At 43.6% G+C, this 72089-nt stretch overlaps 1 protein-coding gene and 1 long non-coding RNA gene across 3 annotated transcripts; one reads left to right on the top strand and one right to left on the bottom strand.

The window, feature by feature from the left end:
* The first annotated feature begins 890 nt into the window (after positions 1–890).
* Positions 891–48751, top strand: ADAMTS16 (ADAM metallopeptidase with thrombospondin type 1 motif 16). Its single transcript, XM_079787967.1, has 13 exons — positions 891–955; positions 2464–2612; positions 3866–4038; positions 5821–5951; positions 7869–7992; positions 8422–8666; positions 10350–10488; positions 13513–13639; positions 38205–38406; positions 38580–38774; positions 41429–41653; positions 47103–47250; positions 47990–48751. Exons 1-13 carry the CDS (start codon positions 917–919, stop codon positions 48103–48105), a joined length of 2013 nt encoding a protein of 670 aa, XP_079644093.1. The 5' UTR covers positions 891–916; the 3' UTR covers positions 48106–48751.
* Positions 28179–34903, bottom strand: LOC307109263. Of its 2 annotated transcripts, none has more exons than XR_013814397.1 (3): positions 34463–34903; positions 30904–30988; positions 28179–28838 (listed from the first exon to the last, which is right to left on the bottom strand). It is a non-coding gene; the product is annotated as an uncharacterized lncRNA (long non-coding RNA). The 2 variants fall into 2 exon arrangements; XR_013814398.1 differs by having other exon boundaries at positions 28179–30245.
* Positions 48752–72089: the final 23338 nt, after the last annotated feature.

Below are 72089 nucleotides of genomic sequence, written 5' to 3' on the forward strand. Positions count from 1 at the left end.
AGTCAAAGTATGATAAAAGTAGTAATAGAATAGGAGTAATTATTTTTGTTTTTTTGGTTGTGTTTTAATTTTTACTGTATTATCTCACTCTTTGAAGTACTAGAAATTTTATTTGTTTTTCAGAATAGAGTGTCATGTTTTATCTGATGGCAGACAGTTACATCAATAGGGTATCAAAGTATCAAATGATTTTTGATATGTTGAAAAACAGTAACAAGGATTGTATGATATTTCAAGGGTCTTCTAACTCTATGATTTATTTCTGGATATATGGATGGATCAATGGACAATGCAGCAAGATTCATAATCCTCTTTAATTTGAAAATTGGGGATTCAGACTTGGAGAACGTAATGAAAGATGGGATCAAGGATAAATTATAATATGTTAGGTTTTATTGTTTTGTTAATTTTATTTTTTTTTTTGGAGTTGTCTGCAATGTCTGGATTAGGCATATTTTACTTATTAATTTTTTAACCTCAACAAAGGATTGATTTTAGAGAGAGAAGGGAAAGAAAGAGAAAGAGAAAGAGAAACTGATCAGTTGCCTCCTGTATGACCCCAACCAGGGATCAAATACACAACCTTTTGGTATATGGGACTTGAACCAACTGAGCTACCAGGCCAGGGATATATTTAACTTATTAGTTTAGAAAATATAATTTTGTTAAATTTATGATGAAAAACGAAAATTCAGGGATGAACCAAATCTAGAACATGAGTCTTCAGGGTTCTCTATCTATGCATCTACTGCTAAGTAGATATCAGTTTTAATTTATATCAGTTGCTTCCCCTTAAAGTTTTCATTGATAAGTTATCATGGGTCATTTGTAATACTGATGACCTTTCTTCTCCTTTTAGGATATCTGTAAAGCCCTATGGTGTCATCGGATTGGAAGGAAGTGTGAGACTAAATTTATGCCAGCAGCAGAAGGCACCATTTGTGGGCATGACATGGTAGGATGCTGATCTTAGGCACATACATTGTCATATTTAGATGTCAGTCTTTCAGCCCATTCATCTCTCCTCATCTTATCTTGGTATTTTTAAGCCATTCTTTCTCATAAATATGTGCAGACCTATACATGTCAAAAGATTGTGTTTATATTGATATTATGAAGAGGACTTTTTTTTTTCCCACTGTGTTCAATGATATAATTGATGAGCTAGCTGGAATTAAGAGATGTGAATGTTCAGGCAAAGGTGACGGCTGAACCTATTTAGTAAGGGGAAACATTAAACCCTTAACGACCATTTAACCACCTAGAGATCCAGCACTAAGTAGTAATGTTAAAGCCACAGAGCATAGATTTGGAGACCTTTTCCCAGCCATGTGCCCCTCATGGAGCTGAGAGGGGTCAGGGCTGTGGGACTTCATTTTTTCAGCTGGGGTGAGGGAAGGCAGTAATGAAAGAGAGACTTTTTTTTGCTTGTAGCAAAGAATCAAAGAATTCAATGGATGAGGCTTGAGTCCTCAGACTTACTTTTATTTTAAAATTTTAATTTTTCTTTCTTAAATAATAATGAATCAAACTATTTGAAATTGTCACCCCCGTGTGCCAACAATGATCAAATAGCAACAATACATCATTAATAATTGAAATATTTTTACTGGCTTCTTATAAAAACAGCATTTTTTTCTCTCAGAACAAATCAGGTGGCTCTAAATTGCCCTACCCCTTACCCGCAGCCCACAGGACAGGCTCTGCCAGCCACAAGAAACAAGGCAGTTACTTCCCTCCTCTCAACAGAAGGCCTAGGTCTACACCAAGCTGTAGGTAGAAAATCCAACACCACTGAACACAATGTGAGATCTTGTGTAGCCTTTATGTAGGGTGGGAGTGAAGGAACCATGTAGATGTTAGCATGAATCCACATTGATGGGCCCTTCTCTTGAGAAAGGGGAGCTGATAGCATCTCCAGGGACAGACAAGCTCTGTGCAGATTATTTCATTTCAGAAAGCCCTGTGACCTCTGACGTGCATCAGTTATGACCTCCAGGCTCTGAGTCCAGGTGCCTTAGAGCAAAGTCACAGCCCACCCACTAGAAATGACAAGGTGTTGAGTCATGTGGAACCTCCAGCTGGATTTCTCTACCTGAGACTCGGTCTCAGCCGAAAATGAGATGTGAAAAGCACATTGTTTTCAGGAGAGGTCAGCGTCCACTCACTTGAGAGCTGACCATCTATGCAACACTAGTTAATTAAATGTGTCAAGTTCCAGCAGCTCAGCTGGGGTTTTTTCTATTTATGTTCCATTTACATGGATTTATAGAGCAATGATAGGTTTGGAAAGACAAAAGAAGCATCCTTAAGTGTGTTTGTATGATGTGCTACTAATGGTTAGGGACAAGAATGTCTGCTTATGGTACCAGACTCCCCATGACTGAGCATTGAGCATTGCAAGAGTGCTGATCCACCTATCGATCCATGAGGTCTTATCTACTATTTTTTTTTAACTTTTAGTGGTGCCGTGGAGGGCAGTGTGTGAAATACGGTGACGAAGGCCCTAAGCCTACCCACGGTCATTGGTCAGACTGGTCTCCCTGGTCACCGTGCTCCAGGACCTGCGGAGGAGGGGTGTCCCACAGAGACCGCCTCTGCGCTAATCCCAAGTAAGCAAGTCTGAATTTCCCAACTCACAAGTGAGCATCTCTCTGCCACTAGCCTTTCAAACAGTGCCTGTACCTGAGCTCAGTCGTACTCATTCTGTACTTCAAATTTTATTGTAAGAAAATTAAGTAGGAAAGCCTTTTCCCTCAAACAATTTTAAAACAATATTTCTTTGATATGAGATGCTTATAACTATCTAAACATAGCAAAAAGTAATAGATCCAACAGTGATATTCCAAAATTGGATTGTAACCATGTTTACTTGAAATGCCAAGGGCCTGCCTAAAGCAAAGAAAAAAATCATAAGAAAAGTATAGAGAATAAAAATGAATAAGAATCAATAAGAACAATTATTTTATTTGAAAAAAAAATAATTTTTTGGTTTTCATAAAAAATATTTACTTTTCCAGTATATGCTTTAAATGTGGTGGCCTCCTGTTATATGACAAGAATGTTAAATGCAGTATGTGATAAAAACAAATTTTTGATTTTTCATCATATATATTCACCTTTCCAACATGTGCTTTAGTTGTGGCCTCCTGTTATATGACAAGAATGTTAAATGCAGTCACCAGTACAGTGGAGTGAATGGATTTCTAAATCCTCTTTTTGTGCCTAGGTTTGTTTAAGATATGTCATATTGCCATTATCTCAGGCCTGGCTGTAACATGTGAGATCCAATAGGTTCCTGCATGGACAGGATGCTCTCGTCCTGGTGGTCCACATGAATTCTGAGCGGGTAGCAGAGAACCTGGGGCATTTGCTGTCAGTGCCAACCAGTGGAAGGTGACTGTTACTTCTGACCCAATCGGGTGCCCTGGCCTTATCACAGGAAGCTAGTAGTGGAAAGAAGTGGTATAATTCAATTTCACTCTCAGTTCTGCTTTCTATCAACTGTGTAATTCTGGGAGAGCCACTGACCTCCCTTATTGCCCCCTCCTTTATGGAATTCGGAGCAATGCTGACCCTATTCCCGCAGAAGGAGGCTGGGAGGCGGCCATTAACAAATACACACAAACCCGCTTACCACATTCTAACCTTTTCCGCCATCATTGTAAACTATACACTCAATAGAAAAGGAAACACCACCCATGTCGCTAATATATAAGAAACTATCAGTGACTACTTAGTAAATGACTTAGCCCCTGTAAGTAATTTAACAAATCTGCTACATCTCTCCAATAAGCCCAATTTGAAGGAAGGGGCAAGTCCCTATTAAAATGTAAGGTTTCTAACAGCAAAATATGTGTTCCAGACCATCCCATGGCGGGAAGTTTTGTGAGGGCTCCACTCGCACTCTGAAGCTTTGCAACAGTCAGAAATGTCCCCAGGATAGTGTTGACTTCCGCGCCATGCAGTGTGCGGAATACAACAGCAAACGGTTCCGAGGGTGGCACTACAAGTGGAAGCCTTACACGCAAGTAGAAGGTAAATCCCAAACCCTACTCAGTAGTGATAGCCTCCTAGTTGATTATCTTTCCTCCTGAAAGAACTACATGATAGATGGTGTGGTGTTCAGGTAGATCAGATACCCCTATATGAGGTCAGTGTCACAGATGCCCTTTCTGGGGTAATTTGACATATGGCCACTGGCATCTTAATCTAAACTTGACCAGCTGTGTGGTCAGAAATTAACAAGCCAAACAGAGAGCACGTATATAATACCATTCAATTTTAGAAGTGGTAAAAAATGCAAAGTAGATATCTTATTGTCAATGGATCAATGCTTATTTTAATTACAAATCCTTATAGTTGATGGTGATATTTCTATAAGCATGTCACCCAATGAACACATAATTGCCAAATAATGAAAGAACAATTTTAGTATCTTTTGGAAAATCAGACAATTTTAAAGTATACTATATTCAGAAAGTCTTGATCTGTAATATAACTATAAACTGAGATGTTTATTTGTGACATATGTAAGATTTTACTCTCAGTTGGAGAAAAATATGCATTCGTCTTATGATAATTATAACTTGAGCTTGGTAGCTTAAGTGGTATAATTTAAAAATAAGTCCAAAGAACATCTAATCATCTTATTCTTTGAAATTTGGAATATTGTCCAAGCAACACTCAAGAAATACATAAGTTGGAACTTCTCATGTGACATTTACTTACTTCATCACAATATATAATATTTTCATGCTGAGAGGTTTATGAAGTTAGTAGATTATGGAAAGAAAATTGTCAGCAATTTCACACAAAGCATTCCTGGTGGTATTTTCACTCTTAAACTCAGAGAAAATTAAGCCAGTGAGAAATAAGTAGGCAAGAGAAAAAAGTAGAAAGAACTTTGAAATTGGGGTCAAAAAATGTACGTGCTATTCCTGACCTTGCTAGTCTTCAGTAAATAAATTTATTAATCATGGGAGCACTAAATTTGATCTTAAAATTGTTCAAGTGGGTCTCATAAAATAAAGAAAATATTTGTAGATGAGTCTTGAGCCTATGAAAACTCCTAAGGCAGACAAAACGTTCATCATAAACAGTTCCCTTCTTACCAAGGAGAAAACAAAGGGATATAGTGTTTACAAAAGTTTGTATTTAACCATATAAATTATAAACCCTTGAAATGGAGTATTGAGAGAGGAAGTGAACTTTCCCAGTCTTAAGGATATGATGATACCCATGTTCTTTATGTATCAGTATTTTTTTACAATTATATTTATAGAAACATCGTTTTCTGGAGATTTCATCTAAAAGTGATTCCCTCTATCAGTTTAAAAAATATTATGTAATTTTTCAACTGTATTAGCCATTAAGAAATTCAATTCTTTTAATTCTTGTGTTACCTTTTATTTGTGAGAATTTGACATATTGTTATAAAATGGTAGTGACTTTTTCACATTTCTACAAGAGAGTAATTAATTATACTAGTGGAATAGTGAATAGTAATGTTGTAGTTCAAATCAACAAATGTTTATTGAATGCCTACTATGTGCCAATCACTGTGTAAAGAACCAAGACTAGTAAAGGAGAGAGTTGAGTAAAAAGTAACAGTGAACATTTAGATAATAATAAATTAAAGGGGAAAAAAACAAGCCTAAAGAAACAACCATACAAAAATGTCTTTGCAATGTATTATTGTGTGAGAGTTTATTTTATGGGCAAAAAAGAAAAAAAAAAGTCTATCTAAAATTTAGAGCAAAAATGATCAGAGCTTAAGTATCTTTCTTATTTGTGTTTGTGTGTGTATTTCTTTTTAAGATCAGGACTTATGCAAACTCTACTGTATCGCAGAAGGATTTGATTTCTTCTTTTCTTTGTCAAATAAAGTCAAAGATGGGACTCCATGCTCGGAGGATAGCCGTAATGTTTGTATAGATGGGATATGTGAGGTAATAATGATCGTTCATTCATTCAACAAACATCTCCAGACAGTCTGCTTTGTGCCAGGCATCCTATAAGAAGCTAGAGAGAACAGACAAAAAACAAGCCCTTTCCTTCCAAGTCACAGCCCAGTGGGGGAGAAGCCAGATGTACACATGCTGAGACACAGTGGTTTGTGGCACTGAAGGTGCAGAGCACAGGGAGAAGGAAAGAGCTCATTCTCTCTTAGATGTGGATCTGGGAGATTTGCAGGGCTCCTTGGAGAAGAGAGCTTCCAAGCTAAATCTGAAAGGGTGAGTTGGAAGGGGAATGTTGGGGAGGCAGGCAGAGGAGCATGGGTTGGTAAGACCCAACTCAGTCATCAGAGTACCCAGGCAGGGGTTGGGGTGCTGGGGGAGGTGAGGGGTGGGGAATGGGCTCTCATAAGAACAATCGCTGCTAGAATGAGGAGTCAGGTTTTGATCATTGTGTCTGTGTAGATCAGTCACCGGGATTGGGAACTAGAGGAATCGTGGGATCAGATGCAGTGGCTGGACGGTAGCGTGGAGAGTAATGAAGGGGTGGAGGCGGGGGACAACTCAGAGCCAAGAGCCACTCTGCAGCTGTTACAGGGGTCTCCAGAAGACCCAGTAGCCTCAACATCTATTAGAGAGGGATTTAGGTGACAGGCTGCGAAAGACTCAGTAACTAAGTGGACATCACCCTTGGAGCTTGTTGCCACGTGTAGAAGTAAGTTATGGAAAGAATTTCATTATAAACAAAGTGATGGTGTGACCAGATCACATACAGAAGTTACTCAATATTCTTATTCACTGGAGTCCAACAACCTCAGTTCAAGTTCTAGTTATACCATGGTAAAGTAGAACCACCCACTAAGCCCTTGGTGTAATTCTTTTTAATGCATGAAGATTAGGCTAGATGATTCTAATAAGATCTTTTTCAGCTTTAAAATGCTCAAGTCTCTACCTGTTTTGTCTAATTAGTAGTTGATTTGTTAAATATTTCAGTATTTTCAGGTATTCTTAATGATAATGTTGCAATCCCTTATTTGTAATTTTGAAATCTAAAAAATACTCTGAAATAGAAAGTTTGTTTGGATGGAAAATATAAGCTGACCTGAATTTGTTTGGTGGTTAAAACCTGCCCTGACCAGATGTAAGACTATTTGATAGTTTTCTTTTAACCGTGTAGTATGAAGATGTCTGTGTTTTGTTATAGAAACATCATTGCTATCCTAGGCCCATCTGGGACTTTCACATTATATACACAATATGTCAATTTCCGTCCTAAAATCTCTGAAATGTATCCGTCCCTATGGATTACAAGCAAGGGATTGTGGACTATAGTTATTTCATTTCTGAATAGATTTTTTTTCACATCTATAGACTTTGTTAAGAAATATAAAACTAACAAGAATTGTACAAATAATGAGTTCCTAAGATTGTAAGAGGGTGAACAAATATGCCCTTTATATAATTTACTGCTGGGAATTACTTCCACATGGCATGTGCTACTTCTCTGCCATTGAACAAGGAGATTCAAAAGCACCAGGGCACATTCCAGTGGACCCTTGTGAGAACACATTGCTTGTCATTTGTATTAAGTGCTTTATGTCAGTCTGCACTTGACCCATGTTTCCAACATAACAGTTGGATAGATGCAATTCAGGGCTCAGGATACAATAGCTGTGAGCAATCCTGAAGAGTTCAGGTTATGTTTGACATTTAAAGTTATCTGACTTTGGACCTGAAGAGTAGATTTGCAGTCTTGCTGTGCACATATTGGGTATCCAATAAATATTTGTTAATTTCCCTGTGTTGGAATTTTCAACTATAGCGGGGAGGAGGTTTCCTGCTTTAGGTTTGTGATGTTGCTCGTGTTATCTTTTCTTTCATGAATGACGTGTGACCTCATGAATATCCCAGAGAGTTGGATGTGACAACATCCTTGGATCCAATGCCGTGGAAGACTCTTGTGGTGTGTGCAAGGGGAATAACTCAGACTGCACAGTGCACAAGGGCCTCTATGCCAAGCACCACCGCACCAACCGTGAGTATGCCACAGCTGTCTGTGGCGGTTGAGAGACAAGATTGAAATGGGAGCTCTTTGGTGGGAAGAATTTGAGGTGTAGTGAATACAGCAGGTGTTAAGACTCTTGACAGGGGATGGAGGTGAGCAAATGGGGGTGGGGGATAGTCTGCAATAGTGTCAACAATAAAAATTAACAGGTCCCACAACTGCCTCCTTTTCTGCTTACTCTCAATCCTTTGTTTTGATAGAAAGTGGTTGCTAGGTTATTTGAATCAGAATCATCCTTAGGAATAGTGAATATTACAATAACTCACCTTCAATTACAAATAAGTCATTCATAGGATTCTCACGTTGTAGTTATGGAGTACTGAAGGTGCTGAGAGATTTGGCCTTGGCATAATTGAATGAAATACCCCATCCTCCCTGCTCCTGTCTGCTTTAATCTAGAGTATTATCAGATGGTTACCATTCCTTCTGGAGCCCGGAGTATTCGCATCTATGAAATGAATGTATCTACCTCCTACATTGCTGTGCGCAATGCCCTCAAAACATACTACCTGAATGGACACTGGACCGTGGACTGGCCCGGCCGCTACAAGTTTTCAGGCACTGCCTTTGACTACCGACGGTCCCACAGAGAGCCAGAAAGCTTGACCTCTGCAGGGCCAACCAACGAAACACTGATCGTGGAGGTAGACTTTAGCTTCATTGTTTTGGGGCTTGATTTGGGGGTCTTATAGCATTTCTGTTGGTCCAAGGCTATTGGTGTAATTTTAAGTGCACAGAAGCATGCTTACAATTAGGTAATGCATCAGAAACAAGACTAGTCAATGCGTAGGCTGAATGGGTCAGTGGACTTTTTTAATCATCTTCATTTCTTGGTGCAGGATTAAATGCGTATTTATGCACATCTGTCAGTCTTTACAAATGTCTGCTTCTCTTCTGTAAGATCTATGGCTGGGAGAGGCTTTGTCTGTGCCTCCTGACCCTGAGCTGCTTCCTTCACCCTGTGGTAAACTTATTCACCTTGCATTCTTGCCTTGATTATTTCTCTCTCACCATCTCAGGCTATTAGCTTTAATAATCATAGAGAAAGAGCAATGGGTCAGGGTTGAAAATGAGTTCAGCTTATTAGGAACTGTGCCTATGGAAATAGAGTCACAGAGCCTCAGGGTGTCAGAAGGGGAGCAGCTCAATGGCCTTGCAGTACAGCCCACTCTCCAGGGTGCCAACCTGCCCTACACCAACAGAGACTTGAGCTGAGTTGTCAGGGAGGGGACTGTGGTGCCAGGGTGTCAGGGAAGGGCCAGCGTCATTATCCACTGGAACATCACATCAAGGATGCATAATGGCTCTAAAGCTCGGAGCTGCTGATGTCTATCAACAGGATAATGGTGATGTTGCTTTAAAAATAAATAAATAAATAAATAAATAAATAAATAAATAAATAAATAACATTTTCACTGAGATCAGTGGATCTGCTACACTTATGAGAGAAAAGATGGTTACTGGTCCTTGTGTTCAGGTTTTACACTGGAAGGTGAAGCGTTCAGATGCAATGTTATGCCCTAAACCAGTGATGGGCAACCTTTTGAGCTTGGTGTGTCAAACTTCGCCAAAAAACTGAGCATAACTCGGGTAGTGTGTCACTTTGAGGAAAAAACATTATTTCGCAAATGTTTCATCCTCAGGAGCAGCAGATGTTTCATCCTCGGCATGCGGCCGCCTCAGTGGCCGCGTGTCATCAGAAATGGCTTCATGTGTCAGTGCTGACACGCGTGTCATAGGTTCGCCATCACTGCCCTAAACCATGGCTCATAGATATGCTGGGCCTGAGAGATCATCCTGACTAGTAAGATATGTTTCTCCTGGAGCTCCCGGGTACACACCAACAGGCACCCAGTCATTTAGGAAGTCCTCTGACTTAGTTTTGGCAGTGGCATGAATGACATCACTTCAGCATCCTGGGTTGTTACTAGGAAGTGTGACAGTGCTTTTTAAATATCACTTTCTGATTCGCTCTCATGGGGAGGATTTGCAGGGAAATCAGAAGGAACATGGAGAGAAAGCAAGAAATAACCTAATACGCAAAGACATCTGAAGTCTTGTGTGGAAGAAACACTGAGTATATGGCAAGTCAGATGTCTATATAGTTACTAGATAGACTTGAGTCCAGTTGGGAGTTTATTCCTGTTCAGAAAGTTAATACAAATTTTGGAGACTAAACACTGTTTATTTTATCATTTTAAACAACGTTTTGTTGACATTGTTATTGTTTCATGTATTTAAAACAAATCATGTAGTTATTGGTTCCATTTTAACTAGTTATGTTCTCCCCACCACCACCCTCCTCCCATCCCTGTCTGATGTTGTAGCTTCTGCTCCAGGGCAGGAATCCAGGCATTGCCTGGGAATACTCGGTGCCTCGGCGGGGAGGTGAGCAGAAGCCCAGTGCCCAGCCCAGCTACACGTGGGTCATCGTCCGCTCCGAGTGCTCTGCTTCCTGTGGTGGGGGTAGGTCACTTCTCTGTCTCTCCTGCTAGTGGGTACAGAGGTGCCCGGAGCACAGTCAAGTGGTGACATGTACTACACTGGTCCTCATCATGTCCTAACGAGTCATCCAAGGTGTCTGCCTGAGGGAAGCAGTAATATTTCCAGAAGCAGAGGAGAGAACAGTGGTCCTGAGTATCACTTGAAAGCCTCAACTACTTTCTCTGGTTCATCTGCATTAGCATGTAGCTTTGAGGAAATCCTTTAGTGAATTGGTTTCTGCTTTTCATCTAATTTAAGGGTTTTTTTGCAAAATTTTGTTATGAGATTATTCAAATGAAAGTCACTCAACTTATTATGTATATCACTAGAAACCCGTTGCACGAAGTTTCGTGCAATAGACTTTCACCTGGCTGCCGGCAGCAGTTTTCCGCCGGACCAGTTTTCCTCTGGCCACCCGCCGATCAGAGCGCCTCCCGCCAGCGCAATCGGCTACCCTGAGAGGAACTCCGATCCGGGAGGCGCTCCGATCGGTGGGTGGCCAGAGGAAAACTGGTGCTGGCGGAAAACTGCTGCCAGCAGCCACGCAATCAGCCACCACCAGCATCTTCCGCCGGCCCCATGGGTCCTTCCGCAGCGCTGGCCTAACGGCCAGTGGGAGGAGCGGGAGTCGGGGACTCGCGAGTCCCCGCCCCCCGCTCCTACCGCCAGCCAATCGGCCACCCTGAGTCCCGCCCCCCGCACCTCCAGCCGGCCCAATCGTGGGCGTAGCGGAGTGATGCAATTTGCATATTGCCTTTTTATTATGTAGGATGTTCCCAATGAGAAATAGAAGCTTGCATGAAAAGCATAGTGATATAGAATGAGTTTTTTATCAAATGGTCTTGTTCAAAAAATTCAGTGGAAAGAAATTGGCTATAAAGTTGTACACTGAAACTCAAAGAGAAATTATAAGAATCTTATTAAAATTGCAGTGGAAGTGACAAGAAACAACATTTCAAAAGAATCTCACAAGACAATGGATGGCTTTTTAATGTTAATACTATAAGAATATTAAGCACATGTTTAGATTGTTGAAGTTGATTCACTAGAAGACATTTTTAGCTAGAGCCAGTATGGACTATCTGGTAAAGAGTGGCAAGTAAATATTTGCAAATTTAGAAACAAAATAGTAAATACTGTCTGATATTTTAGAAACAAATTTCCACTCAAGCCAATGTATTTCATCTTTGTGTATTCTCAGTTTTAATAATTAAGAAATTAATTGACAGTACTATATTTAAATATAAAAATGGTACATAAATGAGAACTTGCATAAAATAAGAATCTAATGAATGAATGAAGAAAAATAATAATGAACTCATATTCTTAATAAAGAAATGAAGAAAATGAAGAAAAACTGAAAGATTCACAAAAATATCATGGTCTAAAAAGTTAACACTATGTACTTGACATATGTTAATTCTTTCCATTTTAAGCTAAGAATAAAATATTCAAATTATATTTAAATTCTGATATTAAGAAATCCTAAGGGAAAAAAAATGTGATTCCCTCTGTACAGTTGGATAGCAAGCTAGTGGCTCTAATGGCAACTGAAAAGCTCCCCACCTCTTCTGTCATTCAAGAACCAATATCAGGGCCCTGGCTGGTAGCTCAACTCATAAGAGCATCGTCCTGATACACCAAGTTTGCAGGTTTGATTCCCTGTCAGAGCACATACAAGAATTAATCAATGAATGCACAAATAAGTGGAACAACAAATTAGGAATTCCCCCACTCTGGTGTACCTTCCCTCTTCTGATTTTTGGGTCTTCATGCTTGTGTATTGCAGGACCACAGTATATCCAGCACTCCCTGTAGTTAACGACGCATGTTTCTCATGGGGCAATGTGCATTCATTTGTGTAATATTTTCTAGTTTTCTGTGTAATTTTGCTTAAATGATTGTTTTATAAGGCTTTTGGCAACAGCTGGAATTAATTCTATAGTTAGAAATATTGAAAATTTGGAGATTTTGATAAAATTAGAGTCTTTTAAAGACTGGATACTCCTCTTCCCGATACTTTGGCAAAATGTGAAGATTTCAAAATGCTTTCCAAAGAACTGGCCAGGGCTGGTTTCTGAAAAGATAAAGGCAGAGTCTGGCCACATTGATCATGACACTCACCACCTCCCAGGGCCAGGGTTCAGCTCTGGGCTTTCCAGTTAAAGGATATTTTCTCTGACTGTCTTTCTTTTGCCTTTGAATTGCATACTTTTCTCTCTTATCTATGAATATGGATCACTTTAGAAAATTGGCTTGATTCTGGCATTTCCGCAGACTAGATGATATTTCTTTATGACAAACAGTTGAGTGATTGTGAGTGCTGTTGAGAAATTGCTTCACAGATGTGCCCTTAGTCAGAGAAATAATACCTGTAAAAGTTCAGCTATATGGCTGAGCAGACCCCATTCCATCAAAAGAAACTCATCTGAAAGCATAGTTACCTACCACCTCCTGTAAAAATAGAACTTGGAAAACCTATGTTCTATTGGACATGTACTGTTTATGTATATTTTTATTTTCTCAGAATATTCAGATATTTGAAAAATGTCAAAGGAACATTTAATTTCATTTTTATGTCCATTATTGTTTATATGGGCTGAGGAAATAAAATTTAAATTAAAATCCCAAGTATCCTTCTATAAACAGATTTGACCTCAAAAATTAACTCACCAGACATCAAGTATATACTTGTTGAATAAATGAACACAAGATCTTAACCACTTACTGATTTATCAATATGCAAGACCCATGTTGATTTTAAAGATGTTAAAATATAATGGGGAAATGCATGTGTCTTAAAACTGATGAAATTCACTAATAAAAGTCATGAGGAGTGGTCAGAAAAGTAGAATATCAACAGCTGGCCAATAGGTCAGTAACACAAAGACATGCAAATACAGTAAAGTGTGTTTTTTTCTCAATGAACTTCATTAGCTCTTCACCTGCCTTTTACCATGGGGCATGTCCCTGAGTCTTTATTATGCATCTCGCCCTTTCATACAGGGCAGATGACCACCCGAGAAGGCTGCTACAGAGACCTGAGGTTTCACGTAAATACGTCATTCTGCAATCCCAACACCCGGCCTGCCACAGGGGTGGTGCCTTGCAAAGTATCTGCCTGTCCTCCCAGGTAAGAACCACCAGCCCATCGGAACTAGTTTCATAGTTTTGCAAATATACTTGGGGAGTCCTAGGAGCTCCTGTGTCTAAAGGTACAAGCACTGAGTACCATCACATAGTCCCTACTAGCAAAGAGTCCAAAGTCACCAGGACTGCCTGAACAAGCGAGCATTAAAATGTTTCTGGAAAATCTTGTGAATGTCAGTGGAAGTTCTTAGAGTAGCATCCTTTTCGATTTTTACTTTAATCTGCATGCTGCCAGGGATGACAGTACACTGCAGTGATAGTAAAGTTTTAGCTCTCAGCTTTCTGTCTCCTTCCTACTATTTCTTTTTTTTTTAATGTTATTAAATGTATTGGGCTGACATTGGTTAATACAATTATATAGGTTTCAGGTGTACAATTCTATGTTACATCATCTTTATATTGTATTATGTATTCACCCTCCAAAGTCAAGTTTCCCTTTGTCACCATATAGTTGACCCCATTTACCTTTTTCTCCCCTCCAGCTCCCTTCCCCTCTGATAATCACCATACTGTTGTCTGTGTCTATGAGTTTTATTTGTTTGTTTGTTGTTTTCAGTTTTATACCCCACATATTAGTGAAACCATATGGTTCTTGACTTTTTCCATCTGACTTATATATTTCATTTACTTTTTAAAAATATATCTTTATTGATTTTAGAGAGGAAGGGAGAAGGAGAGAGAGCTAGAAACATCCATGATGAGAGAGAACCATTGATCGGTTACCTCCTGCATGCCCCCTACTGGGGATCGAGCCTACAACCCAGGCATGTGCTCTTGACCAGAATTGAACCCAGAACGCTTCAGTCCACAGGCTGATACTCTATCCACTAAGCCAAACCAGCTAGGGCTGGATATTTCTAAATAAAGCTCAGGTTTACTGAGATGGTGGCTTGGGAAGGACCCAGGAGGCAGCTGTGGTCCTGCCCTGCTCTCATCAGCCATCACACTCTGGGCACGTCCTTAGTCTCTCTGCTCCTCACTTTCTTCATCTTTTCGGGGCTATGTCACATGTAAAAATCATCTGAGTAACAAATTTAATAAATTAAATTCTAACTCCAACTAGAGCTTCAGACAGACAAGGCACTACGTACAAAATAGTCTTATACATCTTGATTTTAAAAACCCATAAGCTGGGATATAGATCCCAGGTTTGCTGAACTGACCCTCCCAGCATAAAATTGATGCTTTTCCTGAAGATGGTAAAGTAGAGGAGGGTGAGAGGCACTGTCTGCTTTCGTCTCTGACTTGTGTGGTCCCTGGTCACTTGCTCAGGATAGTGATGAGGCCACTTATCAACATTTAAGGGGCAAGAGACCTTTCTTCCTACTGGGATGCCTGGATGGGCATCCCTGGAAAGATCCTGTACTCCCAGCCCACCTGTCCCCTCAGGGGCCAGGGACTCACTACTTCAGATTCACTGACATTGCCTCAGCCAGGATCTCCTGTCCTCCCTCCCAGCAGGATGCCAACAGAAGAAGTGAAGCAGGTCTTTCCATGTGTGTCCTGCAACAACTCTGCCTCCTCCTCCTCTTCCTCTCACCCGTCCATGGGCTGCAACAGGCTTGGCTGTAGTGAGCCAGCTCTAGTCACGTGGGCAAGGGCACCTGCAAAGTGGGTGGAGTCCCAGGATGGAGGGTGTTGGAATGAGCAGAGCTACCACACCTTCCTATCTGTTCAGGCTTCCTCTTGAAAGGGACATGCCACCTCCCGGGGTTGAGCCCTGGTTACATGGTCTCTGTTGGTGCAGCTAAGCCACTCTCCTAACTCTTATGTGCCTCACCTGTGAAACCTGGGTCCCAGCACTCCATTCTGGCCACCGCCTCGGTCATGGCAGCTCATGTGCTCCCATATCCTATTGTCCTTATGTCTTCCTCGGATGCCAGCATTTCTACCCTCTCTGTCCAGCATGTCACGTCCTCTCCCCAGTACAGAGTCCATGAGTAGTGCAGTGCTGCCATCCTTCTCTGGAGAGCTGGCTTAACACTTTCTCCCAATTCTTCCTCCTTATCCTTCCCCAGAGACCCAACTTGGCTACATCCAATTTATCACCCATTCCACACATAGAGCTCAGTTGTTAAATACTGCCAGAAAATGTGCAAGCCCCTGTTCTTGCTCAAAAAGGTCACCATCTCACATAGCCACCCCAGGATGGCAGCCAATCCTTACACCCTTGACCAGTCATTTCCTCTCTCCCAGGACAGTGATTTGCTATTCCCTTCAGCCTCCTCCAGCATTCTTTCTTCTCCCATTCTGCACTCTGGGCCACAGCCTCAGACCTCAGAGATGGGAACCAGGAAACAACCACCCTTCCTCCCATGAACAGCCCACCTGGGAGTCCAGCCCTCACATTGCTTTTGCCAGTGGGCTAATGTCCCGCCTCTTCCCGAAAGCTTTCCTAGAGCATGTCTCTGCTTCCCCCTTGGTTTCACACTTGTTGATTTATTCAAAGAAAGATTTTTAAATGGATGTTGGACTTCCCCTATACTCTGTTGTAAATATGTATATATGTGGAGGCACTAATTTTTCCTCTAAGTCCCCTGTTCTTCCCATTGATAGTCTCACTTGGCCTTCCCTGCAGTTTATCTTTCTGGTTTTGAGGGATCTAGAGCCGATGACATTTCTGTGTTCTTCCATGTCCTGTATTCTATACTTAACTCGTTCAGGCCCGATGTTATAGGTAAATTCTGGTAAGAGCTCTGCGTGCCAAAAGGAAAGGCATTGTTCCGGGAGGAAGGGTCTATCTGGGGAAGGTGAACCTGGTGTATGGGAGCAGCAGGTAGAAAACACACTGAGAGCTCGCCAGAGTCACCTAAGAAAAACCCAGAGGCCCCATCTTAACTCTTTGACTTATGTCTCACATTTTTGAATATGTGCATTTTCTCCTAAAAGAGAAAGTTTTGGAAGATGATATAAATCCCAGCTGGAAACCTACTGCTATGCTTTTCTGCTGGGAGAGAACTCAGGGGACACCCCAGCCAGTAGCAGGGGCTGGAGGACTAGCGGCCCCAGAGGTTCCTATGGTTCAGGTGGGACAAACATCCTGGCTCCCATCCCACACCTCTGCTTGGAGTGGACTTAATGGGCCTGGGTGATGCCAAACAAAATATTGTATGTGCTAGGCAGATTGTGTGTGATTAAAGGTGTGGGCTGTGTAGTCACCAACCTAGGTGCAAACCCCCTTTGTCTGCACGTCTTCTACGTAATTCGGGAAATACAGGGAAGGATATGCTGAGGAAATCCACATAAATGCTCTTAGCACAGCACATGTGCTAAATACACAATAAATCTTGGCTGTTTTAATTTTGCTGTAAAAGGAGAAACAAATTCACATCAGTTACTTATTTAGTCTGTGAAGCAAAACTATCAATGACGAAGCACAGAAGAATGAACCTATATTATATATATTAATCCTCGTGGAGTTTTGTTTTAACAATTGAATTGGGAAAATAGATCTTAATTTAAAAAGTTGCTTTGTTTCCCTCTGAGATGTGAGATACATTTCTCTCTTGCCCAGAATACCGACAATATTTTGTTCCTGATTAAGTGGGCAGAAAGCCCCAGTTTTATATTTCGGAACATGAGAGCGTGTTTTTCTTATTAGAGCCTGTCTCCACTGAGGTGTGGGGCCCTCTCCAAGCCCTGGTGTCCTGTGGTGTCCCTCTAGTGGCCTCCCAAAGCCAGAGTGACTGCAATAGCTCATTCTCTCACATCTCGCTCAGCGGACAGGATGGCCGGATGCAGTGGGGTGCAATCTGGTGTTCCATGTCCCATGTGTAGGAGGGTCCCAAAAGGATTGGGGAGTGGGATCTTTAAAACATCTTAATCCACAGCCTTCTCATTTGTACTTTAAATAAAAAAGAAAAGCTGCTCTTCTGCTTCGAACCTCTGACCTCCTGCATCAGCGTCCAAATGGCATGCCTGGGCAGTGTCTAAGGCTCACTCAGCTGGAGCGCTGGCAAGCTCCTGGGTCATTAGCAGGATGGGGGTCCCAGGACATGAATCTCTGCAGGGGGCAGAGTACGAGGAATCCAGGGGTCTCCTTGCTGGAGGAAGATGATCTTAAAAAGTCTGGTTGGCTCCAGCCTGCAGGAGCATCATGGCTCAATGACAGGGCTTAGGCAATTCCCAGCTGCTCCTCCGGAAGGCAGCTGAGTAGACACATAACCTCAGGTCTCTCCTCCTGGCACCAGGCAAGGCTGGCTGGGCAATGGCCTCGGAACAGACTAGCAGTGCACAGCACACCCCCTCCCTCTACCCATAGCTCAGCTGCCTCCATCTTCATTTTAGCATGAATCAGGCATTTTTATCTCTTGCTTTTGAAACACGAACTATAAATCACACAGATATTTATTTCCTTTCTTTTTCTCAGTTTATCTAAGTGGAGTGGCTCCTCGTGTCATTTATCTTAACTAGCTCGTTTTCAAAGCATAAACCCATAGGATGTGTGCTTTCCTGGACAGTGGATTGAAGATTCAAGAGGAAATGCTTTCCAGATGCTAAAAGTATACTCTTCCCCTCCCTGCAGTATTCTTCTAGGAATGCAGAGGAACAATTTAGATGAAAAATATTGCGATCAAAAGCCTTGTTTTCTCTTCTTAGGAATCCGTGCAAAGGTACCCTCTCTCTGTGATCCTCTGCGCCTGATCTTTGGATGGTCATATTATCGTTGCCATTACTGTGTTGACTCCTTACAAACCCCCTTCGCAGAATGGTTTCATTCTGTGGACTGAAACTTATCAGCAATGTTTCACTTGAGGCCAGTATTTTCGTATTGTATTTTTAAGAGAAAGGAAAGATGTGGGTCAGGTATAGGGTAGGCTGTTTGAATATTAATTGAATATTGAACAAGGATATGTAATCATTCTGTTTGTTTAAAATTGTTTATTTAAAACTCTTCTTTAGACACCACCCTGAAAGGTGTTGATTTGCAAACATCTCTCCCATGTAGCCCCACCTGTGCTGAATGTCCATATTCAGTCATGTTTACCACCAGAGTCCTCCTCCTTTTTGTCCACCTCCCCACCCCGCCTTTATAAGAGTTTCACTAAATAAAAATTTTTAAATCTCTGACCTCACAGGACTAGTAAATGTGAGTAGATAAGTACAGTGACACATGTAACCTTGAGAGAGCTTTCGCTTAAGAAGGAAACCAAACTAATTGACTTCTGAACTTGATACAGGAGTTTAATAATTTATTTTGCAATTCACCTTAGTATTTATCAGGTGGTATGAGATTTTTCTGACAGGTCTGAATATGATTACTACATCTTAGAATTTTCTCATCCCCCCCCCCTTGGGTTTCTGCTTAAGTAGTCTTTTTTGTGTGTGTGAAGTTTCCAATAAATGTTACATATCTTTCATTGCATTTTTATGGGCATGCATAGATTTTTAAAAAATATTCCCAGAGCCAAAGATATTCTCAAACTCACTTGTTTAGATGAATTAAATTTCAATTAAAACACCACTTTTAAGACAAGACCTCATTTTGATGAAGGAGTAGTGTTGCAAAATAAAAAATATGACACATGAGAGTATAAAACTTTTTTATGTGCAACTTGATTTGTTTTCCTATAGGTTCCATATAATTTCAGGGCAAAACGACCTGAAACAGAAAAAAATTCTTAATATGCTTCTGACTGTGGTCACCAGGAATGCAATGGTCACAAAGGAAAGACAACAGTCTCCTACAATATTTACATTTGTCTGGATCCAATGCAAAACAGGAATCCAAGTGAAAATTCCACTTCCACCTCCAGCTGCCACATTACTGCAGTCTTGTTACACTTTTATGTCAAACAAAATTCCAACAATAAGAGAGTTTTTATTTTTGATGTGATATTACATATTTTCTTAATTTAAAAAAGAACTACAGAAAAGAATTCATATAAATTCTCAAAATTCAATACTTAATTCTAGGTGTTTGCTTCTGACATTTATTTTTTTGTTTTTATTTTATTTAGTAACAGCATGCAGATCATCTTAAAAGGCATATTGTATTTTAAAGTTGACTATGAGAAATCATCATCCCTGCTGCAACTGTCATCCCACCCCCAGTCCCACTAACCCGTGGCAACAATTTCAGTTACTTTGTCTCTCTCCTCTGGTATGTGTTCTAATATTTCTAAACAGTATGCCTAATTATCATTTTTCTATTTATTGGTTTTAGAGATTATTCTCTTAACCGTCATAGGGAGGATATAGCCCTTTTGCATCACTTTTTATGACTCACATCACTTTTAACACCAACTTCCTTGGCCTCCATTCTTCCAATATGGTGACATTCCATTATTATTCACTATTCACATCCTTATTATCAGTCCTTGCTGGCTAAGTAGGATATCCTGATTCTGTCTTTCTGTATATAAAATTTCATTGTTTCCAAAAGTTAACTGCCTGAATTTTGTCTCCTTGAGTTTCTTTATATATTTATAGTGTATGGATTCATTTAACCAATATCAGTTGGATGTCTCCTATGTGTCAGGCACTTGGTATACATTAGTGAGTGAACAAAGGTCCCTGTTCTTGAGGAGCTGATTGGGGGAGAGACACACTCAGCAATAAGCACAAGATATTTTTAAATGATGGCCCATTTTGGAAGGTGATCAGAGCTGTGGGTTAAAAGAAAAAATAGGGAAAGACAGAGGAGGTGGGAGCAGGGAGAGCAGGGGGTGCAGAGTGTGGGTGCCCCTCATAGAGAACAGGCCAAGGAGGAGGTGAGAACTTCATAGGCTTCTCACAGCTCTCCCCCACAGTCAGACATGTCAGAGTACCTCTCAGTTGGTTTTTCTTTTGGGAACCTCATCCCTGGGGCCACCATTCTTGTTCCACCTTGAACCTGTTGTGCTGCGACTCCCTCTGTTTCTCTGTGATAGGGATTAGTGTTTCCTGTACCTGTACCAGGCCATGGCCTGTCTTTGTTTACACCACATTCAGGGAACAACCTCTTTCCACTGTCTGAGAAAGTTTCCGGGAGCTGAACTTTCTCAGCTTCACCGGTGACAGAGAGTCTGAGAACAGAGTTCAGGGGGAAAATTCTCTCTCCCTTGGAGTTTAATGGGCATGACATCATTGACTTCCATCTCCTGTGACTGCCAAGGAGTCTGCTGCTATTCTGATTACATTTACCTCCTCCTTTTTGGAAGCCTTAGGGTCTTTTATTTATTCCTGGGTGACTAATGTGCTTTAATCTCATTGTATCTTCATTCATTTGCTGAGTCCATATGGGCCCTTTCAGTATAGTGGGAGAAAGGTTTTAATACTATTATCCTTCATTCTTTATATTCTTGCCTCTTGAATTCCTCATATATTAGATTCATGTTTTAATGTTCTTATGTTTTCTTTTCAAATTCCATCCCTTTATCTTTTTGTTTGGGGAGATTTTTATTATCTTACAAATTTCCTGCTCTTTGTTGCTCATTGTTTAATACCTGACAACAAATGTTTTCTTACTTTTGTGGTCTTTGATTGTAACCTTTCTTTTAAAGCATCTTGCTCCTCTCTTTATTTGAAAATATGATTATTATTCTTCCTTTACTTCTGTCGTTCTTTCTCTTTCTCTCTCTGTTTCTCTCTCCCCACCCCCCATTCTTCCTCTCTCCTCTTACCTGCAGAGTCTATTCCCTTCATTTTCCTTTTTCTACTAGTTGGTTGGTAGGCTTTTCTGTTGTCTTTCATTCTGAGATCTTCTTCCAAAGCCTAGCTGAGCTTATCTCTCAATTTGTTTCTAACTTTTGATTTATGTTTTTCTCCTCTTTTTTTTTTTTTTTTTTAATTTCTTTATTGATTAAGGTGTCACATATTTGTCCTCATCCCCCCATTCCCATCCCACACCCCTCCCCTTGGATGCCCCAACCCTCTGTTGAACTTAAGCATTGGTTAGGCTCATATGCATGCACACAAGACCTTTGGTTGATCTCTCCCCCCTCCCCCCACCCTCCCCTATCCTCCCTCTGAGGCCGATAGTCCCATCGATGCCTCCTTGTTTCTGGTTCTGTTCTTGTTCATCAGTCTATGTTGTTCATCATTTCCCCTAGATGAGCGAAATCATGTGTCACTATAGATATACTTATAAGAATTGAATGTGCGACGAGCAATAATAGTTATGCTGACAGGCAAATGAATCAGTCTGTGGTGAGTTTCTTTCTGGACCAACAGTTCTTTTGAGACCCAATATCAATGTCCACCGGTTCCCTATGAGTACATGTCGGCACTGACCCCTCAGCTCTGGATGGTGGACAAATGGTGGTAATGCAGGTCCGACTCCCTCTGGTTTGGTCTCGGCTGGACCCGGGGGCACTGTTTCACCCGGATCCAGGGGCCCGCGGCCTCGCCCGGACCCGGGGCCAGGCTCACCCGGATCCAGGGGCCCGCGGCCTCGCCCGGACCCGGGGCCCAGGGCTCACCCGGCTCCAGGGGCCCGCGGCCTCGCCCGGACCCGGGGCCCAGGGCTCACCCGGCTCCAGGGGCCCGCGGCCTCGCCCGGACCCGGGGCCCAGGGCTCACCCGGCTCCAGGGGCCCGCGGCCTCGCCCCGACCCGGGGCCCAGGGCTCACCCGGCTCCAGGGGCCCGCGGCCTCGCCCCGACCCGGGGCCCAGGGCTCACCCGGCTCCAGGGGCCCGCGGCCTCGCCCCGACCCGGGGCCCAGGGCTCACCCGGCTCCAGGGGCCCGCGGCCTCGCCCCGACCCGGGGCCCAGGGCTCACCCGGCTCCAGGGGCCCGCGGCCTCGCCCCGACCCGGGGCCCAGGGCTCACCCGGCTCCAGGGGCCCGCGGCCTCGCCCCGACCCGGGGCCCAGGGCTCACCCGGCTCCAGGGGCCCGCGGCCTCGCCCCGACCCGGGGCCCAGGGCTCACCCGGCTCCAGGGGCCCGCGGCCTCGCCCCGACCCGGGGCCCAGGGCTCACCCGGCTCCAGGGGCCCGCGGCCTCGCCCCGACCCGGGGCCCAGGGCTCACCCGGCTCCAGGGGCCCGCGGCCTCGCCCCGACCCGGGGCCCAGGGCTCACCCGGCTCCAGGGGCCCGCGGCCTCGCCCCGACCCGGGGCCCAGGGCTCACCCGGCTCCAGGGGCCCGCGGCCTCGCCCCGACCCGGGGCCCAGGGCTCACCCGGCTCCAGGGGCCCGCGGCCTCGCCCGGACCCGGGGCCCAGGGCTCACCTGGCTCCAGGGGCCCGCGGCCTCGCCCGGACCCAGGATTCAGCCTCACCCGGACCCAGGGGCGCACGGCCTCGCCCGGACCCAGGATTCAGCTTCACCCGGACCCAGGGGCGCATGGCCTCGCCCGGACCCAGGGGCACGTGGCCTCACCCGGACCCGGGGCCCAGCCTCACCCTGACCCAGTTCCCAGCCTCACCCATACCCAGGGGCACGCGGCTTCACCCGGATCCGGGACCCAGCGGGGTTTCGTCTTCTTGATCCCAATTCCTGTTGGTCAATTCCCTCTCAGCAATTCCTTCGGCCATTTTCTCAGAGTTCCAGGGCAGCCACCACAGAACTCGTTGGGCGGCGGGCTCGGCGAAGCTCCGGTGTGCCCGGTGCGCGGCGGCGGGCTGGTCCGGGGTGGCTGCGTCGGCCCTTGGGTCTGCAGCGGTGGCCGGTCGCCGAGCGTGCGCACCTGGCCGCTTCCGGGGTGTTGAGATTCTTGAAGGACTCGGAGGTCAGCAAGCGCGTAGTCTCCCGCCCCATGTCTCCCAGGGGCTCGTCTGTCCGTGCTCGGCAGCGAGTGAAGCCTTCCCCTCAGCCGGAGACCGCTGGGGGAACTGCACCGAGCACGTTTCAGGCCACCATTGTGTCGCCTGAGCCGTAGTTTTTAAAGTGTGGTCTTTGGGTCACCGGCATCAGCTTCATCCCGCGTACCCCTCTCTTTTATTCTAGTTGTATAGCATCCGCTCAGTTAGCCCTCCGGTGGTTCTGGATGGTGTCTGCTCTGCTCTCCTGTTGTAGTTTCAAAACCGTTGTGGTAGGCAGCAATCAGGCTTCTGCCCTATGCCTCCATCTTGGTCCTTGTTTGTATAGTTAAGTCTTGATTGTTGTTGGTGTCACTGGGAGGAATTGTCCTCCAGGCCTATTGGCCGTGCGGACCCTCTGTGACTATAAAGGAAGAGTTGCTGTGCGGAAGACACGCCTATGTGCCGGGTCTTGGTGCAGCAAGGCTTCGGCGCTCACTGCGTCTGCCTCTTGAATGTGTCCCTTATGGGAGTGGTCGAGGTCTGGTGTCATCTCACACCGACCACTAGATGCCCTCATTTCTGGGTCTCCAATGTAGTGTAGGTCAGCTACTGCCTGTGGCCCCTCAGCAGGAATTACAGCATCCCTTATATTCGTGACCTGTTTCGGTGCCTTCCCCTTTTGGCTGCCTCCCTATCGCTCAGCTTCCCCAATCTCCCTAGGTGGTCGCTCTTGATATCCCCCTTTGTGGGCTGAGTGCAAAGTCTTGGTGTTGTTAAGCCTTGATTGCTGTTGGTACACTGGGAGGATGTGACCTCCGGCCCAATTGGCTGTGAGGATCAGCTGTGTCTATGCCGGGAGACAGCCCCATTCAACTAGACTTGCAAAATTGTAAAAGCCTCTGTGTTCAGCTTGGATGGGGCGGAGTTACAGGGCGGAGCCTACCGCCTTGGCTTCCTGTCAGCCCCGCCCTATGAGGTTCCTGTGTCCCTCCGTACTCCCAGCAAACACCTCTGAGAGAAAAGTGCCCTGGAGTTTCGCGCGCTGCCAAACAGTCTAGTCTCTCCCCCAATGAATCTGGATTCCCAGATTCTCTCCCGGAACTGGGTTTCCGTGTAGTCAGAATTGGGGCTCACCTCAGTCTGGCGCTTTTGTCTCCTTCCCTCCAGGGCGACTCAGCGGCACAGTCAACAGCCCATCCTCCGCGCACAATCCCGTGCGCGCCTCCGGTGCTCTGTTCTTCGCCGCCTCTCTGCATCTCTGCCCCACAGCCCAGCTTTCCCCAGTATGAGCATGGCTTCCCCGGGTCTTTCCCGGAACTGGGGTTCAGTGCAGTTGGAACTGGGGGTTCAGCACAGTCCGGAGCTTTTGTCTCCTTCCCGCTAGGGCAATCCAGCGGCACAGGCAACAGACCCTCCTCTGCGCGCATTCCCGTGCGCGGCTCCGGCGCAGCTCCTCTGTGTCTCCGTCCCACAGCTCAGACTCCCCCAGCATGAGCCCGGCTTCCCAGGGTTTCGCCGGGAAATGGGGTTCAGTGCAGTCGGAGCTGGGGTTCAGCACAATCTGGCGCTTTTATCTCCTTCCCGCCAGAGAACGCCAGCCAGGCCGTCAGCCGCCCCTTCCTCTCCGGCTCCGTCTTCCCCGCACGCTCGCGGGCTCGTGTCTCCGCCTGTGTCTCCATACCTCAAGCTTTTACGGCTTCTCTGATTTTCCTTGTGGTTTTCTTTTTCCTTCTAATTGTGGGCATTTCAGTCAGCCAGCTTTCCTGTGGTTCTGGATGATGTCCGTTTTGACTTTTAGTTGTGTTTTTGATATTGTTGTGCCCGGCTGTAGGTTAGGTGTTTAACCTATGCCGCCATCTTGGTTTCTCCTCTCCTCTTTTTTTATTCCTCTGATTATTTAGAAGACATACAGTATATTTCTAATCCTACTTTAGTTACCTATACAATTTTAAATAATGTGCTTAAGCTAATGTGATTTATCAACTTATAAATTAGCACATTTCTATTATCTTACAGATTTAAAATAGGCAACTAGCACATTTCTTCTTCTTTTATTCTCTACTAGAGGCTTGATGCACGAATTTCATGCAAGGGCCTCAGCCCTTGCAGCCCCGGCTTTGTCCAGAAGAACATCCAGAAGGTTGTTTGGCTGTCCGGTCTAATTAGCATAATATGCTTTTATTATTATAGATTTCTCACATTTCAGGCTCCAATCTTTATCATAAGTCCTTGCAGGTTTCTCATTTCAATTTACTTTAATATAATAATAATTATTATTATTTATATATTATATTATATGTTATTTACCTGTATTCTTTCAATAATGATAGAATGGTATCCCGTGTTATAATCTTGACCACAGTTGTATAAGCTTAATTATCTATTTAAATGGATCCAGGGACCTTGCCAGTCTTCATATAATAGCATTCTCATTCTTGAGTTCAATAGTTTAAATCTTTTCCCCGTCAACAGGAGTATGTCTTGAGGAGATTTTTAAAGAAGGATCTTCTAACTCCTTGCATATCTGGGAATGTCTTTCTGTTGCTTATCTTCTCACTTCCTTTATTTTTATTTTTTTTAAATATATTTTATTGATTTTCCACAGAGAGGAAGGGAGAGGGACAGAGAGTTAGAAACATCGATGAGAGAGAAACATCGATCAGCCGCCTCCTGCACACCCCTCACTGGGGATGTGCCCGCAACCAAGGTACATGCCCTTGACCGGAATCGAACCCGGGACCCTTGAGTCCGCAGGCCGACGCTCTATGCACTGAGCCAAACCAGTCAGGGCTCTTCTCACTTCCTTTAATGTCAATCTGTCATCTTATCTCCTCCTTGATGTCTTGCTTCATGGTATTTTTACTCTCTTTTAAATTTTCTGACAGTGTAATCTATTTTGTAAAATTGTATTTGATAAAGTAAGCCTTCTTCCAGAATATTTTATTATTTTCTTCATCTTTTGAGTGCTATATATCTTTTTTACATATGTCTTTTAGTCGGGGGAGGGTTGCTCTATAATCTTCACATAGGTTCCACGTAAGGTTCCTTTTCCCAGTTCAGTTCTGACCTGGGCATTTGTATATAATCTTTTTATAGACCTAACTGAAGCTGGTCTCTTTCCTTCTGGCCTTGTTCCTACAGTGTACGCTTTTCAAGTGCTTTCTGGAGCAAATACAAATGATTTGTTATGTGAGTAGTCTTTGTTTTGATTCTTTTGATAACTTCACAACTTCTCAGCCATTTATTTGCTTTTGGGAAAAGGAATCTCTACACTCCCTCACTTGCGTCATCTTTCCCAAAATCTCTACCTTGATTTTTAAATTTAAAAAAGGATTTCAGAGAGAAGTGCTTTCTTTATGAAGCTATTGAAGAATGGCCCACACCCATCAATATTTGTATGGCCTACATGTGGTTACCAAAGACATTAACTTGGAATATGGTCTGCAGATCATCAACAGCATTATTTATCTTTGCAGAGGATTCTGCCATCTGTTTGTAGCAAAGAATGCTTATGAAGGGTTTCTTCAGAATTGGCAGTCAGTCACCCTGTCCTAGTGGCCATTGTGGCCCATATTTGTGGTTTGTCCCAAGTTTGCCTCTGAGTGGTGAGACTCAGATGGTCCAGAGCACAGGCGTCAGGTCAGGCCACCTGCACTGGAATCCTGGCTCCTCTATGTGCTCCTGCATATCCTTGTGCACATTACTTAGTATTTCTGCACCTCAGTTTTCATCTCTAAAATGGATATAATAAAAATACCTACCATGTAAATGTTTGTGTGAATTAAAGAGTCAAAAGAGATAAAGCACCTCATTAAGTACTAGCCATCCATCATTACTGGTATTGTTGGAACTCAGTAGACTAGAGGGATTTAGGATTGAATTCATCAGCCCGATTGCCTGATTATAGATTGTTCAGGACTTGGAATATATGTATATTGGTTTCTGGAGGACAATGAGATTTTGCAGAGCCTGTCCAATGTCATTTAATACCTATTAGATTGTAATATACAATGAGCCATACACAGGACACCTGCATTCAGCCCTCCACTGGTCTCACTGTTTTCAGGTGCCTTCACTTGTTCTTCTTCAGGAGACCTTTTTATTTTGTTCAAAGAATTGGATTTCCCACAGATTTTTTCCTGTGTCTGTGAAGGCAAATGCAATTCTCTCATGGCTACTTGTGCAAATGTAGACCTTACATCATAGGGTCAGTTAGAGAAAGACATCATAGTACTGTCTAAACTACCAGACGGCATTTTTATGTCCTGCATATGATATTTTGGCATAAATTATTATAAATGCTACACTGGTTGGCTGATGTCCCAATTTGAGTCATTTAAAACAGCTGATCTAGAGAATGAGATCTTTAAATATGTTTTTTTTCTCTCTCTCCCAACTCATTGTAAGAATATGGAGCATAGTACAAACTGTTTAAATATAAAGAGTATTTTCTCATGTCAATATACATTGGATGATTAGGTTCTTTTGCAACAAAGGCTAATAAATTATACCAATTATAATACAGCAAATATGATGAATTAGATACCAGTATAGTACATTCCTCCTCACACCCCCTTTGTCTTCTTGCATCAGTGTTGTTAAGAGCAGTAGATAATATGACATTCACAACATGATTCATCTGATTGCTTTTGTGATTTAATATCTGAAGCTTTACAATGAGGTGTTGATGCCAAAGAATATGACAATATTTAACTAATTATTTAGTTAATTAAATAACTCACTACATTATTTAATTAACTATTTTTAAAAGCGTCACAACCATTTAGTATTTACTAATACATAAGATCCACCAGATGGGAAAGAAATTCAAGAGAATGAAAAATAACTAATCTGTGGATGTTTTGAAGAATGAATGCGACTGTAAAAGGTAGTTTCATAGGTATGGGGGCCAGAGGTTACAGAAATATTATTCTAGTTACTCTGTCTGTTCATTTTCTGGTTCTGATTAATCTCCTCCAAGTGCCACAGTGAGAACTCCTTCCTGCAGAGAATGGAATGTTCCAGCCTCACCAAGAAAGATGACCCCAACATCAAATGTTAACTGTATATTTTTGGCAACCACCTGGCCTAATAGAATCAATTGGACAGAAAAAATCATCTACAGCATGTGGTGCCTTCACACCTGGACCTCAGTTTGGAAACTGTTTGTCAGCTTAAAAGAAAAAATGTAGAGGTTATTAGAAACCATTGTAAAAGATCAAGTTCTGCTGTCATTTTATAGGAACTATGGTAAATATTCATGTTATGTCTCATGTTCCCCATCATTCATTTGTCATCAGTGCTTTCATGAGTTTAGGGAGAAAAATCAAGGAAATGAGATTCTAGTTTTATTTGGTTTTCGATGTGGCTAACTCGTGGACTCAGGTAGTATAACCGCATGACCATGATGTTCTTACTGTCTCTCTTTACTACTTGATAGCAAAGAATGTGTCTGAAACTTTGTGCAGGATACTGACCTTGAGTCTATCCATGGTGTCAATTTGCTTGCAGATCTGATCTGTGTAAAATATGGATTCAATATGTTTCTTTGAGTTCTCTCTTAAAACCAATTGGATTTATGGCAATTCCTGGTAACCTTGGTATATAAACCTTCCGTTGATAGCCCTAAGTGACTAATCCCACTTTGGCCGGCTGAGTGCATAAGCCGCAGAAACTGAGGGGCTGCGGTCTGGGCTCAAACTGTCCAGATCCACTGGACAAGGCCACCTGGAAAGCATTCTTAGAAAACTGACTCATGAGCCTGGAGAAGCTCATTTCAAAGTATTTATCTAAGAATGAACATCCAAGAAACCCTAAAGCAAAATGCCAGAAAAGCCTGAAACTGTAGAAGGAGTGATGCCATCATTTTAAAATTCTTCTCCTAAAAGGAAGCCCCGGTGAGGAAAGTTCAACTCCTGTAATAGAAGAGGAAGCTGACATTCCTTCCAAAAGGAAAAAAAAATGAGGATCCAAAGAAAGAGAGTTGGAACACAGTGGTTAGTGAATCTTCCATGACTTAAATTACACTTTGCACTTTGAGAGATGCTTATTAAACCATCTCCTGTGGGAAGGTCATTTATTTTAAAAGAAAGGAAAATGAACCGCAGTTGTGAAATGTTTAAATTTGTGTTAGACACATAAGCTTTCCCTAGAGCACCACTAACAGGCTCTCTTGAGAGGCAGGAAAAGATATTTCAGATGTTATAGAAACTCTGGGTGACATGATGACTAAGGGAAAATCATTTGGAAAGAGCATGGCCCTACTGAAGTATTTTGACACTGATTCAATATTGAATCATTAAGGACTTTTCAAAACACTACTCTGTGTGGATATTTAGCCATAAAGTAGAAATGCACAACTTTTACCTATAGTAATAAATTCTACACTTAGGTGCATATGAAATAGAGACACATACCAAAATTTGCAACTATCTAATTAAGATACGTAATGCCCATAAAATTCCTAAATATATATATTTTTCCTAGGACATTTTAGAGCTAAGCAATATTAGGTAACTATCTCACATTAGGTTTTCCCCCAGCTGAACAGCTAGCCTTGTAGAAGCGCTAATTCATTGAACAGCACACAGCAGAGTGAGTCGTCCCTCTCCCCCCCGCCCCACTCCAAACCCAGCAATGAGAGTCCAGGTCCCAAAGCTGCACTCACTGGGCTCAAATCCCAGCCCACACCTTTTCCATGACCTTTCTGCACATCACTCTTGTCCTCTCTGAAGTGGAATAAAGAATAAGATCCACCTTATTGGTTTGTGGGGAGAATTAAACAAGTTTATAGCTCTCAAAGATGTAGAGCTCCAGCTTGGCTTTTACTTAATTGAATTTGCACTCTACCTGTAAGATGCTGGTTCTCTCCCTGGTGCTGCAGTGTGTGAAGCTTCATTCTGACTCTTTAATATTCGAACCGATTCTGTTAAAAAGTCAAGATTTGACATGTAGGGCTTTGTTGCTGGTTTTTGTTGTTGCTGTTGTTAACATCTGTCTCTGACAATGGGGTAGTGTGTCGTTTTTCTTCCTAATAATCTGCTTTGGCTGCACTCAAAATAGGCCTAACACTCCAATGTACCTACCTTGTTAAGACATGCTGTCTACTGTCCACAAGCCCCTCGCTTCCCGGTTTCTGCAGATGTGTTTAATCCTATTATTTCTAAATGGAACTGGTTATATCTGGGATTGGCAAACTGTAGCCTATGGTGATTCTGAAAATCAGGTCTTATTGGAACATGGGCATACCATTGGTTCCCACATTGTCTCTGGCTGCTTTCCCTCTGCCATGGCAACGCTGAGTGGTTGCGGCAGAGAGCATCTGGCCCACCAACCTAAAATATTTACTACCTGGCTATTTAGTAAAATGTTTGCTAACTCCTGAGCTAGATGAAAATGTTTTCCCAGCAAAGTGAGTGTCTTAAGGAAAATGTTGTTTCTGTTATCTTTCACTCTTTTTAGGGCAAAATAACAGTGTTAATATTGTTACAGCAACATATTCCAAATAGTTCAGAAAACCTGAACCTGGTTTAGGTCCACAGTCTTTCTATCATTCATATTAAGTATATTGTATAGTTACTTACATGAGGAATTGATTAATATATTCATCTTCTCAGCAATTAGGGAAACCTGTTGTATCCTTTTCTATAGGAAAATGATATCTTCAATCTAGGACATTTTTAAAAATAAAAACATAAATTAGTTTAGTAATCATTAAATCCATGTAATATGCAGCTTCGGTATTTATGGCTAGTTTTTACTTCAAGTGTAGCATTTCCTAGCCAGCTATCAGAATGTGTAGGCATTGTGGGCAGTCTCCAAAATCTGTGGATGGGTCAGCAGGTTGGAGACTCAAGGAAGAGTTTATTCTGTAGTTCAATTTAGAAGGCCATTGGCTGGCAGAATTCCCTCTTCTTCTGGGATAGATCAGTCTTTTTCTATTGAGGCCTGCAACTGATTGGACAAGGCCCACCTATGTTATGGAGGTCAATCTGCTTTACTCAAGTCTACTGATTTAAAATGTTAACCACTTCTAAAAAATACCTTTACAGAAATATCTAGAATAATGTTGGAGCAAATATCTGGGTACCATGGCCCAGCCAAGTTGACACATAAGATAAATCATCACCTAGATTCAGTTAGATGTACAGGAGGATGCAGCTTTGTTGGACAATCAGGGAGTAGAATCTGTAATTTGGTGAAATATAGGATGGTCAGAGGAAAGGACACCTGGAGGGTTTCACTCCCTAATATGGGCACAAGGGCAGGAGGGCAGAGATGGGGACTATTGGCTCCAGTTTCCCATCACATGTCAGATGGACATGCTTTGTGGACAGGGGTTACATGGGTGAGTTCAATGGGGAAAATTTGGGGGTTCTCACAGGTAGAAGAGAAGCTCTCATTCAGCACACTGATGAAAAAGTAGATTAAGGGAAAAAAACTATTTAAACACACACACACAAATAATAAATAAATAAATAAATAAATAAATAAATAATACACACATACACTTCGAATTTTTATTTTCATGCTAAGTTCATAAGTATGCATCCATTTGCTAATTTTTTTAGTTATGGCCAAAACCTACTTTGAGTAGGAATCTCATTAATAAAAATATAAGTGGACTATTTTGCATAAAATATACCCAATATCTATGATGTCCAGTTTGAGTTTCTTTAAAGAAGAGTGAAACTGGTCACATTCATTCATTATTCATTCAAGTATAAAATTATTTTTAGTTTTTAATTTTTCTCTATATTTTACTTGGTCTCAGCCACGCCTAAGCTGACAAGATTTGATTTAATGACTAGTCTTCACTGAGTCATTCTAAAGATCCAAATTTGTTTTCTTAGAAATAAGCTTCTCATTTTTCATGCTCATATTTCATCAGGCTACACCAAATATAATTTTATTACATAATTCCAATAACAAATTCAGCTGGGAGAAACAGATTAGAATGTAGGCTCAGCTGGTTCTGTGTGCTCCTGCTTGTCAGTGGGTGGCAGCCGAAGGATGTTGACAACCATGGGCAAGGCTGGCCCTCATGTGGCGCTCAGTATGGCCTGGGCAGGGGCTGGGCTGTTTCACAAAGAGAATGAAGAGGCCCAATGAGTCTGTTGGGTCAGTTCAGATGAGTAAAGAAGAGGGCTACTCCTGCAGTGGGATATGGACTAAAGGCAGAGAGGAGAGGCATGTCTGGTGTCCAGAGAAGAGGAGATCAGATCTAAAGGACGCACAGGACAAGTTGATTCAGGGAGTGTCCCACTGCTTTGCCCTCCTGAAGACAAAACCGAGGAGTCTTATGTAGGAAGTTATATTGACCCTGCCCAGTGAAGAACCTCCTGTCTGCGTGGGCAGTAGGGTGGTATAAGAGGGATCTTTGTAACCTAAATGATGTCCCTAGTTATAAATCCATCCATTATCACAACCTTCTGTGTCCAAGCATAATGTAAGTTTACAAAGACCTTGCACCATGAAGCCACTCTTAGATAAGAATATCTCCCCAGCTCTGAAGTTGGGTGGTTTGGGAGACTTAGAAAAATGCTAGTATTGGGCAAAGTTAACTTTTACCTCTCAGTGTTCTTCATATCAAGGTAGGACTGGTCAGTATACAAGGAAGCAGCTCTGGTCCATACCAGCTCTTCAGCCACTTTGGTTCTGGGGTAGTCTTTCTTTGGGAAGGAGGCTAAGCTTGCATGACTTTACACTCCCAGAGGCTCAGTCTCTGGGTGTGGGTGCAGGAGCTGGCCCAGAGCACAGTCTTATAAACCAAAAGGGCTGCACTGAACCAAGGCACTGGGCCACCTGAGTAGACTGTCTAATTCACCAGTAACAAGGAATGAAGGTGTCTGCTTTCCTCCAGAAGAACCTATTCACCAGGCTTCCCACTGCAAGTTTATTAAATATCCTAGTTCTCATAACAGTTAAAAAAATAACATCAATACAACTCGATTACTAGGGAGGGAGGGAAGATAGTGGCCATCTGCAGGGGTCCATGTCCTGGACTGTCCTGAAGAGCAGGATGTTGCATTTATTGACAGTCATGTTCCCAACCCTGCTGGTCATCTTAATCATCAGGCTGGGGAAGGGATGGCTTTGTCAACATTCAGATTCCTGACCCCAACCTCAGATTTGTGATTCCTACAGAATGAAGGAAAGACTAGGAACACCTGGGTATGTGAGAGCCCTGCCAGCCAGCTATGGTTTGGAGAACACTGTCTTAGCGCCATCAGGCTCACGGAGCATAGACCAGGGTCCTCTCAGCCCCTTTGTACTATCCTTGGGCATGAAAATTTGGAATGTTAAACCTGGTAAAGTGGAGGAAGGTAGCTCCTACTCACTTAGTACTCGATTTCAGTTGCAATCTAGTCTAGATTGCTAATTTGTCTACTCTATGGAGTTACTGCCCCAGTATGTTGTACTCCAGAGCAAAGATGTTTGTAATATAAACAGTTGATTCCCTGGTTGGGTGTTGAATGGGTATGCAAGAGGAGCAAGAGGAAGCTATCCTCCCCACTTTGAATGTGATGATGGAAAAGATGCTCATTCTTTTGAGTAGAGTAGGGTGGACACTGAGAGCAGCATTGTGGGGGGTCACTCCTGACCCCTCCTCTTATTTACATCTTCCAACTACCTTGGGGACTATCCTTTCTTCTTGGGGCTCGGTTGCCCAAACATAAGACACAGTCGGTAAAATCCATCATTTCTGAGCTTCTTCCCAACTCTAACACTCAGCCTCTTTTTTTCCAATACTCTGAATAAACTGTATAGAGGAGCAACCACACAAAGAAGCAGAAGTTCTCTCACACTTGAATCTAATGATTTTCCTTTTCCCTTTTATGACCTGAAGTCTGTCATTTGAGTTTATGGGATGCAAACACCCTCCATGGTCTACAGAAAGAAAAACCTCAGAAGAAGTATTTTTGCTGAAACAGGGAATTGTTGAGGCTGTTTTGAACAGTGAGGTCAAATTCTTTGGTCTCTGTGTCCCTCATAATTTTGTTTTCCCTGTCTCCCCATGTAAATGAAAGATCTGTAGATCTTACTGATTCTTCCTAAGATAACATCTGATGACAGGATAGTGAGACAGGAAAATCTGGTAAAAATAGCATGTTGGCCCCCTAATAATAAAAATTCACATACCTCTGGCTTCTCACAGTCCATAAAATTAGCACCCACAGTGCTTCCTTTGTGGGGAGCTTTTGATGTCCTTCAGTTTGGCTTGGTGTGATTCAGAGAAGAAATGCTGCGTTTAAAGATGAAAACAGCTCAGTGCCTGTGTCTGTCTCCTTATAAATCTCTTCGTCAGTCTCACAAGTCCGCAAAGTAGTTTGCCTTTTGAGGCTAAACAAATGAAATAACAGTCAAGGTACATCTTCCAAGTGCTGACGGCAAAAGCCTACAATCCCCATCCAGGTCTCCTGTTTTCTGAAGTCTGCCCCTGTCCTTGCCACCCAGTGGTCAGTAATGGTCTCTCAGTTCTGAAGTGAAAATCAAGACCAATTCCAAGCATTGCCCCTAGAACATTCTGCAAACAGACCATGGTGGAGGGAATGAGTGGGTGTCCGGCCCTCGTTATTCTAATGTGCTTACTAGTGAGCTTTAGGTGGATTTGGAGACAAAGTGCATTGCTCCGGAAGGTTGAGCATGTGAGCAGAACGCTATCTGTCGAATAACTCTGGCTATATCAACACCATTCACTTGCACATTTGGTTACCAAGATCATTGGCAGAGCTAGTTTTCTGCCTCTGTACTTGCCTGGAATGTAGCTGGTACCATTTGACACCGATGAAATGTCCTTTGACACAGACCAATAATGCATTCCAAATCAGCAGATAGGGAAGGCAGGTGAAGGGCCTCTGGCCATCTGCCAGATGGGCTCATAAAAGCAGTTTCTCTCCTTCCTCGTCCTCCCAAGTTCTCTGACCTCCACTGCCGTGCTGTCAGCTTACAGTTCTGCCAGGCCCTCTTTAAGTTAACTTACTGTTTCCCAATGGAAAAAGCAGACATTTCAAACTAGCATCTGTTTATTGTTGGATCAGCATTGTTATCTTTAAAACATTTCATGTAGAAGAAAAGTGTGGTAGAAATAGAACAATCGGTGCTGTCTTGAAAGTTCAAAGAGAATAAGCAGAAAAATAAGACAACTGAATTCTACAATGAAATTAGCAGTTACTTGCTCTCTGAGTGACTCACTGATGTGAGTCTGTGACACCCCTGACTGGCTCAGCTGGAGGCAGAGCAGGCACTGGTCCATGCCAAGAGGGGTGGCCTCTGAATCGGAGGGTAGTTACAGTTGTGCCTGTCTGGGTGGTGCTTCATGACAAGGTATCTTACTAAAGCCAAACACTCTGGTTGGAAATTTGCATTTTTCAAAGGAAACTTTAAATAACCCAAACCAAAATGTTAGTATTATTTTAACGTAGAGGGGAAAGTCATTTTATTTAGAAACGACTAATGCCTATGACAAATAGTGATATTGAATCTTGAACTAGTGGTGCCAGGAAACCCTGCCCAAAATGTTGAGAGTGACAGTGCTCAAGTCCATTACCCCTCCCAGCAGCCCTCTCTGGAAGTGTGCCCGACAAAGGCCATCCAGGGCCGGGGAAGCACAGACGATGGCTGGATGGCTGAGTCTTCTTGATCTGGGTAATTCCAGCTGCCTGCTTTGTTCTAGCTGGCAGGCAGACAGGAAGAACAGAACAAAGTAGGATAAGTGCGGCCCCTGGTTCGCTACTGAACACACCTGGCATCTGTTCTCGGAACCCTCGGAAAGCATGGGAGTTTGTGTGGATGTTGACTCTACCATGAGCTGAAATTAAGACTTTTCCCCAGAGCTCTGCCTGTGAAAGGAAACAGACACTTGGCGTTTCCATGTGCTCTGCGAACGATCTTGGTTCAGGAGGAGTTCTTAATGACGGGCAGTTAACAGAAGGGCAGAGCATGGATCGACCTAGTTGGAACAGCTTAAGGTGGTGGAGACAGAGGACTTAACGAGGGGGTGGTGAGAAAAGCCTGAGCGCAGCCAAGACGGCTTTGCAGCCCCTGTGTGGACACAGCAATTAGAATTTACAGGTCTGCAGGGCTGAGAGAGCAAACGCAAGAAATGGGAGAAAACATAAAAGCAATAGGAAACAACTGAGAAGCTCCAAAGGCAGAAGCATCACAGCCAAGAGGCTGAAAACCTAAGTTTCATAGCAAGGATGGAGGCATAATTTACGTGATTTAACATAAAATAAAAGACAGTCATTTTATTGACCCTAAAAAATGGAAGCATTTCCACAGTTGAAATGGAACAATGCCTATAAGCCCAACATTGTTTGTTTTTTATGAGAATAAAACTTTGTATTATAGGGATTTTTTTGTAATTGTCTTAGACACATAACAGAATTTCTTCAGGAGCAACCTTGGTATAAAAGAGTTCAAGACTTCTACAAATGAAAGTAAGTAAAAATGTCATGGCACAACTCAGCCTAAAGGTGCAAGGGACCCGGCAGGGCTGCTGCATAGCTGGGGGGAGGTCACTTCTGCTTCCCATCCAGGAAGTGTCACCATCTTTCCTCTCCCTCCACCACTGATTTGTCCTGAGAACTGTCACAAGAGCCAAAAAACTGGCTCTGAAAATGGGGCTCATTTGAGAACTTGAGGAATGGCCCCTCCATTCTGCTCTTGGCAGAACAGCACACGTGGAGCTGGCACAGCCTTGGTGGTCAGGGCGCTCCTGTAACATGGACCCCAATCCTTCTGCCTGATTCCTTTTTTAGATATTATATATCTCGGTCCATACATGAAATTAGAGACTCTGAAAATGTTTACAAAAGCTTTGTAGTATAGGAAAAATGCTTGTTCTAGACATTGAATTGTCAAAACGCTGAATGTAAAGGTTGCATATACTGTCTGTCCTCAATCATGTTACAAAGGAGAGAGAGAGAGAGAGAGAGAGAGAGAGAGAGAGAGAGAGCGAGCACCGGAAGTGAATGTGTGGGACTAATTGCAATGGTTATCTCTGTGTTTTTCTGTCTTTCTCTTGATGGCTTTCTCTGTATAACTCAGGTTCCCACACTTCAGTCCTCACAAAATGTCTCCCAATGGTATGGGTGTCTCTGACCAAGTGTTCCAGCTGCTGTTTTGGATTCTCAGCCTAAGTGTGACTATTGGGTTCTGAGTGGGGGGAGAGGATGCAAGGTCATGAAGCCCAAGGATGAATGGGGACATCGTCACAAATCCTCCATTTACCTCAAGACTTAGGAGAAAATCACTGTTATATTAATTCTTACTCAGAAATGCTGAAGAACTGCAAAGTGGAGGCTTCATTTGGAGTCCGATTCAAGCATGCAGATTAAATTAAATTATGACATAATCGGGATTGGAACTGTGAATATATAGTGATATAAGATCATTGTCAATTTTTTAGATGTTATAATAGTTTTGTGGTTATATTAAAAAACAAAGAATCCATATCTTTTAGAGATGCATATTGAAGTATTTACAGGTTGGAATTTGCTTCAAAATGCTATAGGGGGTAAAGCATAAGTTGATAATTGTTGAAGTTGGGTAGATGGGACACAGAGGGCCTTTACTTTTGTATATGTGTAAAGTTTTCCATTTTTAAAAAGGGAGCTAGAGGGAAATCAGAAAAACTGTGTTAAAGAAAGTTATTTCCCAGTGCAGGTGACCCTGAAAGCCAGGGCAGGGGGAAGAATGACAATCAGGAAAGCTAATCAGAAAGTGAGAAGCATCTACGATCAGGGTGACCTCTAAGAGTAACTCTGCACATGTAGATTGTAGGTGAGCAATAATGTCAGCGGCTTCCTAGACAGACATGCCCTCCCCTCCGGGAGAGGTGGCACCGTCCCTCACTCTAGGTCTCTCTGTCCCCTCCCAGTTGGTCCGTGGGGAACTGGAGTACCTGCAGCAGGACGTGTGGTGGAGGGACGCAGAGCCGAGTGGTCCAGTGCACGCAGCGAGCCCATTACAGAGCAGAGCGGGTCTCGGCCAGCCTGTGCCCACAGCCTGTCCCTGCCAGCCGACAGGCCTGCTGCCCCCAGAGCTGCCCACCCACTTGGAGTGCTGGGCCCTGGGCAGAGGTACCTTGGGCGGGGTTGATTTTGGGGGGCGGGGGTGCGGGTGGCAGCAGGGCTCCTCTTATGCAACACAGAGCAGGGTTTTCACCAGGCCTTGCAGGGCCTGTGGCCTAAGTACCCCCCAGCAAGGTCTGAGCATTCCTTGATGGGAGCTGAGGCTTACTCTCCCTATGCAGTGCTCGCGAACCTGCGGGAAGGGATGGAGGAAGAGATCCGTGACCTGTAAGAGCACCAACCCCTCAGCCAGGGCGCAGCTGCTGCCTGACACCCTCTGTAGCTTGGAGCCCAAGCCCAGGACTCACGAAGCCTGTCCACTTAAGCGCTGCTACAAGCACAAGAAGCTGCAGTGGCTTGTGTCTGCCTGGTCCCAGGTAGGTGTGCCTGGTCTCAGAGAGATGCACCTGGTCCAGACAGAAGAAGGTTGACCAGCTCTCCCCTTGGGACCGCATCTCTTCACCTGGTTTCACTGCTTTCCTCTCCTCCCCTTCCTACCCTCCCCCCAGCTCCTCCTCCTCCTCCTCTTTTTGCTCCAACTCTGCACCCCCATTCAGGCCACCATCTGGACTTCAGCTAACATTAAGGCACTCCACTTCTAGACATGTCCTTTAGTTTCTGTGGTTGCTGTGGAAACACAGACAGACTGAGTATAATTTGTGGGCATCCAGGTGGGCAGTCCTCATCCTGAATATTTAACAGTGTCCTTGAGCAGTGCCTCCACAAGGTCATCACACAGTTGGTGCTAAGATGAGGATGAGTGGGTGAATGGGGTACAAATGAGAGAGTAGGTGACATTCATCGTGCTCACAGTGGGGTCATGGGGACCCACCTAACCCCAGAACAGCTCAGCCATTTCCCAGGAAAGGCTTACACAACACAGAGCCAGAGGCGAGTGCATTACCATGGGAAATTCAGAGGACGTGGACTGTTTTCGGAGACCAGTGTCCATGGGCAGTTCTTATATTAGAGAAGACACTGCTCGTGTTGGGTTTGCTGGAATCAAAGCCTTGGGCTGCTGAAGTCCAGAAGCCCCCTTATTTGCATTATTTGGAGACTGCCCTGGCCCTACTATGCTGGAACTAGCAGAAGTTTGGAGTGCTGAAGGCTTTATGACTAGCTTTGGCCTAATTGAGGGCTGGGACAGCCTGTAAGGGCACAGACAGAGCTGCCGCCACTGCCCAGCACAGCCTCCCACACTGGGAAGAGGGCATCAGAACAGGTGTGGGGGCTGCCTGAGGGGCATGCCAGGGCTCCTTAATTATGCTGTGGTGTGCGTCAACTCAGAGGTGGTGTCAGTAAACCCCAGAAGGACACCAGGAAGCTAACATGGCGCAGAATGACAGTAGCACCCCACCGAGTGGGAATGGGCATTGAGAGACCTCCTCCATAATCCCAGAGCTGTCTGTCTGTGTTTCCACAGCACCTGTGAAAGGAAAGCCCCTAGATCCTGACCCCAAGTGCCTCTGGGACAGGCAGTCTTCTCCCAGCCCACAACTGGATTGATGCCTTCATCAGGGTGGGGCATGAATCAATAAAAGGGTGGCTGTGCCAACCAGGGCTTTTAATCCCATTCAGACACTGTTTCAATTTGCTACTGAAAAGTAAAAACACGGTCGTTCACTGAAGCAAGTGCCATGGCTAAGGGAGAACTCCAGGTTCTCTCACCTGGGACACAGGAATGTCAGCATATCCTAGAACAGAATGGCACTCCTTAGGAGGCTGAGTCCATAGGAAGGAAGTGACTGGGGCTGTATAATCTGTGGGCATCCAGGTGGGTAGTCCTCACCCTGAACATTTAACAGAGAGAGAGAGAGAGAGAGAGAGAGAGAGAGAGAGAGAGAGAGGCGCCCAGTGCCTTTCTTCAGCATAGCCACAGGAGGCAACTGAGTAGTCTCTAAGCTCTGCCTCCATATTGGTGTCAGGATACCCACAAAGCACACCTGTAAGCCACACCTGACCTCAAAGAGTGTGAAGCCAGAACCTAAACAGGTATGGCCAACCAGGCTCCTCATATGCAACCTGCAGACACTACAGAGTAGATGGAATCACCCAAGGCCTCAGTGTCACCCATTCCTCCAGCACAGCCCAGCAACTTCAGACTCTGGGACCACTCTCCTGAGACCCTCCAAGCCCAGCCAGCCCTCTGGTACAAACAACAGTGTGCCTTGGGCTTTTTTGTCCCCCCTGCACAACCTACAGATGCCGCCTCTGCCTAGCCCACTGGTTCGGCCAGGGCCCATTCTGCATGTTCCAGGTATCCCACAGCAGTGACAGCTCAGGCTTGGAGCACCCCTCCATGGAGAAAACAAGTGAACTTGTTCCTGTGCACTTCCTGTCTTCATGGGGAGCACTGGGATTTCAAGGGAAAATTTTTGAGCCCTGGGTTTCTTCTGCGTGCCCCTGCTTTAGGGTCCAGCTTCACACTGCAGTCAGTGTTAACCCATGGATCTCTGTGGTTCACCTCATGTCCTGTGTATTAAATTTCAGTGCACTCTAATACCAGTTACAGCCCAACATTTTGACTTCCCAGTAAAATCATTACTTCTGAATTACTCCTTCCATAATTTTGATTGTCTTCCTCCTACTTATGCCCCCAAACTCTAGGCCACTATAGTCTGAAGATATTCCTTAAAAAAAGAATAGTTTCTTGATTTTTAGAGAGAGAGCAAAGGAGAAGAGAGAAATATCAATGTGAGAGGGATACATTAGTTGATTTCCTCCTGCTCACCCCTACCGGTTATTGAGCCTACAAACTAGGCATGTGCCCTGTCTGGGAATCAAACCAACGACCTTTCAGTGCTTAAGTCAATGCCCAACCAACTGAGCCACACTGGCCAGAGCCCTCCTTTTGTAATGATAGAATCTGTAATGCCTTTGAAATGTCAATAAAGTTCATTGAATGTTTACACTCCTGTAAAACTTCAAACTGATATAATCAGGAGATAGTTTAACTCAATTATTTTGTAAGAAACAGCCGCCACAGAAGAAATATTTTTCACTCACATCTTTTGTTTACTTTTGTTTTTAGTGCTCTGTTACATGTGAAAGGGGAACACAGAAACGATTCTTAAAATGTGCTGAAAAGTACATTTCTGGGAAGTACCGGGAGCTGACCTCAAAGAAGTGCTTGCATTTGCCACAGCCTGACCTGGAGCTGGAACGTGCCTGCGCCCAGTTTCCCTGCCCCAAGCACCCCTTGTTTGCTGCCACAGGCCCGCCGAGGGCCAGCTGGTTTACCTCGCCCTGGTCTCAGGTAGGGGCCCTGCTTCCCACCCTGGCATCTGGCACAGGCAGGGAGATTCTGGGAGGGTATTCAAAGCCCACTAAGCAGTTCCTGACCTCTCCATGGTATGTGCAGGTGCCTGTGTTTCTTGGTGCCTGTGGCTTTCTGAAAAGGGTGCTCTAGAAAAGCTGCGGAATCTTTTAGGGCACGTGTGCTTTGTTCTTAACAGTCACCCAATTAAGCATTGAAAAATGTAATGTTTTGGGTGAACGCTAGGCAGAATTCCCAGAGGTGAGTGAATGAGGAAGAAATTGGGAATGAGTAGGTGGTTGTGAGATTATACTAGGTTTATTACAAATTAAGTGAGAATAGGGGTCAAGAAAGCCTGAAATGTCGTGTCTTGCCTGGGACTTCAGACTCAGGCAGCCTAGACCCAGAGAGGGCCACAGAATTGCTCTTGGAGCCTTTGGTGTGCTCAGCTCCCTAACCCTACCACACTTCTTCACCTCTAAGGAGAATTCTGCTATTATTCTTGTTAACTCACCCCCTTCCTCACCCTGTTTTCTGCCTAGGGCTCCTGGCAGCCCTCACACTGTTGAGCTCTATCCCTTTTCTGCCTGTGGTTCTGCTCCTCTGCCCTTAGTTTTGGATTCCTCCATGTCTCAGGGCCATGCCCTCACTCCTCTGGCTCCTGCTGCTATTTCTGTCTCAGCTCTGTGGAGTTGACCTTCACCAGTGGGGTTCCAGAGGCTCACCCTGCCTAACCAATCCCAGCTGGCCAAACCTGGAACACCTGCACTACTTGCTTCTGCCCAGGAGGGGGCGCTTTTCTTTTTATCAGTCACTACAGGGAGGGGGAAGGGAATATTTTTTTGTCTTTCTAATCTGTTGACCAGTGGACCAGCCTTCTTTGCAGAGTGGAGACCCCATCTCTGACTTTGTCCTTTCCGAAGAGATGAAGGTGGAGAAAGAGTGATGTAGTGTGCAGTGGTGACCAGCCTGTGTGAGCCTCTCTGCCAGACCCATCTTGTAGAGGGTCTTCAAAATCATACTCTCACACCCTGGGAGGCACTCTTGGATTCTCTGCTGGGAGCCTCACTACCATGGGCAGCAATAAAGTCAGTAGCAAGGACTAACACCTGCTGGGAGCCACGCCCCTCCTCTGCTGGCACTGTGCTAGGCATTGTGGGACTCCTAACTCATTTGTCCCTCCCAGCGGCACCATCAGGGAGGTAACACTATCACCCCCATTTTACAGATGAAGAAATCGAGGCACAGAGATTTTGGTGTCAATTTCAGCTCACAGTCACCAGGTACCTCTCCATGGTCCTGACAGCTCAGTTTGTTCCCGGGGACACCCTACTCTATCTCACCTCCACTCTGGACAGCAGAACACAGAGCTGGTCAGAGTCCATGGTCATCATGGGCACATGGCGGAATGTTTGCTTTTAAAAGGCAAATTAAAATGATGTCATGTATGACCACAAACTTCTGGTTTTCCACCTTATAATCATCTTGGTCCTTGACCAGGATGTCAGAACCCTATCAGGTAACATTTCCTCCAACACATCCAAGTTCAAATCGTAAATTTATCAGAAACACAGGAGTGTTACACCACCAAGTTGTCACAACACATGTATGCATTCAGGGCCCCCAAGCTGGGCCTTCGATAATTCTAGCAGCTGATCCCAAATAGCACTAGGCTGATGTCTGTCTTTTGTCACTTCCAAAGGAACTTTCACAGGTCTTTGTGTTTCTCCAAAAATATTTCTCAGAATATCAACTCAATGCCTGGTGCCATAGAAACGACCCAGCTGCCAACGTTATCACAGCTTTCCCTGTCCCCACAGTTGTTCTTGTTTGTTCTTGCCTGAACAGTGTCTGCTTGTCCTATCTTCCCATTTGCCCCCTCACTCACTTATCATGCCAAATTCTCCCTGGGAGCCTGCACTGGACACTGGATGAGGATGGCTCTGAGCTCTCAGCATAACTCACCCATCCCACTATGAGTAGGGGTAACCCCCAGGCAATGTGCCCTACTCCCCAAGTTCACCGAGGGGAAAGCTCTGGGGTCCTGTACTGGAAGGAAGCATGGAGAGAAAGTAGACTTTGGAGTGGAGACCTCTCTCGTGCTGAATCATGCTCTGTCCGCCCTCCAGCCCAGTGACCGGCAGAGATCAAGGCTGCCCACTTGAACATGAGCTGCTAGAAAACATATTTGGTCACAAAACAACCATTAAGACTGATGTTTGCCCAGAGATAGCTTTGTGACAGATGTTATACTAAGTGTTTTACATGTGCATTTTATACAATTGTATGTGTGTATATACATTCGTATATTATATGTATGTTTGTGCTCTATATGTATAGAAGCGCTCTCTCTCTCTCTCTCTCTCTCTCTATATATATATATATATATATATATATATATATATATATATATATATATATATATTGGACCTACCAGGGCACCTATCCCATACTAAGTATTATTCAGGGGGAATGTTTGCTGAATGTAAGAATTTTAAAGAAAAAACAAATTCAATGAGTGAGTCAGGGCAGCCACTTCTTTCTCTCCCAGCACAGTCAAACAACACACTTTTCTCAGGGTTTTTGTTTACACTGTCCATTGACATTGTGTGCTCTATTGAGAGACCTATGTGTAGGGGTATAATTTTTAAAATCCAAAGACAATGCTCGCTTGCCAACCATCCATTTCCCCCTGCTTCTATGACTAAACTTAAGACAAACACCCATCTCATGTGGCTGGTGTATGACTGGCGCACATGTGTGTGTGTGTGTGTGTGTGTGTGTGTGTGTGTGTGTGTGTGTGTAGGGAGGAAATGTGGCCAGACAAGTTCATTAAGAATTATCTATGGTTTGCTTCCCAGTCAGGCTGCTGTGTCCTCATCCCCAGAAATCCTTAGAAACCAGTAACTAAGTTTGATTTGTGTAAAAATTTTGTTAAGGATTGAGAATTCCTGTTATTGATCTGAGTGGGAAACTCAAATGAACAAATGTGACAGCAAAAATCACACATACTAGTAATTATTGTCTTTAAGTCCAAAGGAAATATTTATCAGAACCAATTTAATCTATCATGGAATCTATTTTAATATTATCTAAATTTTTACTAGAATAAAATCAGTTCAAAACCCCCTCTAAATGATGTCCCCCTCCCAGCCATTGTGTCAGAGCTCTGGTTGTGTCTCTGTGAGCCCAGATTTGGCTATTTATCAGCCAGCTTCTTACAAAATTATAATATCCCAGCCTGGCCACTGCCCCTCCTCTGGTTCCTCAGCCATAACTCCTGGTCCCAGGCTCTGAGTTCTGCAGAAGCAACCATTCCTTCAGGCCTTGGAGAGGAAGAGGTACACCTTCCACAGACCTTTCATACTGACCTTGGCTTATGTTCCAGCTCCACTGTGGTTCTCGTTGTCTCCAAACTTGATAGCTTTTTCATTTAGAAATATGTGAACTCCTCTCCAAAAGATATTCAATTTAGAAATAGTTTAATTTAAATCATTGGGGCAAGGGACATTTGAACTGTATTATTTTTAAGCATTCCCTGCTTTAAATCCACAAAAATGTATCAATAGCTACAAATGTTTCCCTTTAATTTTCTTCTAAGGGCACAGTCTGTCCAACAAGATGAAGCGTTAGGTGGGCTAAGGAGTGGAGTTGAGTTGTTTCTTTGTTTTAATTTTTTATTTATTGTCTAACATTTTACATATGTCTTGAGTTGTTTCTTGGGCAGTTGTATGCTTACTCTGTCCCTAGAGAATTGTGGTTGGGAGACAAAGGTGTTTCCCCAAGGTTGTTGTCTCTCTGTTAGTAGGGAAACTGGATTCTGAAATTGGTTCCCCACCCTTTACCTGGCAGTCCACTCGGCTCAATTTGGAGACTTATAGGCAAATTTACAAAGAGGGAAGCAACATTCATCAGTATTTAATTTAAACCAAGACAAAAAGCCTAAAACATGTCTGTAATAGTTTTTACCAGTCTGAAATACTCAGCCTGTTTGTCTAATAAGTCACTTTTATCATATCTTGCCTAATATTTATCCAATATGATTCATCTGTTATCTTCTGAGACTTTAACTTCTGGGGAGTGATAACTCTTATGGCTTTGTTTGCCATAAGCACTTGTAGTCAGGACTCTGGGACTCAGACTGTGGGAAATTGTCAGGCTGTGATGTATGGCCAGTGCCTGGCTGAACTTTGCCCCCAGACAGGTTTATTCTTGTAACAGTATAAAGATTGTGGTTCTATTAATTTCTGTTTATTTAAATGGCTTTGCTTTTCATCAAATTTAATGGCTTGTCGCCTGGTAGGACTGATTTAAATTATATGATCATTTGGGCTTAGGGTGGTTCACATTCTAATTTGGTCTGGGAATGGCTTCAGTGGGAACACCTGTTGGACTGTCTGTCTGACTGAAGGACAACAGTGACTGCTAAGGCCACACACAAAATGTTTCAGGCCTTTGACAGGATGATTTGTTCAAATAAAACGTCTGCAGTTGTGACAAATATGGATTCTATGCACCACTGTTCTTAAATTTCGGAAGAGAGAAGTGGATTTGCTGATGCAATTCTGTCATCTAGAGCAGTGGCCGGACCTAGAGCACCTGCAGCATCTTGGTTAGATATACAGTGTCAACTGGTGACTATTGGCAACCATTCAACACCCACAAGAATCCACAATTTGGAGTGCAGAGAAGAAGGAAACTCTATTCAGTGCAAACAGCTCAGTTGTGATACAGTCTAGAGTTTGAGTTGCTTTCTTTAGGACAGATGAATTGCTGCAGTTTGGAGTTCCTCTGTCTTTCTGAGCATCCCTCTCCCAATTTCTTGCCTGCAGTAGATCTCAGATGACAGTCATATATTCCGTGTGTGTGTATCAGGCCAGCTAGTGGAAGATGCTCTAGTCATGTCCATTGCATTCTCTAGCTCTGCTGCGCCCGTGCACCTAAGGAAACAGGGCCTTGGTGTCAAAGAACATTGCCCTTGGGAGGATGTAAATGCCATCACAAAATGAACCCAGGAAGCTGGTGTTGCCACTTCCAGGCATCCAGAGTCTGTGAATTTGGGGTGGAGAAGGGGCTTAGTGTTATCAAGCCTCTGTGGGAATTGGCTTGTCGAGAGTACCAGAAAGATGGCTTTGTGATGGCATCCATGAAGGGCACTGATTCCTTCATGCCAGACCCACAGCCTGGACAGGTTCAGGGAAAGATGCTATATCCCCAGATGTGTGCCAGTTCCTGGTCCATCAGCCCATGGATGACTTAAGAACATTATAAACTTCTGGACACTTCTCCTCTATGTCCATACCTGGGATTAATCCAGAATCTGGTCAGCCACCCACCATCATAGAGAGAGACTCCTTGAGGAGTCTGGGTGGAGGGGGATGCTTGGAAGAGGGGAGCACCCTGAGAACTGAGCAGCCCTGGATGACTGTCATGAATGTGTTTCTCACAGTGCACAGCCAGCTGTGGGGGTGGCGTGCAGACCAGGTCCGTGCAGTGCCTGGCAGGGGGCCGGCCAGCCGTGGGCTGCTTCATTCACCAGAAGCCCGAAGCCTCCCTGGCCTGCAACACTCACTTCTGCCCCATCGCAAAGAAGAAAGGTGAGTGCTGGGAGTCCCTAGGCTTGACCTTGGCATGTTGGAAGGGGCTGTCGAGTTTCTGGAGCCATTCCTTGGAGAGCCTGAGGAAGTTGGGGTGCCCACTGATGAGAGAGCCCGCAAGTTCAGTTCTTGTCTCTGCTACACCTTTTCTCTTTTCATCCACTCTCCAGTTTTCCCATGAAACAGTCCTCATTTCTCACACCTCCCTAGACATGACATCTATGGTGGTGAATTTGAAGTCTAGCTTTAAGAAAGCATGATGTCTTTTCCTATGTCAGTGCTATCCACCTTATTCTTTAGGGACAAGCTACACAAAGGCCACCTTATTCATCTTAAACTCTATCTCTGTGCACAGAGCCTCCAATGCCTTTGCAGAGATCAACAGTCTGTCTCTGGAGGCTTCTCAGAGAGGAGATAGAGCTGGGGAGAGCAAGTGGGTCAGCTCGATCAGAAAATTAATGGTCGAACTCCATCCACAGAGTGCCTGTCTCAGGTAGATGAGTGGTTGAGTGGGTGGGATTAGCACAAAAAGAAGAAAGTTCAGTTTTGCTGGGACCTTCTAAGAAGGGCCTTATAAAAACAGCAGGTTACACGTGGCCCCATTTGACCTGAAGAGCTGCTGTCCCTCAGCAGCTTCAAGACAATGACAAATTCACCTTGATTTGCCAGCAGAGTTACTAGCTTTTAGCACTGGACATGGCGTGGGGACACGGACTAAGGGGTGTTTGCTCGTTTCTAGATGCTGTCTGCAGAGACAACCTGCACTGGTGCTCCCTGGTGCCCCAGCACGGGATGTGCGGCCACCAGTTCTATGGCCAGCAGTGCTGCGAGACTTGCTCCAAATCCAACCTGTGAGAATGGGACCGCCTCCCAGGGCCGGAGAAATGCCTGTTTTCAGCACCAGCGAACTGTCCAGTTCACATGGGAATGTGTCCAAAGATGGAAACTGGAAGAAGAAAAACTGTTAGCTGTTGGGCTCTTTGTGCACAAACATGCAGGTGTGGGTGTGTAGGGTCACCTGTGCACACACAAGCATATAGAGTCATGCTGGGTTGACACCTGGAGGAGGCAGCAGGGCTCGCTCTTCAGAAGCAGAGCAGTGCTCCCTCCGTGTGTATTTCAGCTAAATCAAGTCTGAAAGACAGTGGAGCTGAAGTTGCTAAATGCTAATAAATGTTTGGTGCTTTGTAAAAAGAAGAAAGGCCACAAAATTAGGAACAAGTACAAAATATCTGCTGCTAAGTGTGCTGGCCTTTCTCCCACCTTAGGGTCCCCTCCAGAGGTTAGGAGTAACCAGCTTCCGACCAAGACAAGCAGGAGGCCTGGACAGATCCTGGCTGTGTTCCCAGGGCCCCCGCTTCATGCCCCAGCAACAGAGTTTCTCTTTGCAAGGACTTGGTGCTGTGACAAGAGCTGGTATTGTCTCTAAGGGGCACCTGCCTGCCCAGAGGGTTGGGACTCAGTCCTGCTTTCAGAGTTTGCCTCTGGAAACAGGAAAAATGAAATTCCTGCTAAGGTGCTCTATCTCTTACAGACTCGTGTGCTGAGGGAGAGGATTTTATATCTTAGGTTTTCTCTTTCACAGTTATTTACAAGTGAGTGTCTCTATTTAAACTGTTTCTTAGTGCTTTTCTTTTTTAGATGACAGAATTACAGGTAATACCATGATTAGCAAATTGTCGCCTGCACCACAACCCCACTGTCCTAGGAAGGGGTGTGGGTGGTTCTTCTCCAATGGATATGCCAACACGATAACCTTAGAAATCGGGTTTCATTTTTGTGCGTTGTGGGTTTTTAAACTGTTTTTCCATGAATGTTGGCTGTGTTTGCGAGGCCCATTCAGAGAGAAGGCACTGATTTCCCGGTGGAAAGCTGCCCCGCAGGCCCCAGCATCATCCGTCAGCACGGGTGCTGCTGTCATTCTCCCTTCCCGCACGCAGCTCTGTTCGGAATGGGCATCTGGATATTTATATTTGCTGAAGTTTTATAATAAATTTTATATTGTACAGTGTGATTCTGACTGCTCATGATTCTTCACAAGGGATTAAGTTTAAGGAATTGGCTCACATGATTAAGGGGGCTGACATGTCCCATATCTGTAAGGCAGGTGGCAGTCTGTGCACTGACCATGGGCTGGGTGAGGTCACCTCCTCCAGCTGCTCGCTGCCCTGGAGCTCTGGGAGCGGCTTACAGGCATGTGGCCCAGGCAGTGCCTGGAGTTGCCTGCTCCCAAGTCCAGAGCCCTGCTCTGCCCACTCCCAGTGCTCCGGAAATATCCAGTGGGCAATCACTTTCCATCTGGCTCCATATGGTGGGTTGGGGGGCAGAAAAACTCATGGCTGGTTCAGCGAAACCAGAAAGGCCAGGGTGTAGTTGTCTTTACCACTTAGTTTCCCTGCTTCCACAGGGAGGCCCCATATGACAGACGGCAGCAGTGGGGTGTATATGGCACTTAACCGGTAAGGGAATGAACCATCCAGAACAGCAACACCATTCACCACACCTACCATGTGCCAGGCACTGTGCTTGCTTCTGTTCCAAACTAAACAAGGCCCCTCCCCTTCGGTCTGACTGTCTTTATACCATCTACCTGTGTGACCTTGGGCAAGTCACTTTACCTCTCTGGTTTTTGGATTTATCATCTATAAAGTAATTAGGTCTTTCAAGCTTCACCAAAATTCTAAGATGCTACTTTTTCACTTGACTTGCTACTATTAAACTAATACTTTTCTGGAAGTCGTGAATCAACCATGAGAATGCATCTAGCTAGGTGGAGAATGTGTTCCTGCTCTGCATTAGAAGCCAGACAAAGAGGGCTCTGAGGTTTTAGGGATGACTTTGGCCTATTGAAATCCTTACACCTACACTCATATACTCAGACTCCAGGTGGTGGCAGAGCAGAACCTGCCTATAATTTTCCAAGAGGCCAGGTGGGTAGATTCCAGGCCAGGCTGTCCAGGAGTTTCTAACAGGAGCTGTGCCCAGGTGCCTGCAGACTCGCCTTCACAGTTCCTTGGCTCCCTTCCCTGGTCAGGGCCCCAGCAGAGCCGCCTGGGACTCCCACTGTGTCAGCATCCAGCCCGTGACTCACAGTGACAGGCATTTCTTCTTCTGACCCCAGGGGTTTTGATGGCTGGCCCAGGCAGCTGGCACCCGAGAGGGTCTGTGGTGGGATTACAAGTCATAAGAGCTTTAATCTGAAGTCTGGACAGAGACTCAGCCACACCTTGTGCCCTGGAACCAAGAGGCAAGTGAGCTTTGTGCCCTGGCTGGAGCTCAGGCCCCATGATCTTGCCAGGTGGACAGCCCGGAGCTGGGGAGGGCAGGGAAACTCATTTCTGCCCGCTTTGCTTGCTCATCTGGTAGTTGCCGTCTTTTCAGGAGCCAAGGAGAGCAGACCAGCCTCCTGGGGAAATACGGCCCAAACCATCAAGATAGATGTGTGTGCTACATTTGTCTCCATGCTTTTCCATCAAGACTCTGCACTGTAGAGAGCCATTAGCTTCTACATCTCCTTCAAGTGGAAAATCATGCCTTCCCATGGGGGCTCACAAAGCTGTCCTTCCCCTGAAGAGGGCTCCTACAAATGCAGATTAGTTCCAGCTGGTCCCTTTGTCTTCTGTAGCTGGGCCACACTGAAATACCCCATCCTGACACGTGGGCCTGCCCCTTAAACCCCCCTCCTCCAGAACACTGCATGCTATGGACTGAATTGCGTACTCCCAAATTCGTATGTTAAAGCCCTTACCCCCAATGTGACTGTATTTGTAGACAAGGCCTGTAAGGAGGAAATTAAGATTAAATGAGGTCATATAGTGGGACCCTAACTGCATGGGACTGGTGTACTTAATACAAAAGGAAGAGACACCAGAGATAGCCCCTCCCCACTACCCCCACCACACACACATCTAGCTGGTATGCTGGAGCTGGCTTCCTCCTGAAAAGTAAATACATGAAAGTCATAAAAAGGCTTTAAGAAGTTGAAACCCTATAAAATGTAAGATACTGTTATGATAGTGTCCTCATGACTCAGGCATGAATAACGACCACTTTAGAAAGTAAACTCTATGCGCACATCTCAGATCTCCTTAAATCACGCCCCAGTTGCTATCTTCTGACAAAGGAAAACACAGCTAGTCATTGAAGACCCCTTTCTTCTCTCCTCCTCAACCGTGGCATCTTACTAACCATCTCGCCGGGCAGTGGGTCTGACAGAAGACACCGAGTAAGCATTCTCTCTTACCACAGAGGATTTCCAGGGAAAGGAAAGCCTGCTCTCCCGGTTTGCTTCAGTCGCTGTGTGCCAGGGCTCTCAGCCTGCAGGTTGTACTTTGGTTTGGATTGCATGGGGCATTCTTTGTGGATGTTCTCAGATCACGGCCATCAGGGGGATGTGCACACATCCCCCAGCGGCTCAGCTGTCAATCCTTCACACCAGAACCACATAGTTTGTGGTTTCTAGGATCACAAAGCCCAAGAAATGTTCATTCCAGGAATTCCCTCTGATTTCTCTTTCTCTTAACAAACTCCCTTTCACCCAATTCTATCCACTCTATGTCATGTGAGACATTCAAGTTTTGAAATGTCCAATAATATCATGTGACCACCAAATCTAAAAATGTCAGAGGTTTGATAAGCATTTAGACAAATTTATTCAATCCAGTTCATCTGTAACTCATGTGAGCACCTACTGTGTGTATAGATGACATGGTTTTGTCCTTTGAAGATATAGGTTAAGTGTAAGATTCACTCCTGTCCTGAGCTGCTAATTTTATCGTGGACATGAGTTTGACAAATTGAAGCAATGAACATCTAACATAATAGCAGATATAAATAAACATTGAAATGAACATGCTGAGGTTAGAACTGTGGTGTAGGCATTGGGTTTGGAGGGAGGATGAGAAGAAGAGGCACTTATAAGGTCCAGTGGAACATGCTAGAATCTGGAGGAAAGGGTAAAGGGTCTTCAGGCTGATGCAACAACATGGCAAAAGAAACAACATATCAAAAGTGTGCATAACTGTGTGACACATGCACACTATCTCTGTACACAGCAGGCATGGGGCAGGGGAGGGGCTAGATAGGATGGGCACCTTCTCACACAGGTACTGTGTGAATGGAAGCTGGGCCGGAACTGACTCCAAAAGAAAACCCTAGACCTTGTCAGTCATTGAGCAAAGGCCAGACCAGTCAAAAAGCTGAGTCATGTGACTTGGCAAGGACAGCAAGGGTAAAACAATGAGTCCAGGCTCAATGATGTGGAATGGATCATCAGTAAGAGAATTAAGGAGTAAATTACCAAAAGTGGAGAACATAGAAGGGGCCACATGAACCTCCAACTTCCTGAGCCCCTGGGAAATTGAGGAACCACTCATGATCATAGAAGACCCAGGGCTGCCCTGGGCTGACCCTCATCTGACCATCTTTCTTCTGGAATCCTAATTCCCCTGAACTGATTATATGACTTATGGTTTCTCACAAAGTATCAAATGAAATGTCCAAGGTTTCTCTTTAAGCTGATAATGTGTTTTCCTTTAGGAGTCAGGGTTTGCCTAAGTTGGTGCCTGCACTGGGGACAAGATAATGCTGCACCATGAATGATGATTCTGCCATTGTGGGATGGTTAGTGCTGTGTGCTGCTTATCCCAAACAGAATGTCGCTATGCCCTCCATCAGTTGTGAGTAATAAGAACACACCATACACTCCCAATGCTCCTGGGGGATGAGGCTTTGTTCTGCTAAAGGAACATGTGCGTGTTGCTAACATAAGTCTGGCCCAAGCCCAGATGTCCAGTTTAAGGGGCTTAATTTTCATCTGTTCAGAGGAAAAAAGGAGAGGAGGACTGTAAAATAAATCAGTAATTACACTTCAGTAGTGGAAGCATGTAAAATATGGAGTTCAGAAGCCCGAAGGATGTACAGTGAAGGTGTGGGATGGCTCTATCCTCAGAGCAGAGACTGGAATTAAGTCTGACATGTTAAATAAGAGGCCAGTGCATTTTAGGGGTGGCACAGGGTTGTTGTAAAATATGTTTCCTTACAGAGGACACATGAGAATTTTTTAAACACACAGCATTTGTGTCAATTTTCAAATCCTTTTGAACATGACAGTTAAAATTAACAAAAAAGGTTAAAAGATATTTTTCAGTGAAAACCACCCCAAAATAACTCTAATGGAACTCGGAAATTAAGGGAAAAAAGTAAGTTAGATAATATTTCAGGTTTTCTATTTATTATGAAACTTCAACCAAAATAATACAATGGGGAAAGAATAATCTTTCTAACAAATGGTTCTGGGACAAGTGGATATCCACATGTGAAAGAATTAAGTTGGACCACTACCTCACACCATATGCAACAATTAACTCAAAATGCGTCAAACACCTAAATGTGAGAGCTAAAACTATACAACTACTAAAAGATATAAATCAGCAAGATCTTGAATTTAGCAATAGTTTCTTAAATATGACACAAAATCACAAGCAACCAAAGGGAAAAAAATAGATAAATTAGATGTCATCAAATTTATAAACATTTGTTCATCGAAAATACTATCAAGAAAGTGAAAAGATAGCCCAAAGAATGAGAGAAGTATTTTAATTCATATATTGGTAAAGGTCTAATGTTAAGGATAAAGACCTCTTAATAAGGAGTTAAAGAACTCTTAACAACTCAACTACTTAACAATAAAAAGACAGATAACCTAATTTAAAAATTGGCAAAGGATTTGAATAGACTCCAAAGAAAGTATACAAGTGGCCAATAAGCACACACACAAAAAAATGTTAATCATCAGTAATCATTAGGGAAATGAAAATCAAAACCACAATGCGCTAGTACTTCACACTCACTAGGATAGCTGTGATAAAAAAATACCTCAAAATTACAAGTGAGGATATGGAGAACTTAGAACCCTCAGGCCTTGCTGGTGGGAATTTCAAGTGTTGCAGCCACTGTGAAAAACAGTTGGGAGTTCAATCCAGCATCTCCACTTCTATGTATAAACCCAAGAAAATTGAAAACTTGTTTACACAAAAACACATACACCAATGGTCATTGCATCATTGTTCATAATAGCCACACCCAGACTGGAGGGCTGCTAAAATACTAGGTTCTGGGACAGTGATTCTCAACCTTTCTAATGCCGCAACCCTTTAATACAGTTCCTCATGTTGTGGTGACCCCCAACCATAAAATTATTTTCGTTGCTACTTCATAACTGTAATTTTGCTACTGTTATGAATCGCAATGTAAATATCTGTGTCATGACCCACAGGTTGAGAACCGCTAGCAGGGTCGCCTAAGACCATCGGAAAACACAGATATTTACATTACGATTCATAACAGTAGCAAAATTATAGTTATGAAGTAGCAACGAAAATAATTTTATGGTTGGGGGTCACCACAACATGAGGAACTGTATTAAAGGGTCGCGGCATTAGAAAGGTTGAGAACCACTGTTCTGGGAGATGGCTTTGGAGCCATCTGCCACGGCCTCAAGCTATCACGCTGTCTGAGGCTGCCCCAGTAAGCTGGTGCCTAGCTGAGTTCTGAACAGCCACTCTCCCTCCACCTCTCTGGGTTCCTGAAAGCCATGGTTCCCACTGGCATAGATCTCTGTAGCAGGACAAGCTCTTACCCAGCTCAGGGAGAGAGGGGTGGGGTGGTGCACCCACGTTTCCTCCTTGATGCGGCAGACCCAAGACCTGAAATAAACTGGTCCAACTTTTCCTTTCATTTGTCCTGCGATATTTTGGTAAGCCACTTCCCAGAGTTGAGTTTAGAATTCTTTTCTTCTCAAAGGTATTAAACCATTTCTAGGGCACAGCCTTTTATTGTTGTTTAATTACTGCCTTTGTCCACATTAAGTCTCTAAACAGTCCAAATGTATGAAGCAATGTTCATTTTGCCTCTTTGATTTCCATTAATACAATTTGCAGTAAAGTTGATTAAACTTGGCAGCTTCATCGTGGGACTTCCTTCTGCCCTGGAAGGATTTGAGGCCAGAAGAAAAATGCGTGGGTCTCCAGGGAGTCAAATCCTTGGCTAGGAGGTCAGGGATTTGGGGCAGGATCTCCAGGGTAAATAACTGAGGAAAGGGATTGATCTATCAATCTACTTAGGCAAAATGTACTGTGATGCGACACTTCGAGGGGGTTGTAATGTGTGAGGAGGGAAAACCAGGAAAGCTGATCCTAAACATTAGCACACTTTTCCCAGACCTCCCACCACATTCTGTCCCACGGGCTCTGGCCAGGCCTCCCGAGTTTGAGGAAGCCTCCATACATTTGTTTCCTCTTAGCATGACTCATCTCACAATTACTCAGCTTTCACACGGCATGGGACTCCCACACATCCCCGGCCAGCTAGCAGATCACCCCTGCCTCTCCTTTTCTCTTAATGGATTCTGATTGATTTATCCTCAAATATCTGAAAAATTGATAGCAGATGGACCTGTATGGCATTGCACCTCTTTCCCTCTGTGTGGGGTTTCCTAGGGTGTGTGTGGGATTTCTATAGACTCATGTGCCCAGAAGAGTTCCAGCAAGGCGCTCACAAACACAGGGCTCTCCATCCTTTATCAATGCATTAGCCCTTCAAACTAACTGGTAAGTTGATTTTGAGGAATGTCGGATATTCTGCAGAACTGGAAATTGAGTTTGACATGTCAGAGTAACATTATGAGTTAATGGACCACAAAGCCACACTGTGACTCTTAAGTTTTTGCACTGAAAGGATGGTAGAATCATTCAGACACCCACCCACAATATATGCATTAAACTAGAGGAGTCAACCACAGTAACACAGCCCTGCTAAGGAATGTGAGCAGTACTGGGGGAGGGTGCTGGGAGAAGAGGGGAGTGTCTGCTCCTGCTTGAGGCTCCCCTGTTTGCTATTTGATTGCTCAAAGGCTGTGACTGAGCAGTAGGTCCAGGACCTACCCCCACCCCACCCCAGGCTAGATCTGAAACTCAAAGCTGAGTAACAGTCCCTGGAGCTTGGGCTCTCCCAGGACAGCGGGGCCAGGCCCATCCTCACTCTGTGCCCCCTGCCTCACAGAATGACTCGTCCAGGAAGCCACTGGTGGATGCTGGAATGGTTCATCTGAGCCAAATGCATCAACCCATCACCCATAACACTCCTCCCAAAATGTTTGTATACAAACACACACACGCTGAAATTTTGGTGAGCCAAAGCTTTGGTCTTTAAATAAGACTTCCACCATCTTATTTACAAACCAGAGGCCTGATACAGAAATTTATGCAAGGGGCTCGGCCCCCCGCCGCCACTGCCTCCTCTGCCTCCTCTGCCTGGGCCACTGCCACCGAGGCTTAGTCTGGTCTAATTAGCATATTATGCTTTTATTATTATAGATGGCTTATGCATGCACTATGTTGTCTTCCTCTTTGTTTTTTTAACTAAGACATAATTCACATGTGATAAAATTCACCCTTTTAAAGTGTAAATTTCAGTGTTTTTGAGCAGTGGTCGCCAACCGGTGGTCCGCCGACAGCACTGGTGGTCCATGAGGTCCAAAAGGTTGGCGACCGCTGTTTTAGGGTATATTCACAAAGCTATGCAACTATCAACATTATTTAAATCCAGAACATTTTCATCATCCCCCCAAAAAAACTCCATAGTATTAGCAGTCAGGTCTTTAGCCCCTGACAACCATTAATTTACTTCCTGTCTTTGTGACTTTGATGACTCTGGACACTTTCTGTAAAAGAAATCATACAATATGTAGCCATGTGCCTGGCTTCTTTCACTTTGCATACTGTTTTCAAGGTTCATCCTTGTAGCATGCATCACTCCCTCGTTTCTTTTTATTGCAGTCTAGAGGCCCGGTACACGAAATTCATGCACAGGTGGAGTCCCTAGGCCTGGCCGGCGATCAGGGCCAATCGGGGCCAGCCTGATCAAGGCCGAGCTGGAGGGGAGGCAACAGTCACTGGGCCAGGTGCAGAAGGAATGGATGCTGGACGCCGACACCGCCATCATCAATGCCCCGCCACCATGTAGTTTCCCGCCTCGCCTCCTTCCTTCCCTTGCCACTGTGCTGCCACCAGGTTGATCAGGGCCTGCCAGCCGGGGGAGGAACAAGGCACAGGAGGTTGGCTACCGGCCCCAAGGAGGGAGTTGGCCCTTGGCACCCCTGGGAAAGGGGCCGTGTCTGCTGCCACCCACCCCCGGTTCCTGGTCCCTGATCAGGCAATCCCTGTGTTGAGCATCTGCCCCCCTGGTGGTCAGTGCACATCATAGCAACCTGTCGTTCCCATCATTCCTGTTGCTTAGGCTTATATATATATATACATATACATATATATATATATATAGATATAAATATAGATAACAAAAGTACCACATTTTGTTTATCCACTCATCAGTTGATTGATATTTGGGTCATTTGCACCTTTTGGTTACTATTCAGAATGAATAATTGTACACAAGTGTTTTTATTTCTCTTAGCTTTATTATACCTAAAGGTAGTAACTGTATGTTTAATATTTGAAGGCATTTACATAACTTACAAAATGATTCTTCGATAAGCCTGATACCATACATAGTTATTACTATATTATTGACTATATTCCCTATGCTATACTTTACATCCCCATGACTGCTTCTATAACTGCCAATTTGTACTTTAATTGGGCTACTTGTCTTTTTATTGATAGTGTCCTTGGAAGAACAAAAGTTAATTTTGTTAAAGTCTAATTTATTTATTTTTTCTTTTGTTGTTTGTGATTTTGGTGTCATGTCTAAGAAACTGATACCTAAGGTCATAAGGATTTATGCCTATGTTTTCTTCCAAGAATGTAATCCTTATTTGCTTTTGATGGCTCTAGTGATGATCTATGCTTTTCAAGCAAGACAAGAAAAAGAGGGAAGTATTCCAGAAAAAAAATGAGTCAGTTCATTTTATTATTTTCTAAGTAATCCTAAAAGAGTAATGCCTGACATAATAGAGAACATCAATACTTAGGGCTAGATGGAAAGAGTTTCATTGTACATTTTAGGAAGACTCCTGATTTCTCCTCCAGTGTCCCTTCCTCACCTATTACTGATGTTCTTAGGATTTTCATTTGTGTGTGTGATTTAGTTGAGGAATGTCATCAGCTGAGGGGGATGGAGTCTCCCAGCCTTTTGATGATGCCAGTCTTCCTCCAATTATTCCTCTGCAGCTGAGCTTCCTCCTTCCCCTCTTTCCAGAAGCACCACCTGCTGCTGCATCCACTGCAGCATGACCCTGATGACTGGCTTTTCCAGTGTGTGCCTGGGCTGTGACATCCATGCATGCTTCTCAAAGTCATAGCAGATGAAGGGTGGTCATTTTATGCTGCATGTTCCATGATAAACTAGAAATCACTTTAAGGACCATTCAATCTTCTTCAGGTCCTCCTTAAATCGTCCCACGTCATGCTTCTGCCCCTCAAGGTCCTTCCTCCCCAGTATGGGCTGAACAAATCTGAAAACTCTGTTTTTGTCATTCCTACAGAACAAGAGGCCTTCCAGCGAACGTCTAGCCCTGGCTGCAGACAGACAGCACTTTCCAGCCACCTGACATAACGTGTCTACTGTGCTAGACCCTCTGCTGAAAGTGACCCATCCTTCCCTCTCTCCCAGGCATGGAATCCAGCTCAGTTCTACAAAGTAACCCTCTTGGATCCTTTCCTCCTCTTCATTCTGTAATCCTCTGAGTGGGCTGCTACATGACTGCAGATCGACCCCCCACCCCAGGCCTTCAGGGCTCACAACTGTTGCCTACATATTCAGGAAATTAATAAAAAATAAAATAAAAAGCCATTCAACCCACACATCTATTCCTGGAAAAACCCAAACATTGTTCTTAAACATTTAAGGCAGCATTCTTAAAGCCCCACATTGACACAGATTTTTATCACATCTGTCCCTGGAGGTTGGAGTTTCTCATTAATAACACAGTGATTCCTGGAGGGTGTTTGGTTTGGCTCACTGTTGCCAAACTGGGGGGAGTTAGCAGTTAAAGCCAAACCCTGGCATTCAATCACACTTTGCATTTCACACATTGATCCTCCCTATCCATTTTACCAACTAAATTTGATAGGAAATAGAAGAAACTGATTTTAAACACACATATCATAGTGGTAGCAACATCTCAAATAGGTTCAGCCATAGGCTCAGAAATTATAGTTATAACGCGTGTTCATTTCAATCACTGCATGTTTCCAATCGCTTATTTAATATCAGCAGATTAGACAGTCCTTATCTCATGCCATTCCCTCCAGCAGCCACACACTGTCTACCAGATGCTTCTTCCTGCCCAAACTCTCACGCTGTGCTTATTAGGTTTAAGATAATACAAATGATCCACCACCTCCTGGACACTAGTGTATGTCTAGGTTCTCCACATTTGACCCAAATTGTGACCTAAATCAATCAAATAATTTAAAAGTTAAAATGCAAAGTTGAGCTTTGTACAAGGTCCATAGTAATTGTGAAGTCTACTCAGAATTTGAGTACAAAATGACAAAAGTCCCCAAAGTGTCTGAAGAAAAAATGTTCCTAGTTCCTTTGGGAAATAGAGAATTAACATAATTTTTCATACAAGTACCCATCTCTAGTTTAAATAATAGGCTTTATTTTGACTTCATATTTAGGGCACATAAGTTATCAGAGGCATATAAATTGCTAATAATATGTGTTCATAACAGACTTCTAAATATGAGACAGACAAAATGTTTTATTCAAAAATTAACAGGAATTTGAAATGTATAAAATAGTATTAGTGTTTTAATTTATAACAAAGTAAGATTAAATTTAAAGAGTTTATGTAAGATGACAGAAGTCATGTTTATGGAGGTTTGCCTTCATTAGCGCAATCCTTGGTCTTCTCAGTGCCCTTATTCTTGCATTGGTTCAGCAGTTCTCGTGGAAGGAGAGCAAAGCTGTGCCCCTGCATGGGGTAAGCAGGCTTCCTCCACCTTTCCATGTGCTCTGGCCATGCCCAGGTGTGCTACAGGAGACAGGTGGGGACCTACACATTTACCCCAGGCTGCTGTAGAACCCAGCATTATACCATGTCCTCTCAATGGGGACTCAGGGGAGAAATTTCTTCTCATCTCAATTACTGGAACATTCATATTCTTTCTGACGATCTCATTTACTTTTTTATTTTGTGGGTGTTATAACTAGTAACGATTCCTGTTTCTATCCTAATTTCATCCTAAAGTAAAATTGGGGCCTGTGTCCAACAGACCACCATATACTATGCACGTCATTGTCCTGGTTTCACTGCTTTCCTACACTCATTGTTCTTTTTCCCAAATGTCCTTGGCTGCTGTTAGTTTTGTTATCGTGTATTTAATTTTACTAAGGTCTTCAAAGTCTTTGCTGATCTAAGTAAGCCTACCTAAATAGTTTTTTACTTTAGAAAACAAAACACTGTTAATTTTTCAGGGCTTCTTAAAGATGAGCATGCATCCTGGAGATCCTCTAGTGGTACATGACAACTTTTTCAATTGAGTAGATTTAAATATATACGTGAATAAATAAAATATGATATATAAAAAATATAATATTAAAAAGGTTTGAAAGGAGGCCAAAATCATGAAGGATGTGATGATGTGTATCTGAGCAAGTGGGAATGGAGGTCAGGAGCATGGTGGTGGGTAAGGAGGACTGCCATTGGGAAGGTCATTCTGCTGCTCTGAATGGAAGAGGTGAGGACACAGAAAAGACAGAAGTGGGGAGATGATTGAGAGGTGACCTCTGCCATCTAGATGGGGGTGGTAGAGGTTATGAGAGAGAGGCTCAGCCTGGGTACATTCTGGGGATGGGACAGAAAACTTGCTGATGGATGGGATGTGGGTTTGAGCAGAGAAGGGGGCCAAGGATGACCCCAAGGTTTGGGCCCACACAGCTGGCAGGATGGGCTTGGGCTCCCTTCAGTGACTGAACAGGAATAAAAGGCAGAGCCAACCAGCTCAAAGCAGTGTGGCAGCAGGACAACTTAGAATACAAAATTTTCATCTATATTTCTTAATTGTCAAACAATTTCTTCCTGCACTGTTGGAACTTAAACAGCAACTCTTGGATGCCAGCTAAAAGGTTGATGATACACACTCTGGCTTCCACCACCCTCTTCGAAGCCCTAAGCCTCTTCTATCTATGCCTAGAGGCTGGGCAGTCCTCACGACTAAATTGATTATCAATTGACAGGCAATAATCTGGGTATACACAACGTTTTATTCTCCCAGCTGCAACTTAGCCAGTCATTTTTGGGACAACTCAAGCAACACGTAGGTGTCCACATGTGTAAATTAAATTCCAGCTGTGTGGTAGCTGCCCTTGGGACTGCAATAATAACTAAATGAACACATGCCTCCCTCCCACACACAGACAGATAATATATTGAGAAAATGAGGCCATGAGAATTGTGATGGCTTGGTATAAGTTGGTTGACTTTGTAAAAAGCAACTTATTTTATTAAAATTTAAAATAGAAACACTGTGTTTGGGAAGAAGAGCCAGTGTTCTGTGAAAGAACCCTACAAAGCAGAGTGAATGGAAACCACCCCTCCTCCACTATTTATTCTAATGATCACATAACTGAAAGCCCAGGAGTGTAAGTGATGTCCCAAGATCCAAAGACAAAGCAGGTTGGACTCCCTACAGTCCTGGATCTCTGTCCCTTGTTCCAGAAAGCAACCCATGTCTTTCTTACCAGCTGCTCTGCCTGTCCTCATGTAAAATTTTAGGGACCCCATTTCTTTGTTGTCAGTAGCACATGGACACCTGAGCTCTCTTGACCTCACAGAGGAGAAGAGCTCATATGATAAGATAAACTAAAGCACAGACTGATAGTGCAAGGAGCCTTCCCTTCAGACACCTCCAGGGCATCTGTCTTGATGGTCCTTATCCACAGAGACTCACCTGTGCACCATGGTCAGCTCTCGGTGGGTTTATAGGCAGCTTCAACCCTCTGAAGGGTAAACTGGAGAAAATGTATTGAGAGACATTTAGAAGGGAAAAAATTATATGACAGTTCCTGAAAAAGTAGCTATTTGAAAGAGGGAAAGTGAATAATACTTTACTCAAGGTCTTTCCTGGGGCTACAGGGCACCTACATTGATTGGGTGGACTCTAGAGTTTGGGAGCGAGGGTAAGAAATGAGGGGAGCTAGGATGTAGAGAATGAATGCTACCAGACTCCATTGCATCCATGAGAGAGACACTTTGAGGTTTCCTGACATCTCAGAGGAATAGTTCATTTTTCCCAAGCTTTATTTCACAAATGGCCTTTCGAATTTCCAGAAGTCACTGTGCTGGAGCAGCCCACAGTTGTCTGCATGGTCGGGTTTGTTGATTTTTTTTCTCTTCTTTCTTTCTTTTTTTCTTTTCTATTTGCACCCATGATTCAATTCCCTGATCTTGTAACCTTTCTCAGGCACTTGGTTCTAAGATCCTAGCGACAAGCTATGGCAATTGTCAAGATGAGTGATGAATGGATTTGCCAGGCTGACATGATATTTATAAATCAGCACTAAATATCTCTGTCTGGGCTATAAACGTCTTAGGTCTCTTTCATCCTGCTGAGAGTAATGTAAACAGTGTGCTCGTCTGACCTCTTCAACATTCTGCTGATGCCAGGCTGGCGAGCCCTTTCTGGGGGCTGGGGTGGGGGCCGCTGGGGCAGTGAAATTCTTTAGTCACCAATCTTCTCTACTAAAGGGGACATTCAATGACTCATCTCACACCTGACCGCAGAGATCTCTCACCTGCAAGGTGAGCTCCTGTTCCCCTGGCTATCCTGTCCTCGGGCAGACAGACACAGGAGGGCTCACTCTGCAGTATTCCCCAGGGGATGGCACCCACCCTGCTGAAATGTGGGCAGCACAGCTCCATTCCTGGGCCGGCACTCATTGTTCTATCACTCTCAGAGCTCAAAGACATGCATTTTCACTTTGCTTTAATGGGAGTCCTGATGAAGGAGATCTTATAGAATTAAGTGAAAAGCAACTCTCACTTCAAAATTCATTAGTGATATTTTACATTTTTCTGTAAATTTTAACATTGTCTGAAAGGCCTCAGAAATAGAGCCTGGTGCTTCTAAAAGTATCAGACTTTCCCTCTATGCTTTGTCTTATTCTCCCGGCAGCTGCCCTTAGTCCTCACTGGACCTCTCCTGATTTTCTGAGTCTGTAAACCCCCTTGTAGACACTGATACTCCTGTGCTCTGGACCTTCAGCATGTCCCGCCCACCAATTAATCCTCAAAGCCCAAAGGAGCCAAGTCCTCTGTTTTCTCTGCTCTTGCTCTTATTTCTCCACAACTACTTCAATAAATATAAAAACAAAATATACTTAAGTAATAATTATTATCAAAACATCTTAAGTGTGTTACTGAAATGTGAACATGAATAAGCATGGCTGCAGAACCCACAATTTACCCAATAGAGGAACAAAGGCTAACTTTCTGTCTTCTTTCCTTGAAGAAATGTTCATTGGCTACCAATTAGGAGAATGGCTCCTTGGAGAGTCCTTAAGACAAAATTCCCATTTGTTGGGAGTAAAACTAAACCATCATGAAAAGCCACAGTCACACAGGGAGGCCTCTCTCTCCAGGAGCATCAGCCTGGTGTAGCTGAGCCGCTCCCTCTGGTGCTTGCCCACAAGAAGGACAGCTGGCCAAATAATGCAGTCCACTTCATCATTTTCCTACTTATGAAATTACCACATGCTCACAATAGGTGAATTTGGAAAGAACTGGGGGTAAAAAGGTCACTGGCCTTACCAGCTAGAAGTAATCTTATTAGTAAACTTCTTGTGTATCTCCTTCCAGCCTTTTAAAAAGAAGTTTGCGATTGCAATCTTGTGTACGTTAAGACTCCCACTTCACTCTAAAGTAAATTCACCGAGTTGCTATTGGACGTATAGGATCTCCCAGTGGCTTCAGAGAGGTGTTCCCTTGCCCAGAAGCTATCTGAGGAGGGATGAGGACCTGCTGGCTTCATCCTAACCCATCTATCTGGTCCATCTATTGGGTTTCCGTGTGTGCTTATGTCTGGAAAAAAGGATTCCAGTGCTTTAAACACCTTTTTTTTTTAACTCACTGCAGTAGAGTCATTAAAAAATGCTGTATGCTTTTTTCTGTAAAGGATAGAATTGCACTTTCTGTGATACCTTCATGGTGTACCTACCACTGTCCAGCCAAACCCACTTCCACTCATTTGTGAGCTGAGTCTCAAGGTCAAGCATTTGACAGCATGAGAGAAAGAGACTTCCTAGCTTTCTAGTAACTCAATTTTGCGGAAAGCGTATTCGTTTTGAATTTCAGATACTCTCAAATGTGCCAATAAAGCCTGGGGGTGAGTATGCAGGGGCTGTGGAATTTACGCAATACAACTCGGATCTTAAAAAATAGTTGTGGCTTTTTGCTAATACAATAATTATAACATTTCTCATCACAAAAAAAATTATAACTATATGTGGTGATGGATGTCAACTAAATGTATTGTGGTGATCATTTCACTATATATACATATGTCAAATCATTATGTTGTGCACCTGAAACTAATGTAATGTCATGTCAATTATATCTCAATAAAAATATGTGTTTTTTTTTTCTTTTTAGCTGAACTGAAGTCCTTCAAATGCCCATCATACTGCTGATGACAGAGAAAACTTGAGTTGACTAGTCAACTGTAACTCCGAGTTCTCTTACAGATACCTTTTTGAGGCATATGTTTAGTTGTGCTAGGGTTCAGGCTCTCTGACATGGATAATCTCACCTCCAAAGGCACCCCACTTCCTCTTCGTCCATGACTTTGCTCCAACTGCACCCTCTTCACTGGTTCCCACTGCCTCGCTCTGACTCTGGGCCAGTCCCAAGTGTCCATGGCTGATGGGTCTCAAGGCCTGAGGATGTTTTGTCTGAGCCATCCTAATAGGAATGTACTGGTATCTAATCATGGTTTTGATTGTTGGTTCCCTGGTAACTGATGATATCATGTTCTTTTCTGTGAGCTTATTTGCCCTTCGTACATCTTCTTTGGCAAAGCATGTTGTCACATCTTTGGCCCATTTGTACTGCATTGCTTGTTTTCTTATTTTTAAGTTTTGATTTTTTTGGTAAAGGAATCCTTTACCAGACATGGGTTTTGCAACTATTTTCTCCCTATCTCTGGACTATGTATCAATTCTCTTAACAGTGTCATTTACAGAGCAAAACCTTTTAATTTTGATAAAGTCTAATTAACTAATTTTTTATTTTATGAATTGTGCCTTGGTGTTGTATGTGAGAGATATCTAATTCAAGATCACAGATACTTTCCCTTCTGTCTTTTAGAAGTTTTATAGAAGTAGGTTTTCTCTTTAGGCCTATGATTCACTCTGAGATATTTTTTGTATAAGATGAGAGGTTCTCTTTTTAGCAAACAGATGTCCAATGGTTCCAACATCATTTGATGAAATAACTTTTATTTTTCATATTACATGTTACAGATATACAGTCTTGGAAAATGTTTACGTGAACATCCTCATTTAATCTTCAAAACCATCCTGTGACTAAGGAGGTTCGCTATCTATCCTCTCCCTCTGTGACAGACAGGGACCCAAGGCAGAGAATGTGTGAGTGTTTGCCCTACATCACCCAAGCCTTAAAGGCAGAGCTGAGAGCTGAAAGGTGCCTGATTGACCCCCAACCCTTGGCTCCCCTTTGGGGAGGAGAGAAATGTGGTCAGCCTGAGGCAGTCTCTTCCACCTTTGGGCAGCAGTTCCAAGCTTTCCACAGCGCTGCATGCACGTCTTATTGCCACCTCACTATGGGGCTCAACATGACTCAACCTATACACTGCCAGGCCCAGTCGCCAAGACTGGCATAAGAGTGGCCTTCCTACAGGCCACTCAGGCTGTGGAGGTGGAGAGGAGTGGTTGGGACCTACAGGCTCCCCCTAGAGACCAAGTAACATCTTAAATAAAGAAAAAGGGTTGATTGCTTCAGACCAAATAAGAGATGGCCTCCTCTAGTACCAACAAGGTTTTACTTTCAAAAGAAAGGAAATGCAATCCCACCCCAGATATACATCTTAATATGGTCCCACCTGGTATAAACATCTTAATGAAAAAGCCAAGGGACTTGTATTTTGTTGCATTTTTGGATTTCCTTTATCCTATTCTAAACATTAGTTTTGGACAGTGTGCTAAAGCCCCACTCCCATTTGATCTTATCCTTTGTAAAATCCTGACCATCCCAATGGTCTTGTGCTTCTTTTAAGTGTTCAATAAATAAACACAGTCAGCCATGGTTACCCCCCTGTGGGGTGACACATCAGTGCCCCGAATGCTTCTCATCAATCATTGGAGGGTGAAACGCCACTGATTGTTAAAAGGTCTTATGATTGTACATGTTTCTGATATTTCTTTCTTTAAAAAATTATGGACTCAGCTATTTAAAAATTACTTTTCATCTTATATTACCCAAGAGAAATACTTGTGTCATGAAGCATGGAAATATGTGAGGCCTTTAATTTGAGATCTTTGATTATTGAAAGGAACTGTAACCTATCATTAACCACTAATATTCCCTGTCGGATTAAAGTGTGCATTGACATCAGACTTAGCCCAAACACAGATTTGTTCTTTTCACTTGAGAAAACAAATTGCTTCATCTGATTGCTATGGTTGGTTCTAATGTCAGTGGCATTAATTTTGCCAATCAGGCCATTTGTTATACTATTGATCTCCATTCTGACTGTGACCATCACCAACAGTATTTGGTACATATAACTTTCTCAGATGCCCTGGCTGTCTATAAGAATTGGTTTCCCCAAGTCCAATGCAGGCCACAACAGTTGCACTAGTTGTTCTCACAGCCCCAACACAGGCGCCAGAAACTGTGAGATAGTCCTCAACACCCTGGGTGGAATGACACACTGCCAGTGGTTCTGGCCAGCCACGCACCTTCTCTCCAGATTGTGTTCTGACTCCAAGAGTCAAACTGCCAAAAAGCAGTATTTGGACAACTTTTTCAGATACTCAAGCTGCTATAAATTACCATAGACCAGGGGACTAAGCAAAAAACATTAATTTCTCACAGTTCTGGAGGCTGGAAATCTGAGTTCAGAGTGCCAGCATGGTAGGTTCTGGTGAGGGCCCACTTCCTGGTTTACAAATAGCCATCTTCTCACTGGGTCCAGACATGGCACAGACAGAACTAACTTGCTCTTTTCTGTCACCCACGTGACATCATTTAGCCCTAATCACCTCCAAAGCCCCACCTCCAAATACCATCACATTGGGAGCAAGACTTCAATATATGAATTCCTAAAGGCTCCAACCCCAAGCCCAGTGGTGGCTTCAGACAACCTCCAAGATTCCCACCATTTTTCTAATTCTATATTTCTTCCAAACTCTTCAAAGTGAATTAACTTTGACCTAAAAGAAGGAATGCAGTTGACATGAATGAGATAAGGTTTATGCTACATAATTCCCTGCATTATTTTCCACAGTGAAAAGAGAAGTCTACTCACCAAATTTCAAAATAAATACATGATTGAACGATGGGGGAGTGAATGAGTAGATGGGTAACTATATCCACAAAACTTGATATTATTAACAAATCAATTTTATTTTGTTTAATATGGCCAAAATATCTGGAAGTTAAGGTCACAGAGGTTTAAATTACTCAACTATGAGAAATTTGAGGCTGAAAATTATATTTTACTTTTCTGTGAAAATCATTTCACCAAATTCTACAATCATTCTTGTAATGATAAATGAAAGTTCATTGTGATCAAACTCTGGAGAACATGTCATTCCTCATTCAGACACTGTAAAAAGCTCCTAATTTATATGTGTATTTGTAAAAATAAAAACTCAACTTTTCAACAATGAAGTAGAGATCATAGTTGTGAATATATTTGTGTTTGTTTTTGTATATGTGTGTGTGTTTCAACAGTCCAAGAAAAAACTTATAATCATAATATTTAATATTTAACTCTTTGTAGGATCAAAATACAATCAGCTGTCTGTGTGTCCAGCCCATAGACTGGAGACATTTACCTTCAGAAAGATGTGATTGCTTTTGCCTTAAGTTTGTCACCTCTTAGGCATACCTACCAAAGAAAGCGTTCGGCCTTGTCTCAAGCTGGAGGCCATAAATATTATAGAGGACAAAGAGGATGGCATTTTTAAGGAACTGGAGTGAACTCTACTCATTGAAATTCTTTAAAATGCAAGCAGCCTACGATCATGAGAGAGAGACTCACTTTTGGACTTGGACTATTCCCACACTTAACAGGAAAATAAGCCAGCCCCAAATACACAAACATAAAGCACAGTGTCACCAAGGAGGCATTAACCCATGGTTTATCCTGTTGCAGATCATGAAAGAAATAGACATGTGGACACAACCTTATCTGCATTGGGCAGCCCCAGCTAGCCCCTGCAGCTGAAGGATCCGGGGAGGCACCGTGTTCCTGAAAAGACAGACACAGGCTTGGAGAATCAAGATATCCAGACAATAAAGCATATTTTTATTATCCTGACTAATGCAATAATCCCTTTCAAGTCACATCAGATGAAATGTCCACATTCTCTGACGTTCTAAAGCGAAAAGAATGAAGGACATGCTATGAAATAAATATTTCTGTTTTTTTAATTTTTTGGGCAGCCTTTGGGGAAAAAACTTGGAATTGACTCATTAGGTCAGTTATAGCAGTTAAGTCACTGCTATAATTAGACACTGCCTGGGCTAATGTCCTTGGACTAACAGCCAGTGTGTTCACTGCTGTACCAGAGAGAGGAATTAATTGGTGGGAGGAAACTTTGTCACATTACTTTACCAGATGGACTCTCCCCTTTCCTCACACAAATGCATTTTTTCCCTGTGAATACCTGTATTTCCAGATAAACATGAAAAATATTCTACTCACATGAAGTCCTAAACTGTGACTTATAAACAACAGAAATTTATTTCTCACCATTCTGGGGGCTGGAAGTTCAAGATCAAGGTGCCAGCAGATTCAGTGCCTGGTGAGAGCCTGCTTCCTATTCAGATACCTGCCCTCTCACTGTGTCCTCAAGAGGTGCTAGGGAGCTCTTTGAGGTCTCTTTCATTAGGACAGTTATCTCAGCATTGGGGCTCCACCCTCATGATCTACACATCTTCCAAAGGCTCTACCTCCTAATATCATCACATTGGGGTTAGGTTTTGAGCACATGAATGGGAGTGGGAGACAAAAACATTCAGTCTCTAGCATCATAGGATTTTCTTAACAATACTCTTTTCTATACACAGAATTCATTGGTGGGAATGGTTCTGTTCTTGACAGGGTAAAGTGAAGTTACGGTTGTAAGTTATAATTTAAAGAATGCTAAGGCCATGAGGCCACTCTGGAGGGCTGGTTAGAGGCAATTCTCTCATTTCACCTCCATTCTTCTCCCATCTCCCTGGTGTAGGTGCATGGATCTAGTTCTCCATTGTCTGGGATTTGCTAAGGTAGCAAAAATTCCAACATGGATTTCTCCTGGTGTTTGTGAGGCCCTTATGCCCTTCCTGGCTGAGACCTCAGCCAAGCATGGGGTAACCAGCAGTCCCCCTGTGATCCTCAAGAACCAAACCCCCAAACCAAAACCTGAAATAAAACCCAAAGGCAACCATCTCCTCTCACACCTTACACACCACTTGCTTCTCCTGGATTTAATTTCAGTCTTATTCTAAGTGATGGAAATCACTGAGGAAGGCAGAGAGGTTGGGGGAAAAATAGACTTTCCAAGGCAGTGGCATGGGGAGCTCTTATTTCAGCTGCCCCAGGACAGGGTCACATCATTTGTGTGCAGTGCCATCTCCAGACACATCACTGTTACACACTATTTGTGACATAAATGTTTATGCAGAAAAAGATGCTCTGTTATGCTGTGGCTTACTTAATACTAAAATATTTTTTGAGAAAAATTCTGCTCTGAAAGATGTTATTGCTGTTGTTTCTATTGTTGCTTGGTTCTATCATTTTTATGTAAAATCAATTCTTTGGGATACTCCATAGATAAACTTTGAAAATGCCAAGTTTTGTGCCAGGAGACATCTGTCTAAGTATTCATAAATCAAACATGTTACTAACAGTTAACTAGGTGCTTAGTACCAAGTGTCACCAAGTAATTACATACATGATCTCACCAAAAACTTAGGAATAGGGCGTATTGTCCCCAATTTACAGATGAAAAAATATTTTCCAAGGCATTCTAGTTATTGAGCAGAAGATGGAGCCAGAATTCAAAACCAGGTACATCTGGTCAACTGAGCCAACCCTCTGTTTGCCATCAGAGGAATATTTTTAGTGAAGTTAATAAAGCTTTGCTCTCCATTTACTCCACATCCCTGTAACCCTGGACTGCTCTGGGTGGGTTGGGGAAGCTAGGATGTAGTTTGGGAGCAGTTCCAGGAAGCATTTCTGGTAAATCCCTTAACCAGTTATTAGAAGAAAGTGACATGAACCACCAAGGTTCTCAGTAGTTTGCTTGGCTTTTTCCTTTCTTTCTCTTTCTTTTCTTTCTTTCTTTCTTTCTTTCTTTCTTTCTTTCTTTCTTTCTTTCTTTCTAAATAGGTGTCACTTTCATACCTTACTTGTATTATTTTTTACAGAGGGTCCCTCAAGTTATAAAGCTTCTGGCCCCACAAAATATGAATCTGCCCCTATCAGTCACTATGTTATAATCTTACAGTAAATTCAGTTAGTAGATATGTTGGGAAGAGCAGGTCCTAAAGCAATGAGACAAGTGTGTTTGGATGGAAGGGATGAAGGCAGAAGAAGTTCATGCCTCTGAAGACATGTTCTGGGCTTGGTGTGGGGGCCTGTTCAGTGGAAATACGTGTCAGAAAGAGGTAGATGGAGAAAGCAAAGCAAGAGGAAGAGGGTGCAAAGGAAAATCAGGGAAGAGCCCCATCCCAGGGATGACCTGATCCTCCTGCCCCAAGGTTCTTTCATTGAGGGAGAGAGAGGGGTTGGGGTTTGTAGTGGTAGCAGCCACACCCCCAAATCAACAGAAGGCTGGGGAGTGTGCCAGCCAGGGGCTATGGGAGTGCTGAGAACTGCCTTATAGGAGAGAGATGGTTGCAGATGAGCGACAGAGGGGCAGGCAACGTGGTATGGGAAAGTTTTAATCACACATGTGCAGTCTATGGCTACAGAAACAATAAAAACTGCTTTGCTGTGCTTTGGTATTTTATAGTTGACTGATGTAAATGCAGTAAGAACTTTAAGTCTCTTAGTTTCCCATATTCTTACCCACTGAATCCTGCCTTGAAAGTGGGCTGCCTTGCCTTCTGAAGACTATAAAGGGAAGTGAAACAAGTGGCTTTGCAGTGGGCTCGTTCCCCACGTGTGTGACTATTATGGACTTTTATGAGTTGTGCTTAAGACCAGCTGTCATATTTGATGGAAAATGACCAATGGAATAAAGAACTTCCTGACAACCAGCACATCCCACCCAAAATCTTTGCATGAGGTCTCTACAAAACATAATCTCTATGTTTAGATGTTTAAAATACAACTTCTTTAAGTGAATAGCTTCATAGCTTTGGCTAAATACAGGGGTACATGTTTGAGCAGATTCAGAAAACGTAGATGCAATAACTAAGAAGTGGTGAAATGCTTTTTCTAATCTAAGCTGAAGAAATGTGAGATGTGTTGTCAGCTCATGTTGGCCTCAGTGAACTTTGAACATATGATGATTTTATGGGAAATAGAGGCAACCGGTGGCCCAGGTTGTCCCTCCCCATCTTGGACATCTGTTTCTCTGTTGCTAAAAGCACTTTTCTTCTGTGCAGGAGACAAAAGCATCACCAGGACACCAGACAC

The sequence above is a fragment of the Cnephaeus nilssonii genome (genome assembly GCF_951640355.1).
Source record: "Cnephaeus nilssonii genome assembly, chromosome: 2".
Classification (NCBI taxonomy): Eukaryota; Metazoa; Chordata; class Mammalia; order Chiroptera; family Vespertilionidae; genus Cnephaeus; species Cnephaeus nilssonii.

Bases quoted from the DNA above. Each gene is read 5' to 3' on its own strand.
- ADAMTS16 (XM_079787967.1), top strand. From the start codon at position 917: ATGCCAGCAGCAGAAGGCACCATTTGTGGGCATGACATG. The intron at 38,407-38,579 runs GTACCTTGGGCG...CTCCCTATGCAG, and splicing joins GTGCTGGGCCCTGGGCAGAG to TGCTCGCGAACCTGCGGGAA. The intron at 41,654-47,102 runs GTAGGGGCCCTG...TGTTTCTCACAG, and splicing joins TTACCTCGCCCTGGTCTCAG to TGCACAGCCAGCTGTGGGGG.